Source organism: Rhinoderma darwinii, chromosome 9, assembly GCF_050947455.1.
Source record: "Rhinoderma darwinii isolate aRhiDar2 chromosome 9, aRhiDar2.hap1, whole genome shotgun sequence".
Lineage (NCBI taxonomy): Eukaryota > Metazoa > Chordata > Amphibia > Anura > Rhinodermatidae > Rhinoderma > Rhinoderma darwinii.
Genome location: NC_134695.1, coordinates 4,124,445 through 4,196,533, shown reverse-complemented (window position 1 = coordinate 4,196,533; position 72,089 = coordinate 4,124,445). Strand labels below are relative to the sequence as shown.

Here is a 72,089-nt window from a genome sequence, read left to right as displayed (position 1 = left end):
TAAAAAATATTTTCACTTTTTGAGATACAGCTGCTTTGTATCCTGTATCCGTCAGGTCAGCAGGACTGACGGGATCAGTGAAACGGGCCCTGCGCTAAATTATAATCTTAGATGTGATAGATTTGAGGTGGATCCTGCGTGTCACTGATCCTGTCAGAAACAAAGCACCTGTATCTCAAGAAGTAAAAATATTTTTTAATAAAATCAATCAATCACACTGATACACACACACATACTAATATATATATATATATATATATATATATATTATAATATAAAGTGTTTAAATGTGTACATAACCCTGTGGCACTATATACAAGGGGGAGCGCTGGGTGGCACTATATACAAGGGGGAGCGCTGTGTGGCACTATATACAAGGGGGGGCTGTGTAGTGCTATCCACAGTGGTATGTGTGTGGCGCTCTTTATAGGGGGGGCTTTTTGGTGCTATTTACAAGAGGGGGAGGGCTGTGTGGCGCTCTCTACAGGGGGGCTGTATGGCACTATCTATAGGGGCCTGTGTGTAACGCTCTCTACGGGGGGATGTGTGATATATAGAGGGGGCTGTGTATGGCGATATCTATGGGGGTGTGTAATATCTACAGGGGCTATGTGTGGCACTATGTACAGGGGGCTGTGTGTATGTGGCGTTTTACAGTGTGTGGTATTATTATATTCAGGCGCGCAGTGTTTGGTGCTATTATATTTAGGGGCACAGTATGTGGCACCATGATAATTTTATTTTCGTTTATAGGTGTTTAAATGTTGGAAAAGTGAGGAGACGTCTGAGTGGCAAATTATGCAGAAATGAGTCATGGCCGGGAGAAGTCGTCATGAGCGCTGTACCGGATGGAGAAGAAAAGAGGAAAAAAACTACTAGAATCTGAGACGTCGTCACCTGTGAGTCACTAGATTTATAGAGAATCTGTCACCTCTCCTGACATGTTTATTATAGGAATCCTTGTATTTCACAAAAAGTCTTTCTGCAGTCCAGGACTGATAGACAATTCCCCTTGTCAGGAGGATGTGTCCCTGCACAGTGTGATACTGTCAGTATGTAAGGACATAGCCCTGTGACAAGGGAAATCGTAACACTGTTAATGCTTGCCCAAAAAGGTAGTGTTAAAAATAGTTACGGCGCGGAAGGGCGTCGGTGAGGAAGGGGGGCCCAAGTTTGGGTAACAGCCCAGGGCCCATGGTCTACTTAATCCGCCACTGGGGCTGTGTCTGGCGCTATGTACAAGGGGGCTGTGCGTGGAGCTATCTACAGAGGGGCTGTGTGTGGTGCTATCTACAGGGGGCGGTTTGTGGGGCTATCCCCTATGGGGGCTGTGTGTGGAGCTATCCCCTATGGGGGCTGTGTGTGGAGCTATCTACAGGGGGGCTGTGTGTGGTGCTATCTACAGGGGGCTGTGTGTGGCGCTATTGATTTTTCTATTGACCGGTAGCAGAGTTACACAACTGGAAAAAAAATATCCCCATCATGTAACTCTGCTACCTGTCAATTGAAAAGTCATCAACCACAGGGTCTCCCTCTTAGCTTTCATTGTTCTCAGCCTTTTGGTTTGTCCTGCAGCTGCTGCTGCCGTGATGAGCAAATGTTATACCCAAGTGAGGAAAAGTAACATAAAGACGACATAACCGGATCCATAATATCTGTGATATCCAGACAGTCTAGAGATCCGCAGTGAGAATGTGCGCTTGTTATTTGCAGAAGGATCTGGCCGTGATTTGATGTGTTTATGCGGGATATCGGGCGTGTTTAGGGACGTGGCTTAGAAATGTGCCTCTTTTCCAAATTCAAAAGTTGGGAGGTATGCTTAACTCTTTCCCTACCTACATAACTGTTTATGGTGGCCTACCCTTATGGCTTTCAGTCAGGTCCGGCCTGTACTATACAGAATGTAATTCATTAAGGTTATTTTATACCCGTGCTCCCATTGCCATCTAGTGGAGTATTATACTTATTACATCAACTCCTTAACTTGTGTTTATAGACACCTTCATACAATTGGACTGTATGGTTTGATTATAGATTTTTGCTGCAATTTTTGCCACAATATAATGCCGTATCTATACCTGTGATTTGATGCCTCCTCCTACTCCTGATTGTAGGTCATTTTTATTTATTATTTTATTTTTTGTCTATCGTTTTCTCTGCCATTTGTGTAACGTCTATGGCCACGGTCTGTCATTCTAACTTAACCCTTGATGACTGCGGCCATGGACATCCTGCTGCTGTGCTGCGTCCCCCCCCTGTGAGGTGCCGGTACTCACTTTCGGGTATCGAGCCTGTCTCTTGACAGGTGTTCATGCGCGCTCGTGCCCACTCTTAAAGGGCCAGCACGCGCACCTCAAAATCATCATCATCATCAACTCATGAACTCCTGGACTATAAGAGGGTCACCGCCCTTCTTATCCTCGCCTGAGCGTTGTTGTTGTTTCCCTTAGTCTGTCTTGCAAATGGTCTCCTAAGTGTCTTCCAGCTTCCCAGTGTTTCCCGTTCCTGTATCCTTGTTCCCGTGCTCTCTGTACCATCCTGGTCTACTGCCGTGCTGAGCTGTTGTCATGTTGTGCTGGATCTCCACACCTGTTCTACTACTCCACGCCTGACGTCTACCTGCTGCCTGGTCCCAGCCGAGCCTGCCTTGCTACTGTCCACACTGCCTCAGGCACCCTTTTCTGAACTATAGACTCTGTACCATACCTGTTTGGCCAGCTGCCATCCCGCTACGCGGTACGGCCCAGTGGGTCCACACCCCGCCTCGTGACAGTACGCTCAGACCATGGACCCCGCTGGTCAATTTAAGGGCATGTCACCCTCCCAAGCCATGCAGGCGGACCTGCAGGATCTCCGAACAAGACAAGATCAACTACTTGTAGCTGTAATGACAGGGATAGGGAAACAGACAAGTGAGCCCTAATCTACCCGTCACTCAGTCCCTGCCTACTTGCAACGACCCGCCCTAGGCGACGGGGTACAACTGGGCGACGGTCCCTACACTCAGTAAGTGCACGACAGACAACCAGACAAGGAAACACAGAACAAAGGGAAACGGGGCAGTTGCCCGCGGCAACACCGTGAGCAACAAGAGTAGTAAACGAGCCGAGTCAAACCAGGAGAGTACGAGGTGCCAAACGCAGAGCAGGAGAGTAGTGAACAAGCCGAGTCAAACAAGGAGTGTACGAGGTACCAAACGCAGAGCAGAAGAGTAGTCAGTAAGCCAGGGTCAATACGAAGCAGGGACAAGTAGTTCAAGAAGCTGCAGCAGGGCCGGGAAACCAACAGAGAAGAATCACAAGCAAGGAGGAACAGGAAAGGCAGGTATAAATAGACAGAGGGCGGGAGCTAGCTCCGTCTGGCCAAGCTGTGATAGGCTCTCCCACTCCTAAGCCTGCCATCCTGAGTGGTGGAAGATGGAGTCAGTCTCACAGACATAGAAGCAGGTGCAGACTAATTACCTATGGGCGTGGATACAGAAGCTGTGCCTGGCAGATCCTTAACAGTTCCCCCCCTTTTATGAGGGGCCACCGGACCCTTTCTAGATGGACCTGGTTTATTGGGGAAACGAAGGTGGAACCTCCTGACCAATACCCCAACGTGGTATCCTCTCCAATGGACCAGGTACTGGAGGAAGCCTTGGTCCATCTTGCTGTCCACAATCTTGGCCACCTCGAATTCTACGACCTCAGGGGTGAGAACGGGGACAGGAGGTTTCCTCGAGGGAGCCAAGGACGGGGAGCAGCGTTTAAGGAGGGAGGCATGAAACACGTCGTGTACTCGAAAAGATGGGGGCAACTCCAGTCGGAAGGAGACAGGATTGAGGACTTCAATGACCTTGTACGGCCCTATTAACCGGGGAGCAAACTTCTTGGACGGGACTTTAAGGCGCAAGTTCTTTCACGATAGCCACACCAGATCCCTGACCATAAACAAGGGGTTAGCAGAACGTCTTCTATCTGCCTTAGTTTTTTGTATGCTCTGGGACGCCTCTAGGTTCTTCTGAACCTGGGGCCCAGACTGTGCACAGTTCCCGATGAACGACCTCTACCTCTGGATTGTTGGAACTACCAGGTGAAACGGAGGAGAACCGTGGATTAAACCCAAAATTACAGAAAAAGGGGGAGACCCCTGACGAGTTACTGACCCGGTTATTAAGGGAAAATTCGGCGAGGGGAATGAATGAGACCCAATCATATTGACAGTCAGAGATAAAACACCTTAAATATTTTTCTAGAGACTGATTAGTCCTCTTAGTTTGGCCATTAGTTTCAGGATGGAAGGCAGAGGAGAAGGACAGATCAATCTCCAACTTTTTACAGAAGGCTCTCCAAAACAAAGAAACAAATTGTACCCCTCTGTCAGAAACAATATTGACAGGGACCCCATGGAGACTCATGATGTGTTTGACAAACAAGGTAGCTAATGTCTTAGCATTGGGCAGTTTTTTGAGGGGCACAAAGTGGCACATCTTACTGAAGCGGTCTACTACAACCCACACCACCGACTTGCCTTGAGATGGAGGCAAATCGGTGATAAAATCCATGGAGATATGGGTCCAAGGTCTCTGGGGAATGGGCAAAGAACATAGTAAGCCCGCTGGTCGGGACCTGGGAGTCTTGGACCTAGCACAAACCTCACAAGCGGCGACATAGGCCTTAACGTCTTTAGGCAACCCAGGCCACCAATAGTTTCTGGCAATGAGGTGCTTGGTACCCAGGATGCCTGGATGACCAGATAGTGCGGAGTCATGATTTTTCCTAAGTACCCTTAGCCGGAATTGCAGGGGAACAAACAGCTTGTTCTCAGGAAGGTTCCCGGGAGCTGAACCTTGATCAGCAGCAATTTCAGAGACTAAATCAGAATCAATAGAGGAAATGATTATACCTGGAGGCAAAATACAAGCAGGATCTTCCTCCGAAGGAGGGCTGGCCATGAAGCTACGTGACAGTGCATCAGCCTTAATATTTTTAGACCCAGCTCTATAGGTAACCAAAAAATTGAATCTGGTAAAAAATAACGCCCGTCGAGCTTGTCTCGGGTTTAGCCTCCGGGCCGATTCTAGGAAAACCAGATTCTTGTGGTCGGTAAGGACCGTTACCTGGTACCTAGCCCCCTCCAGGAAGTGGCGCCACTCTTCAAATGCCCAATTAATGGCTAAGAGTTCGCGGTTGCCAATATCGTAGTTACTCTCAGTGGGCGAAAACTTCCTGGAGAAGTAGGCACAGGGACGGAGATGGGTGAGGGACCTGGTACCCTGGGACAAGACAGCCCCCACTCCCACCTCGGACGCGTCAACCTCCACGATAAATAGCTCCATTTGGTTGGGCTGAACCAACACCGGGGCCGAGATAAAGCACTTCTTAAGAGCCTCAAAAGCCTGGACAACCTCAGGAGGCCAGTGGAGGAGATCAGCACCCTTGCGAGTGAGGTCCATAAGAGGCTTAGCGATGACCGAGAAGTTAGCAATAAATCTCCTGTAATAATTAGCGAACCCCAAGAAGCACTGTAACGCCTTCAGGGAGGCAGGTTGGACCCATTCCGCCACAGCCTGGACCTTGGCGGGGACCATGCGGAATTCATGAGGAGTGAGGATTTGACCCAAAAATGGTATCTTCTGCACCCCAAACACACATTTTTCGGTCTTCGCAAACAGTTTGTTTTCCCGAAGGACCTGGAACACCTTCCTGACATGTTCAATGTGGGAGGACCAGTCCTTGGAAAACACAAGTATGTCATCAAGGTACACTACAAGAAATACCCCCAGGTAATCTCTTAAAATCTCATTTATGAAATTCTGGAAGACTGCGGGAGCATTACACAACCCAAAGGGAATGACGAGGTATTCAAAATGACCTTCGGGCGTGTTAAACGCAGTCTTCCACTTATCCCCCTCTTTGATGCGGATAAGGTTATATGCCCCCCGTAGATCAAACTTAGAGAACCATTGGGCCCCCTGAACCTGATTAAAAAGATCAGGAATCAAAGGAAGGGGATACTGGTTCCTTACAGTGACCTTATTCAAGTTACGGTAGTCAATGCATGGCCTAAGACCACCATCCTTCCTCCCTACGAAGAAGAAGCCAGCACCTACCGGAGAAGTAGAGGGGCGAATGTAACCCTTGGCCAGGCATTCCTGGATATACTCTCTCATGGCTTCACGTTCGGGACAAGAGAGATTAAATATCCTACCCTTAGGGAGTTTAGCTCCTGGTACCAAATCAATAGCGCAATCGTATTCTCTATGAGGAGGTAACACTTTGGAGGCCTCCTTAGGGAAAACATCAGCGAAGTCCTGAACAAACTCAGGTAGCGTGTTCACCTCCTCAGGGTGAGAAATAGAATTAACAGAAAAACATGACGTCAAGCATTCATTACTCCATTTGGTAAGATCCCCAGTATTCCAGTCAAACGTGGGATTATGCAACTGCAACCAGGGAAGGCCTAAAACCAAATCGGACGATAATCCCTGCATCAACAGTACAGAGCACTGCTCCAAATGCATGGAGCCAACAAGGAGTTCAAAAACAGGGGCATGCTGTGTAAAATAACCATTAGCAAGAGGAGTGGAGTCGATACCCACTACCGGGACAAGTTTAGGCAAATCAATCAAAGGCATAGCTAGAGACATAGCAAATTCCACAGACATGATATTAGCAGACGACCCTGAATCCACGAAGGCACTGCCGGTAGCAGACCTACCACCAAAAGAGACCTGAAAGGGAAGCAAGATTTTATTACGTTTCATATTTACGGGAAATACCTGTGCGCCCAAGTGACCTCCCCGATGATCACTTAGGTGCGGAAGTTTTTCGGCTGCTTATTCTTAAGCCTAGGACAGGTGTTCACTTGATGCTTGTCATCCCCACAATAGAAGCAGAGACCATTCTTCCTGCGGAACTCTCTACGTTGTTGGGGGGACACGGAGGCCCCGAGTTGCATAGGTACCTCCGAGTCTTCCGTGGAAAAACGAAGCAACGGAACCTCGGGAGGCATCATGAGGGAGTCAGAGGAGAAAACACATAAACGTTCACGTTGTCGTTCCCTGAGACGTCGGTCAAGTCGTACCGCTAAAGCCATAACCTGGTCTAGGGAGTCAGAAGAGGGATAGCTAACTAGCAGGTCTTTCAGGGCGTTCGACAGACCCAACTTAAACTGGCACCTTAAGGCAGGGTAATTCCACCGAGAAGCTACGCACCACTTCCTAAAGTCAGAGCAATACTCCTCAACAGGTCTCTTATCCTGACGTAAGGTCACCAGCTGACTCTCGGCAAAGGCAGTCCTGTCAGTCTCATCATAAATGAGTCCGAGAGCAGAAAAGAAAAGATCAACTGAGGAAAGTTCAGGGGCGTCAGGAGCCAAGGAGAAGGCTCATTCTTGGGGCCCTTCTTGGAGCCGGGACATAATTATACCCACCCGCTGGTTCTCAGAACCTGAGGAGTGGGGCTTTAAACGAAAATAGAGCCTACAACTCTCCCGAAAGGAGAGAAAAGTCTTCCGGTCCCCTGAGAACCGGTCAGGCAACTTGAGGTGGGGTTCAAGAGGTGAGGTGAGGGACACTACCATGGTAGCATCATACAGGTTGACCCTCTGAGCCAGGGCCTGGACCTGTAGGGAGAGACCCTGCATTTGCTGAACCAGGGTCTCAAGGGGGTCCATAGTGGTGTGAGGGACCAGGGTAGAGGAGGTATATGGGTTTGTGATTATGTAATGACAGGGATAGGGAAACAGACAAGTGAACCCTAATCTACCCGCCACTCAGTCCCTGCCTACTTGCAACTACCCGCCCTAGGCAACGGGGTACAACTGGGCGACGGTCCCTACACTCAGTAAGTGCACGACAGACAACCAGACAAGGAAACACAGAACAAAGGGAAACGGGGCAGTTGCCCACGGCAATACCGTGAGCAACAAGAGTAGTAAACAAGCCGAGTCAAACCAGGAGAGTACGAGGTGCCAAACGCAGAGCAGGAGAGTAGTGAACAAGTCGAGTCAAACCAGGAGTGTACGAGGTACCAAACGCAGAGCAGAAGAGTAGTTAGTAAGCCAGGGTCAATACGAAGCAGGGACAAGTAGTTCAAGAAGCTGCAGCAGGGCCAGGAAACCAACCGAGAAGAATCACAAGCAAGGAGGAACAGGAAAGGCAGGTATAAATAGATAGAGGGCGGGAGCTAGCTCCGTCTGGCCAGGCTGTGATAGGCTCTCCCACTCCTAAGCCTGCCATCCTGAGTGGTGGAAGATGGAGTCAGTCTCACAGACATAGAAGCAGGTGCAGACTGATTACCTATGGGCGTGGATACAGAAGCTGTGCCTGGCAGATCCTTAACAGTAGCAGTGAACTCCATGGCGCTGCAGCTAGGGGCGCTAACTTCTTCCATTTCCTCTATACAAGCTCCTCCGACCAACCCTCCTGCTACTTCTCCTGGCGGTTCCGGTTCCAGATTCCCGGTTCTCGCTGCCATTACCTTCTCGGTTCCATGGAGACGCAAGTACGTGCAGGGGATTTCTGAACCAATGCTATATCCATTTTTCCCTGCACGCCCGAGCATTTCCATCGGACGGAACCAAGATCGCCTTCATCGTGTCCCTACTTGCTGGCAAGGACCTGGCATGGGTGAACCCAATCTGGGAACGTCAGGGACCCGTGTCTCAAGACTTACAGGGGTTCATGTGGTTGTTCCGTACTGTTTTTTAGGAGCCAGGACGTGTTTCGTCGGCAGCCACGGCTATCTTCAACCTTCGCCAAGAGGACTCCTCCGTGGGCGAATACATCATCCATTTCCGGACCCTGGCGGGAGAGCTGTCCTGGAACAATGAGGCCCTGGTGGCATCCTTCTGGCATGGCCTGTCGCCCAGGATCATTGACAAACTTGCTGCCCGAGACCTACCACCTGCCTTGGACGACCTGATTCTGCTGGCTACTCGGGTAGATATAAGGCTCAGGGAGAGGTCTCATGAGGTGCAACAGGAGAGACGGCTTCCTAGATTGGTGCCCAACTTACAACAACCCCTCTTGCCTTCATCTGCTGCTATGCCCGAGGTGCCGATGCAGGTGGATCGCCTAAAATTGTCTATACAAGAGAAACAGCGCAGGTGCACCTCTGGTCTCTGTCTGTATTGCGGCCTCACTGGCCATGTCGTGCGTCTGTGTCCACAGAAACCAAAAACCCCAACGCCTTGGTTTGGTTGGAGAGACAACCCTGGGCGCTACTGCGTTTAATAGTGAGCTCTCTTCCAAACTGTTTATTGCCGTGACCATCCGGTTTCTGCCTACCTAGACTCTGGCTCTGCAGCTAATTTCATCCGTCAAGACCTTGTGGATCTTCTCCAGTTGCCCACTGTCTGCCTGGAAAGGCCGTTGATCGTTGCCTCGGTAGATGGACTGCCTTTGCCTGATCCAGTTTTTACCGTGACCAAGCCATTGAGACTTCAAGTGGGAGCTCTTCACACTGAGCTCATCTCCCTGTTTGTTCTGCCTAAGGCCGTCAAACCCGTGCTGCTGAGTTTGCCTTGGCTCCGTTTGCACACCCCAGTCCTGGATTGGAACTCCAAAGAGGTTCTCCAGTGGGGTCCGAAGTGTCTCGACCGCTGTCTGGGTCATATCCATCCACCGCAGCCTTCTCCGCATCAGACATTGGCAGGGTTGCCTCCGTGTTTCTCTCAGTTCGCTGATGTCTTCGACAAGAAGGAAGCAGAGACCTTGCCGCCTCATCGTACCTATGATTGTCCGATCGACTTGGTTCCTGATTCATCCCCTCCTCGCGGTAGAGTATACCCTCTCTCCCTACCAGAGACTCAGTCTATGTCGACCTATATTAAGGAGACTCTGGAGTGGGACTTCATTCGTAAATCCTCATCCCTGGCCGGAGCCGGGTTCTTCTTTGTCAAGAAGACGGATGGATCCCTCCGTTCCTGCACTGACTACCGAGGCCTCAATCGGATCACGGTGAAGAACAGGTACTCTTTGTCTTTAATTTCGGAACAGTTCGATCACATACGGGGGGCAAATTTTTTTTCTAAACTGGACTTGCAGGGGGCCTACAACCTGATTCAGATTCTTCAGGGTGACGAGTGGAAGACCACATTTAATACTCGTGACGGGCTCTATGAATACCTAGTGATGCCCTTCTGCCTGTGTAACGCCCCCGCAGTGTTTCAAGAATTTGTCAATGACATTTTTCATGATCTCCTCTATATCTGTGTTGTGGTGTATCTCGATGACATATTGATTTTTTTCCCCAGATCCAGTAACTCATCAGAGTCATGTCCGCCAGGTGTTGCTTCGATTCAGGGAGAATCATCTTTACGCCAAACTGGAGAAGTGCATGTTTGAAAAAAGATCTCTTCTCTTCCTGAGCTAAATCATCTCCGATCAGGGCCTCAAAATGGACCCTGAGAAGGTAAAGGCTGTCCTGGAGTGGCCACGCCCCCAAGGCTTAAGGGCCATACAACGCTCCCTGGGATTTGCCAACTTCTACCGGCTGTTCATCCCCAACTTCTCGTCATTGACAGCCCCCATCTCTTCCCTCACAAAGAAGGGTATGAATGCCAAAATGTGGACTCCGGAGGCTGTAGCCGCATTTGAGACCCTGAAAAAAGCCTTCCCGTCAGACTCTATACTTCACCACCCTGATGTGTCCCCACAGTTTTCTTTAGAGGTGGACGCTTCCTCTGTTGGTGCAGGTGCACTGTTGTTCCAGAGAGGTTCTGGAGTTACTGGCCATCAAGCTGGCCCTGCAGGAGTGGAGACTCCTACTGGAAGGCACAGTCCACCCTATACTGGTGTTCACGGATCACAAGAATCTGACCTATTTACAGATGGCTCAATGGTTGAATTCTTGTCAAGCCAGGTGGTTGTTATTCTTTGCTCGATTCCGGTTCGAACTCCACTACCGATCTGCCGACAAGAATGTGAGGGCGATGCCTTGTCTAGGTCATTCGAAACAGAGGACACTGTGGATTCTCCACAGAATATAATTGATCCTTTCTGCATCTTCTCTGTGAACCCTCTACAGGTTAGAGACATTCCTACGCTGGAGTGACAGCTCCAAGCTGGCAGGTCACGCGGGGACTCGTAAGACCCAAGACCTAATCGCCCATCAGTTCTGGTGGCCCACGCTGCCCAAAGACGTCAGGGACTTCGTCTCTTCATGCACGGTATGTGCAGCTAATAAAGTTGCCCACCAGCTGGTCTTCTCCAACCACTGCCTGTGCCCGATGCCCCCTGGCAGCATGTTGCAATGGTCTTTGTCACGAATTTCCCTCTCTCTGCGGGTTGCAGTGTGATCTGGGTGGTGGTGGATCGATTCTCCTAAATGGCTCATTTTGTTCCCCTGACTGGCCTGCCTTCTGCTGCTCTACTGGCTGACCTCTTCATGCAACACAACTTCCGTCTGCACGGCTTGCCCCTGCATATTGTTTCGGATCGAGGGGTCCAGTTCACTTCGAAGTTTTGGAGAGCACTCTGCGGTCTCCTTGGTGTAAAGTTGGACTTCTCTTCCGCCTATCATCGCCAGTCCAATGGGCAAGTCGAGAGGATTAACCAAATTATGGATAACTATCTGCGGCACTTTGTTTCCAGACGACATGATGACTGGGTGCAGCTGCTCCCGTGGGCAGAGTTCTTCTATAACAACCATACTAGTGAGTCCACCACCTCCAGCCCATTCTTCATAGTCTACGGTCAACATCCTCGAATACCTCTTCCTGTCTCTACTATGTCCCAGGTGCCTGCAGCTGACTCGACCTTCAGGGACTTTCTGCAAATATGGCAACAGACCCAATCTTCTATTCTGCTGGCGGTGGATCGCATGAAGAGAAAAGCAGATACTAGAAGACGGGATCCTCCTCAGTTTCTTCCAGGTACGAGAGTCTGGTTGTCCTCAAAGAATATCCGGCTGAGGGTACCGTCCTGCAAATTTGATCCCAGGTGTCGTACAAGCTGCGGCTGCCTCCTACACTCAAGATCCCTAACTCCTTCCATGTCTCCTTGCTGAAGCCTGTGGTCCTGAACCACTACTCTAGGACTCCTAGGTCCACAGTGGCTCCTGGTGGTTCGTCAGGGACTTTCGAGGTAAGGCAATTAAGGTAATTCTAGCCACCAAGAGGGTGGGAGAAAGGACGTTTTATTTGGTGGATTGGAGGGAATTCGGCCCAGAAGAGAGGTCTTGGGAGCCAGAGGAGAACATTGATGCCCCTGTCCTCATAAGGAAGTTTCTCTCCCTTTCTGGTCCCAAGAAGAGAGGGCGTAAGAGGGGGGATACTGTAACGTTTACGGTCTGTCGTTCTACCTTACCCCTTGATGACCGCGGCCATGGACGTCCTGCTGCTGTGCTGCGTCGTCCCCCCTGTGAGGCGCCGGTACTCATTTCCGGGTATCGAGCCTGTCACCTGAAAATCATTATCATTAAATCATGGACTGCTGGACTATAAGAGGGTCACCGCCCTTCTTATCCTCACCTGAGCGTTGTTGTTGTTTCCCTTAGTCTGTCTTGCAAATGGTCTCCTAAGTGTCTTCCAGCTTCCCAGTGTTTCCCGTTCCTGTATCCTGGTTCTCGTGCTATCTGTACCATCCTGGTCTACTGCCGTGCTGAGCTGTTGTCGTGTTGTGCTGCATCTCCATGCCTGTTCTACTATTCCATGCCTGACGTCTACCTGTTGCCTGGTCCCAGCCGAGCCTGCCTTGCTACTGTCTACACTGCCTCAGGTGCCCTTTTCTGGACTATAGACTCTGTCCCATACCTGTTTGGCCAGCTGCCATCCCGCTATGTGGGTCCACACCCCGCCTCGTGACAATTTGTAGTTATTGATAAAGTAAAAAAATTCAATACACACTTGTTCAGCGTAACATGTATTTATGTTATACCATTGTTGCTTCCCCCCCCCTTTTTCTTTGTGTCTTGTAATGTACAGTATATTATACATACTTACCTTGACTATTGTTCTTTAAACCATTCTAGTGCCTGAAGAAGGTCGCCCTGACCGAAACGTCGCACTCTGCCACTGGCATTAAAAACAAAATAAAAATTACCTTTATCTCAAATTGGTGTGCCGGATACTCTTTTCATACTCATCATTGGGTTTGGCCCCTATCCGTGCAAAACCCCTCCCCCCCCCCCCCGTATCTGGTGCTATCTGAAAGTATATACAAATTGACACCTTCCTGGGTTCAGACCACACAAGGATCTACAAATTATTGCATTTCATAAACTGTAATGTCAGGAATACGATCTATCACACGTTCTGTCCCTGCAACAAAATTTATGTGGGGATGACATCTAGAGAATTGAAAGTGCCTGTGATGGAACACATCCGAGACATAAAGGACATTAAAGAGGCTCTGTCACCAGATTTTGCAGCCCCTATCTGCTATTGCGTACATCGGGGCGTTTTTAATACTTTTACTAGCTGGGCTTTCTGATGAGAAGTATCATCCACTTCTCTTCAGAACGCCCAGCTTCTGGCAGTGCAGATCTGTGACGTCACTCACAGGTCCTGCATCGTGTCGGACACATCGGCACCAGAGGCTTCAGTTGATTCTGCAGCAGCATCGGCGTTAGCAGGTAAGTCGATGTAGCTACTTACCTGCAAACGCCGATGCTGCTGCAGAATCAACTGTAGCCTCTGGTGCCGATGTGTCCCCGCTCGTCTGACACGATGCAGGACCTGTGAGTGACGACACAGCGTGATCTCTCGAGAACACAGCTGTGTCTGCACTGCCAGAAGCTGGGCGTTCTGAAGAGAAGTGGATGATACTTCTCATCAGAACGGCCAGCTAGTAAAAGTATTAAAAACGCCCCGATGTACGCACATAATACACGCCCACTTGGACTTTTACTTTTAAAGACACCCACTTGGACTTTTGCAAGACTCATTTGCATAACTACAAAAATGGTCATAACTTGGCCAAAAATGCTCGTTTTTAAAAAATAAAAACGTTACTGTAATCTACATTGCAGCGCCTATCTGCTGCAATAGCAGATAGGGGTTGCAAAATCTGGTGACAGAGCCTCTTTAAGAGTGAAGACCATGAGTAGGATTTTGGTAACAAAAGTAAACCCCTTGCTAGATATTTTAGGGATTACCACGGTAGCAATTGGAGGCTCCTTCAGGTTAAGGGGATTGACCGTATATACCAGTGTAATCGTGGGGGTGACATCTTTCAAAGCCTTTTAGGTAGAGAGGTGAAATTGATTGTGACACTCGACACTTTATCTCCCAGGGGTTTAAATGAATCACAGAGCTTTGCATCATTTCTATAATTGTTATTCTTAATATGTACAGTAGGTACTGATATATTTGTTTTTTATTTTTTGCTAGTTTTTGAATTTTGAACCTGTTCTATGGACTGCTATTTTATGAGGATATCTGAGGACTATATCTTGAACTATGAATATGGGATTATCAACTCAAATTAACTGCTTACCATCGACCAAACTGTTCTGCTCACCTCATATGTGGACTATATCATCTTTATGTGTGTACTGGTGGAACTATGTACATATATATGTGTTTTTGTAGATATTATGGTTAAAAGTGTAATGGAGATGGGGGAATATGTGGCCAACATAGACACAATGACTGCATAATATGAATTTTAAATTAACTATGTGTTATCTTGGATTAATTTTGATGTTTCCTTACACACAGCACTTTAATAATAATAATAATAATAATAATAATAATAATAACAACAATTTACACCCTTTTGAATTATGTTTTTGATAATAGTGTGAGTAGTATATACTTTTTTTCATTCTTTGTGATCCTCGAGTCGTCGGCCTCTGTGGAGGACGTATGGGTGATCAGTGCCTCTCTGTCCCCCGTTTACACATATGGCTGGAGGCTCCAATTTAATAATTATATATATTTTTACATTTTATTTGATGTTTTGCTCTTAATGACACTATGATTTGAATATTGTCAGGCATTTCATTAATGCTTATCTTTAAAAAAAAAATATAAAAAAAAAAAAAAATATATATATATATATATATATATATATATATATATATTATCAGCATTGTGAGAAAATAGACATGGACCACAATATATACGTTGATCTGAGCCACTAGGCATAATTTCTAAACATGAACATGAGGTTCTTTGTTAACATTTTGATCGAACTGTATAAGCCTACTTGCCACTTTGCGGCGACCTCTATAAAGTGGGTCCCTACTCTATCCTATGCAGCACCACATGGCTGGCACCGCAGCACCTCTCCTGCAGAGGGAGCAACCCAGGGGTCCAAAAGCACCCATGCTATCAGACCGTGCCAAGCCTCCTTGGCTCTGGGCCACGTCCTCCCCGCACTACAGCAACAGACGCCACCCCACAGCACCACAACATGTGAACAGATGGAATGAACTCACCTTACCATGCAGTGCTGCACTTGATATAGTAGGGACCCACTTTACAGTTTGATAAAAATGTTAACAAAGAACCTCATGTTCATGTTTATAAATTATGCCTAGAGGCTCAGATCAATGTATTTATTGTGGATTGTGCGGTCCGTGTCTATTTCTCACAATGCTGATATATATATATTACCTATATATACAATTTTGAGTGGATTTGTACTACGGATATTTACCGGGTCTATGGGTCTTTGCAGGGGGACTCGCACGGCCCATGTTGGGCACGGGCGGGGCTCTCCCTCTCATGGTCCCTGTTATTATTTGCTTTCCATCTTTTTTTCTTTCTTTTTTATATATAATTTTGTATTTTTATTCTTTAACACTAGACTTGATGTAAGATATGTCAATGATTGGGTAATAAATAGTGTTATACAATACTACCGATATGCTCCTATAATACTGTTGAGGAATCGTGTAGTTTGATGCCTATCAGTGATATATGTGTAACATGTATACATTTCTCATAACTTTGTTTTTATGGATACTAGGATGGTGATTATATTTGCCGTGTTTGACATGATGGCGATGGGTTGTCCTAGTCATTTGACTGACACGGTAACTATTTGAAATATTGATTTTCTCTATTCGAAACTTAAAATTACCTGTGGTCTGTGCGCATGCGCGTTGCGCGTCCCTCTGAGTGCCATACCGGAAGTTATCATAGTGCATTGAATGTGGGCAATAAGGTCTGCATCGATGGACGGAAGTGACACAGAAGGTGGGGGACTGGATGGGTGTGGGAGTTGTTATGTGCTGATTTAGGCCGCTACATTTGGTTCAGTATTTGAACCCCTGGTGGGGCTAGCATTCATCACCTCCTGAAGTATGGTGTGAAACGTGTGTCGAGGTGTATCCTCAGGTTTATATTTTCTCCATCGGCTAACATTATTGATCCTACCATCTATATTGGATTAGTGTGGCTCGTTTTCACCTGAGATCGTATTTAATATATGTTTTTAATTGTTTTGTACAATGTTTGTATAATTATTGTAGGGGGGGGGGGTATTTTGTCCTTTGATTGGGGACCAATAAAGATTACTTATAAATATTATTTTGGATTATTAGAGTTTTGATTGGGCTGAATAGACATTTTTTGGTTTTGCGGCACAGACAGACCTACAAGCCCAGACAGAGCAGACTGTGCCAACAGTGCGACCACGAGGTCGTGGAGGATGACACCCACTTCCTGCTACACTGCTCCAAATACTCAGCAGTGAGGGACACTCACTTAAGGAGACTCTCTCATCTCTTTCCGGACTTCAGCTCCATGGAAGAGGAAGATAGACTATACATCCTGCTGGGTGAAGAAGAAAACACAGTGGGCACAGTGGGATAAACCTTGATAGGTTGAGTAATGGATAGTAGTGGTAAGTTGGTAAACTCACCATAAGAGCTTGTACTGGCAGGTACAGCTTAGAGTTGAGGGCCGTTTTGTAACCAGGTTGCAGCTTTCAGTATCCAGGTACCGGCATCAATAGTATTGAGCCGCAAGTAAATAACAATTATATATATATATTTTTTTAAATATATATGTCAAAAACTGGATGTTTGGAAAGCGCTACTCAATTTGAAGAATAAGCAGATTGATGCTGATAAGCAGGTTTATTGTACAAAAAAGGATGCGCAACGCATTTCAACGCAGAACATGCGTCTTCGTCAGGCCGAAATTAAGTAAAAAACAAGCAAGACATACATCTTAAATACACATGTGGATGAGGGGGAGGGGATAAGAGGCAAAAAACCGCCAAACAAGAAACAATCAGGTACATAGATAAAAGCAGATGTGACTGTCAGGTAAACAGTCACAGTTGTAATAAACATGAGGTACATAAAAAAGGTATTAGGGACTGAATGTACAGGTACAGAGTGGGCGCACAATCGTACAATGCAGATCCGAGTGATAAAAACAAAGAATTCAATAATATAAAACCAGAGCGGAAACTAAATGACTTTCCATTTAAAAACATGATAAGGCTGGGTTCACATGACCATGTTACGTCCGTAAAGTACGGAACGTATTTCGGCCGGAAGACCCGGACCGAACACACTGCAGGGGGCCGGGCTCCTAGCATCATAGTGATGTACGACGCTAGGAGTCCCTGCCTCTGCTTGGAACTACTGTCCCGTACTGTAATCATCGTACATCACTATGATGCTAGGAGCCCGACCCCCTGCAGTGTGTTCGGTCCGGGTCTTCCGGCCGAAATACGTTCCGTACTTTACGGACGTAACATGGTCGTGTGAACCCAGCCTTAGAAACATGATAAAGATGAGCTTACCGGTATTTAGACGGGTAAGGGTGGACATGGAGGAGACAGTAACCACGGCACAGTCAGCGATAAGGCTGAAGCAAAGTGAAAGTAAAGAAACCGCCCGCCGGCGTCAGCGTAGCCCAGGCAACCAGAAAAAATACGGTGGCCGTAAGGGGGAAAAAAAGATAGCAAAAGCAAAATGATGCCGGAGAGAAACATGGAAAATTATTGGATTTTAAAACTGTCCTGTCTGCAACCTGGTGGTCTTAATGACCTTTCTGAATCTGCACTAGATTGATTAACCCCTTAGTGTCTAAGCCTGTTTTGGCCTTGTGGACACAGCCGATTTTTGCAAATCTGACGTGTTACTTTATGTTGTAATAACTCCAGAATGCTTTTGCCTATCCAAGCGATTCTGAGATTGTTTTCTCGTGACATGTTGTACTTTATGATACTGAAAAAATGTGGTCGTTAAATTCAATATTTATTTGTAAAAAACACCAAAATTTAGAGAAAAATTGCAAAAATCTGCATTTTTCTAAATTGTAATGTATCTGCTTGTAAAACAGATCGTAATACCACACATAATATTTACTAGTTAACATTTCCTATCAGGGGCGTAGCTAAAGGCTCATGGGCCCCGATGCAAAAGTTCTTATTGGGCCCCCCCCCCCCCGCAAACTCCTCATGGCCGACGGTCCGCAGCTTTCAGCTGCATCGCTGGGTCTCCTAAGTGACCCAACAATGCAGCACTAGCAGCCAGGGCGTCACTAAGGCTGGGTTCAAACACCCTATTTACGGACGTAATTCGGGCGTTTTAGCATTGAATTACGTCCGAAAATGCGGCTCAAAAGCGTCGGCAAACATCTGCCCATTCATTTGAATGGGTCTTACGATGTTCTGTGCCGACGGTCATTTTTTTTACGCGCCGCTATCAAAAGGCGGCGCGTAAAAAAGACGCCCTGTGTCAAAGAAGTGCCTGTCACTTCTTCAGACGTAAATGGAGCCATTTTCCATTGACTCCATAGAAAAACAGCTCCAATTACGTCCGTAATGGACGCAGCGAAAGACGCCTGCACATGCCATTACGGCTGAAATTACGGAGTAATTTCAGCCATAATGGACGCTGCCGTGTGAACATACCCTCAGGGCTTAAAATGTCAGGGGAAATAGCCCCACTACATATGTGTCCGCCCAAAAAAAAATGTGTGTATAGGAGACAGCATAGCATATCTATAGCACTACGACCCTATAAACTATGGATAGGATTAGATACATTGTCTCAGCAGACAGTATCACACATGATAGGATTAGATACAGTGGCTGAGCAGACAGTATCACACATAATAGGATTAGATACAGTGGCTGAGCAGACAGTATCACACATGATAGGATTAGATACAGTGGCCCAGCAGACAGTATCACACATGATAGGATTAGATACAATGACTCAGCAGACAGTATCACACATGATAGGATTAGATACAGTGGCTGAGCAGACAGTATCACACATGATAGGATTAGATACAGTGGCTGAGCAGACAGTATCACACATGATAGGATTCGATACAATGGCTCAGCAGACAGTATCACACATGATAGGATTAGATACAATGGCTCAGCAGACAGTATCACACATGATAAGATTAGAGATAAGGCCCAGCAGACAGTATCACACATGATAGGATTAGATACACAGCTCAGCAGACAGTATCACACATGATAGGATTAGATACAGTGGCTCAGAAGACAGTATCACACATGATAGGATTAGATACAGTGGCTCAGCAGACAGTATCACACACAGGGCCGGCCTTAGGGTAGATGGCGCCCCGTGCAAAATTATCTTTCGGCGCCCCACGCCATTATAAAAAATGCCCCATAAAAAAGCATAATTCCTCCCCACAGTATAATGCCCTATATAGTGCCCCCACACAGTGTAATGCCCCTTTAGTGCCCCACACACAGTATAATAATAATATTTAATAATGTAATATATTATTACGCCTTCAAGGACACAGTATTTTGTCCTCTAATTGTGCCCACACAGTGTTATGCCCCCTAAGTGCCACACACATTATATTGCCCCCTGTAGTGCCCCTACACAGTATGATGTCCTCCACAGAGTATAATGCCCCCACAGCCCCCCTAGTAGAAAGTTCCCCCTGTAGATTGTGCCGTACAGCCTCCCTGTAGACAGTGCCATAATCCCCCACCTCCTCCTTGTAGATAGTGCCATACAGCCCCCATCTGCCCCTTGTAGTGTCATACAGCCCCCATCTGCCCCTTGTAGTGTCATACAGCCCCCATCTGCCCTTTGTAGTGCCATACAGCCCCCCATCTGCCCCTTGTAGTGTCATACAGCCCCACCTCCCTCTTGTACACAGTGCCCCCCACCGCCCCCTTGTAGAAAGTGACATACAGCCCACACCTCCCCCTTGTAGACAGTGCCATACTGCCCCCCACCTCCACCTGACAGGATCCTTGCGTAGGCCGGCTTGATCCAGAGATGTCATCACGCCGACTGCGCAGGGATCCTGTCCCTGCGCCTCATAGGCTGCAGGCGCCTCTGTAGCCTGTTACAGAGTTTCCAGACCTTTTCGGACTTGAGCCACCCCTGGAAAAAAAAAATTCCTCAGGGTCACCCTACCAAAAATTGTTTAGAGAAAGACAGAAAATAGCTAAAAATAAGCACTACATTCTTAAGGTATGTTCACACAGCGTTTTTTGGAAGGCAGAAAAAATCTGCTTTTGAATTGACAGCGTTATTTGATGGGGTTTTTTTAGCGTTTTTTTTAAAGCCGTTGAAGCGAATGCAAAAGACGCCACAAAAAAAGCTCCAAAAGAGCGCCAAAGCTATTTTCTTCCTACTATTAATTTCAATTGTAGGTCAGAGGTGGAAACCACTTGAAGACCATCAGCCCCCCCCCCACCACTCACAGTAAAATGACCATCAGCCCCCCACTCACGGTAAGGCTGGGTTCACACACACTATTTACGGACGTAATTCGGGCGTTTTAGCCCCGAATTACGTCCGAAAATGCGGCTCAAAAGCGTCGGCAAACATCTGCCCATTCATTTGAATGGGTCTTATGATATTCTGTGCCGACGGTCATTTTTGCGCCCGCGTCAAAGAAAAGCCTGTCACTTCTTGAGACGTAATTGGAGCCGTTTTCCCTTGACTCCATAGAAAAACAGCTCCAATTACGTCCGTAATGGACGCAGCGAAAAGTGCCTGCACATGCCATTACGTCTGAAATTTCGGAGCCGTTTTCTCCTGAAAACAGCTCCGTAATTTCAGCCGTAATAGACGCTGCCGTGTGAACATACCCTAAAATGACCGTCAGCCCGTCCACTCACAGTAAAACGACCATTAGCCCCCCACTCACAGTAAAACGACCATCAGCCCGTCCACTCACAGTAAAATGACCATCAGCCCGCCACTCACAGTAAAACTACCATCAGCCCCCACTCACAGTAAAACTACCATCAGCCCCCACTCACAGTAAAACTACCATCAGCCCCCACTCACAGTAAAACGACCATCAGCCCCCACTCACAGTAAAACTACCATCAGCCCCCACTCACAGTAAAACTACCATCAGCCCCCACTCACAGTAAAACTACCATCAGCCCCCACTCACAGTAAAACGACCATCAGCCCCCCACTCACAGTAAAATGACCATCAGCCCCCCACTCACAGTAAAACTACCATCAGCCCCCCACTCACAGTAAAATGACCATCAGCCCCCCACTCACAGATGCCCCCTGTAGGTCATGCCACACAGCCCCTTTGTAGGTAGTAGGGATGTCACGACACCTGAATTTGGACTTCAATACCGATACTTCGTGTAGTATTGCAATTTCGATACCAAAACGATACTTTGCCAACAGTAATAAAAAAAGTTCTTCCATTTTCTGATGTGAGGCACGAGGTGTGATGCTGAATTTAACCTCCATGTGCCTCACATTAATAGTAATTAACCCCATCATGTTTCTCAGTCATAATGGGTTAATGTGTGAGGTACATGATGGGGTTAATTACTATTAATGTGAGGCACGTGAAGTTTAAATTCATCATCGCACCTCGTGCCTCACATTAATAAGTGAAAGCAGTTTTTTTTTAGTTTTTTTTTTACAGCGTACACATCATAAATGACGCAAAAAAATAGTTGTGCAGGTTATTACTGCCGCGCCAATACCGAATGTGTGTATATTTTATATATTGAGACTTATTTTAAGGTTTATTGTAAAAAAAAAAGGTGAATGTGTATTTTTTTTAAATTTAACATTACTTTATGTTTTTACTTTATTTTTAAACTTTAATGTACTGGCATATATCAGAAATATGCCAGTACATTAGCCTGTGTACTGATTGTACACAGGCAGTTGTTTGGACATACCTAAGTATGCCCTAACAACAGGAAATATGGTAAGAGAGCCCTGGGGTCCTTCAATAGACCCTGGGCTGTCTGCCCATATATGGTATGGCCCTCAATCGCGTCACAGGAATTCCCTGTGACGCGATCCAAGGGGCATCCCCCTCCTCACTTTCCCCTGAATGCTGCAGTCAGTTTTGATCGCAGCATTCAGGAGAATAGCGGCGGAGATGAGCGGTTTCTCTGATCTCCGCCGTTATAGAGCGGGACTGCGGCTGTGTAATAGTCATTGCCCCGTCCTGACAGAAGTGCGTGCGCGGTCAGCATGAGGTAATGCGGCCGGCGCTGCACTAATGAGCGGCGGCGCAGACACCGAAGACAGAACATGGGGTTGTTTTGCAGTGCGGCCGCCATGTTCTGTTTTCAGTGCCGCCGCTCATTAGTGCAGCGCTGGCCGCATCGCATCATCCTCGCGGCGCGCTCTTGTCAGGACTCAGGAGCGGGGCAATGGCTGTATTACACAGCCGCAGCCCCGCTCTCATTCATCATGTATTACTATACTTACCGGTGTGGCTCGAACCATATGGGGATGCACAGTATCGAAGTTTCGATGCAGTGTGCATCCCTAGTAAGTAGTGCCGCAAATCCCCCCCTTGCCGCACAGGCCCCTTGTAGGTAGTGCCACACACACCCTTGTAGGTAGCACTCCCTTCCTGTAGATAGCGCCACTGTAGCTCCCTGTGGCTGGGGATTCCGCTCCTTGACGGAGTGCTTGATGTTCATATATGAACAGTGACATCGGGCAACTAACTCCTGAAGCGGAATCCCTGTCCACAGCGTTCCACTACAGGAGAAGCCCCTGACGTCTCTGTCCATTTAGTCGGGGGGTGCCATCTACAGGGTTCTGCAAAAAAAATCTCCTCCTCCTCCTCACATCCACTTCGCGCTATGAGGAGGACTAGAGAAAGCACGTCCGTGGCAGTTGTCCAGAGGAGTGTCGCGGCATCCCTGAAGGGTTCTCATGGGAACCTCATGCTGGGAACCACCAGCCTAGTAGATCACAGAGCAGGGAGATACCTCCCTGCTCCGCTATAGTGTTCAATAGTATCTGCGTCTTTAGCACGGCCGTATTTACAACTCACGCTGCCCTAGGCACCAAGCCTGAATATACCCCCATTAAAGGCCTATTTAGTTTAGCCAATTATCATCATGATTCGCCAGTTTCTGACCAATTATAATGATATTTGGTCAGTGTTAACAAAGGGGAAGATCAATGATAAAAACTTTGCTTATCGTTAATCTCTAATGAGAAAAAAAAAAGGTAATACACCCGGCCGTAGTCATAGCGATGCGTATTCTGTTCTGAGCGTAACCCGGCCTCCAGGGATGATGATGCGTCCCATGTGACAGCTGCAGCCAATCAGAGTCCAGATTTTGCTGGATTGGTTTTCGGGTGCCATGACCCCATTTTGGAAACTACACCCCTCAAGGAATTCATTTATGGGTGTTGTGACCATTTTGACCCCATAGTTTTTTCACAGAACTTATTTGAATTGGGCTGGGAATTAAAACAAAATAATTTTTTTCCAATAATATGTAGTTTTGGCTGAAAATGTCTTATTTTCACAAGAAACAAAATACCCCATTCTGTTGCGCAATTTGTTCTGAGTGCCGCAATACCCCATTTGTGGTGATAAACTGCGGTTTGGGCCCATGGGAGGGCTCAGAAGGAAAGGACCACCATTTGGCCTACTGGGGATTTTCTGGTGCGAAGTCATGTATGCAGAAGCCCCTGAGGTACCAGTACAGTTGAAACCCGCAAGAAGTGACCCCGTTTTAAAAACGACACCCTTAAGGCATTCATCTAGAGGTGTAGTGAGCATTTTGACTGGAGACATACACCACATAAACTGTAATGTGGGTTCTCCTGGGTACGGCAATACCCTACATGTGGCTGTTATCAGCTGCCTGGGCACACAGCAGGGCCCAGAGGGGAAAGACGAGGGGGGATAAGCTGTGCGGAGTACATCAGGGTAAGTAAAATTGGGGGTAAATTATAAACCAAGGGATGTATGATAAATTTTAAAACACTCTTTCATACAGAGCTCAGGTTTTTCGGGACACGTGTCACATTGATATATTGTGTCCTCCCTTATCCCTCTCTTATAGCAGACTTTGCACCTCTTTTGACTTTTTCCCTTCTTGCCAGTTTGGGGAACTTCTCCTGGAAAGTGTTGCCCTGGTACGATGCATGTGGCCTCACTTCCAGAAGTACTGGGTGCCCACCCCCCTTCTTGGTCCCTAAAGATTAGGTTCTTGATAATCACCTTTTGAAATTCCAGGAAAAATCCTGTCTGGCCTGCACATCGACGTAGCAAGTACGCATTGTACAATGCCTTCGGTATGATGTGCACAGCCAGCTTCTTATACCACACCGCATGGCGCTGTAGGGCTTCAGGACTTGATCTAACAAGTCCGCCCCTCCCATGTACCTATTGTAGTCCAGGATGCAGTCTGGTTTGGGGGTCTCTGTACTGGTACCTCATACTGGTACATGGTTACTGGTGTGGCCATGTATTGTTGTCAATACAAGGACATCTCTCTTGTCCTTGTACTTGACACACAATATGTTGCTGCTAGATTGTGCCCTGCTCTAACCCCTTCTTGTTTGCCCAAGCAGAGTCTTAGGGAGGCCTCTCAGATTTATTCTAGCAGTGCCGCATGCCGCAGGACTAGAAGCGAGGCAGTTGAAGAGTGGGACGCTGGTATAAAAATTATCCAGGTAGAGGTGGTGACCCTGGTCCAGCAGTGGGTGTACCAAATTCCACACAATTTTTGCAATAACTCCCAGTAAGGGGGGGCATTCTGGGAGCTGAATACTGCTGTCCTTCCCTTCATATATCCTAAATTTGTAGGTATACCCTGATGCACTCTCGCACAGCTTATACATCTTCACGCCATACCTTGCCCTCTTACCCGGCAGGTACTCGCGGAATTGAACCCTCCCTTTAAAATGTACCAAGGACTCATCAATAGAAATACACTTCTCGGGGGTGTATGCTTGGGAAAACCGGGCACTGAAATGGTCTAATAGGGGTCTCCGTTTAAAAACTGGGGTCATCTCGGGGTGGGCAAGGCTCATTATCAGTATAATGTAAGAAGCGAAGTATTGCGAAGCGAAGTATTGCCTAATTTATTTATTTTATTTATTTATTAATTTATTTATTTTTTTAGGTTACAGTTCAGTTCTGAAGTTGCTTTGAGGGGCCCATATATTAGAAACCCCTATCAAACACCCCATTTTAGAAACTAGACCCCTCAAAGTATTCACAACAGCATTTAGAAAGTTTATGAACCCTTTAGGTGTTTCACAGAAATTTAGAGCAAAGTAGAGGTGAAATTTACTTTTTTTTTTTTGTCAGAAAATCCTCTTTATACCATTTTTTTTATAACACAAAAAGTTTTATCAGAGAAACGCAACTTAATTATTATTGCCCAGATTCTGCAGTTTTGAGAAATATCCCACATGTGGCCCTAGTGCGGTAATCGACTGAAGCACCGGCCTCAGAAGCAAAGGAGCACCTAGTGGATTTTGCGGCCTCTTTTGTATTAGGCACCATATCCGGTTTGAAGAGGTTTTGTGGTGCCAAAACAGTGGAAACCCCCCAAAAGTGACCCCATTTTGGAAACTAGACCACTTGAGGAATTCATTGTAGTTTTCTTGGGGTGCATGCGGCTTTTTGATCCGTTTTTATTCTATTTTTAGGTGGCATGGTGACTAAAAAACATTAATTCTACTATTGTTTTTTTATTTGATTTTTTTTACAGCGTTCACCGTGCGCTATAAATGACATATTCACTTTATTCTGCGGGGCGATACCATATGTTTCTAGTTTTTTTTAATGTCTTATGGCGTTTGCACAATAAAATAAGTTTTGTAAAAAATCATTTTTAGGTGCAATGCGACTTTTTCATCTCTTTTTATTCCATTTTTTGGGAGGTGAAGTGACCAAACAATTGTGATTCTGGTACGGTTTATTATTATTTTCTTTTACGGCGTTCACAGCGCGGGATAAATAACGAAATAATTTTGTAGGTCAGGCCGTTACGGATGCGACGATACCAATTATGTATAGTTTATTTGTTTGTTTATATATTTTTATTAATAATAAAGGACTGATAAGGGAAAAGGGGAGATTTTTAATTTTATTACTTTTAAATCTTTTATTTTCTTATTTTTACACATCTTTTTAACTTTATTACTTTGTCCCACTAGGGGACTTGAGGGCAGGAGGCCCTGATCGCTATTCTAATACACTGCACTACATGCGTAGTGCAGTGTATCAGAGCTGTCAGCTACTCATTCACAGCAAGCATAGTGGGTCCTGACTTCGTCAGGACCCACTAGGCTTCCGTCGATGGCATAGCCGGACGCCATTGTTTGGTGTTCGGTTGCCATAGTAACCATCACCGGCCGCTATCGTGTAGCAGGCCGGCGATGGCAGCTTAACCCCTAAAAAGCCGTGATCGGTATTGAACACGGCTTTTCAGGGGTTAATCAGCGGGGAAACAGCGATCGGTCCCCGCTGTAGGAGCTGTGACAGCTGCTGTACGAGACAGCAGCTGTCACAGCTCCTGTATGTGTCGGGAGGACGGCCGAAATGGCCGTTACTCCCGAGACGTACTATTAGGTCATGGAGTGCGAACGCTATGGTTACTATGACCTAATAGTACGTCCAGGAGCGGGAAGGGGTTAACCACACCTACCTCTTCAAATATTTCTGCATTTACATCTCCTTGTTTCCTCAACATTCATTTCCCTCCCTCTCTGACAAACAATATATTATTTTTCACATTTCCTTACCTCCTGTTAATTAATATATTTTTCAAGTAACATTGCCAAAAGAAACTGTTCTCCTCACTTACATTTTCCATGTCTCCTTGTACATGCATCTCCCTTCTCTCCGGCATCATTTTGCTTTCGCTATCTTTTTTCCCCCTTACGGCCACCGTATTTTTTCTGGTTGCCTGGGCTACGCTGACGCCGGCGGGCGGTTTCTTTACTTTCACTTTGCTTCAGCCTTATCGCTGACTGTGCCGTGGTTACTGTCTCCTCCATGTCCACCCTTACCCATCTGAATACTGGTAAGCTCTTCTTTATCATGTTTCTTATCATGTTTTTAAAATGCAAAGTCATTTAGTTTCCGCTATAGTTTTATATTTTTACATTCTTTGTTTTTATCACTCCGATCTGCATTGTACGATTGAGCGCCCACTCCGTCCGTACCTGTACATTCAGTCCCTAATACCTTTTTTATGTTCCTCATGTTTTTTACAACTGTGACTGTTTACCTGATGACGTCAGTCACATCTGCTTTTATCTATGTACCTGATTGTTTCTTGTTTGGCGGTATTTTGCCTCTTATCCCCTCCCCCTCATCCACATGTGTATTTAAGATGTATGTCTTGCTTATTCTTCAAATTGAGTAGCGCTTTCCAAGTAGCGCTTTTTTGACATATATATTTTTTTTAAAAAATATATAATTTTTATAAAATGTACAGGGAAACTGAAAAAAAATTATTTGCGGGCTGATATTGGAAAAAAATCTGATTCCATGTTTTGGGGTTTTAGTTTTTACAGCTTTCGCCGTGCGGTAAAAAAGAAAATTTTACTTTACTCTGCGGCTCAATACTATTACGGTGATACCAAATCTATATAGTTTTTTTTTTTATATTATACTACTTTTACAAAGAGAAATCTATTTGTTAAAGTAAAAATTGTTTTGTTTCATCACATTCCACAACTTTTTTATTTTTCGTTTGATTGAGCAGTGGGAGGTCTTATTTTTTGCGGGACGAGCTGTCGTTTTTATTGGTACAATTTTTTGGTACATAAAAAGTGATCAAAAAATTGTATTACCTTTTTTTTGAGAGATAAGGGGACAAAAAAAACAGCGATTTTGGCGGTTTAAATTATTTACGTTTTTTACGGTGTTCACCGTGTGAGTTAAATAATGGTATATTGTAATAGTTCGGCCTTTCACGGACGTAGGAATACCAATTTTCTTTATTTTTTTTATATTACTTTAGAAGAAAAATGGGAAACTTTTTTCTTTCTCACTACTAATAACTTTAATTCTTCTACAAATTTTATTAGTCCCCTTAAGGGACTTGAACCAGCGATCATTGGATCGCTGGTACAATATACTGCAATACTAATGTATTGCAGCATATTGTTATTTTTACAGGCTTCTGGAACCGCACAATCGCTGTTCCTGTCCGTTAGTCCTGGGTGTCAGCTGTAATACACAGTTGACACCCGCAGCGTATGGAGCGGGCTCAGCACATGAGCCCACTCCATACATCAACCCACACACCATGACGTGATATTAAAAGTCATAGTGCGCAAAGGGGTTAATGCACAGCGGATGGTGTGAATATTGCAATTTTCCACTGGTATGCCATTTTAGTGCATAATATGTTGTGCACAGTTTGTGCCACTGAAGACAAATACCTCATAAAACGTTAAGCGGGTTCTCTCGGGTATGGCAATGCCATATATGTGGGCGCAAACTGCTGTTTGGGCACATTGCAGGTGTCAGAAGGGAGGGAGCGCCATTTTGCTTTTGGAGCGCAGATTTTGCTTGGTAGTAGTTCTGTTTGGGGTTTTGCTGGTATTTCAGTTTATAATGTGGGGGCGTATGTAATCTGTGCGGAGAACATCAGGGCATTATAAGAGGGTATAATAATGCGGTAAATAAATAATAATTCATAGATATGTGGACGGTACCGCACTGATAAATGGCGCCCGAACTTATCAGATTTTGGAACACACTGCACATTTTGCATCGCCATATTCTGAGAGCCAGAACTTTTTTTCACCACCGGAGCTATGTGAAGGCTTATTTGTTGCGGGACAATTTGTAGTTTTCATTGGTACCATTTTGGGGTACATGCAATATTTTTAATCACTTTTTATTCAATTTTTTTGCAAGCCGGATGACCAAAAACAAGCAATTCTGGCAATGTTTTTTAGTTTATTTTTTGCGGCGTTCACCATGTGCTATAAATGACCGTTTTTCTCTATTTTGCGGGTCGGTACGATTACGGCGATACCATATGTATATAGATTTTTTTATGTTTTGCAGCGTTTGCGCAATAAAATTACTTTTTTGTAAAATAAATTATTTTTTGTGTCACCATATTCTGAGAACCATAACTTTTTTATTTTTTAGTCAAAAAAGCTGTGTAAGGGCTTGTTTTTTGCGGGACGGGTTGTAGTTTTTATTGGTACTATTTTCGGGTAGATGCGACTTTTTGATCACTTTTTATTCTCTATTTTGGGAGGGGTGGTGACCAAAAAATAGCGATTCTGGTTTAGTTTTTTATAGATTTTTTTTTGAGGGTTTTCATCGTGCAGGAAAAATAATATTACAGTTTTATAGCTGGGGTCGTTACAAACGCGGCGATACCAAATATGTGTACTTTTTTAAACGTGTTCATTTTTTTACTATAATAAAAGACTTATTATAGGAAAAAAAGCATTTATAACTTTTATTTTTACACTTTTTAAAAAAAAACATCTTTATTACTATTTATTTTTATTACTTTTTTTACTTGTCCCACTAGGGGACATATAAACTTGCAGCTTTGATCGCTGCTAGAGTACATTACACTACCTACGTAGTGTAATGTATTCTAACTGTCATTGTGACGTGACAGTCACACTGACAGGAAGCCTCGGAGGACCGGCCGGAGGCTCCTCCTCTGAGGCTTCCGTACATGGCAACCCGGAGGTCATTGTCTGGCCTCCAATTGCAACCCCACCAATCACTTCGTGGGAGCTGCCGATGTGCTTCAAACCCCTTAAATGTGGCGATCGCAATCGGTCGCCGCATTTATGGGGTTAATTGCCAAAATCAGCGGCGATGGTCTGCTGACCGGCAACACTGGAGTGCCAGCTGTCGGGGACAGCTGACCTCCCGGTTCCTGGACACTGTCCGTAAGCACAGTGTTCGCCGGGAGCCGCTCCGCAACTGTACGTCCTGGTGCGGGAAGCAAGCCCTCTGTGGCGCAGCGTGTGAAGAGGTTAATAGCTTTGGCAAAGCTAATGTGTATTTAGCCCTGCCAATAAAGCTTGAATTTGAATTGATTTTAAACGATAGATAGATAGATAGATAGATAGATAGATAGATAGATAGATAGATAGATAGATAGATAGATTGATAAAGTCTACACACCACTGTTAAAATGCAAGGTTTATGTCATGTCAAAAAAATCAGTACAAGGTGAATCATTTCAGAACTTTTTCCACCTTTAATGTGACCCATAATCTGTACAATTTCATTAAAAAATAAACTGAAATCATTTAGAGGGGAAAAATAAAAATAACAAAACTACAGTAATGCGGTTGCATAAGTGTGAAGACCCTCTTATAATTGGGGATGTGGTTGTGTTCAGAATTAGCCAATCAGATTTAAACTCATGTTAAATAGTAGTTAGTACACAGCTGACATTATTTAAAGTGCAATCTGAGTAACACCATATAAAGTTCAGCTATTCTATTAGTATTTTCCTGACATTTTCTTTGTTGCATATGACAGCAAAAGCCATGGTCCGTAAAGAGCTTAGAACACATCAAAGGGATCTAATTGTTGAAAGGCATCAGTCAGGAGAAGGGTACCAAAGAATTTCCTAGGCATTAGATATACCATGGAACACAGTGAAGACGGTCATCAAGACGAATATTGGTCCGGGAAGCTACCAAGAGGCCTACAGCAACATTAAAGTAGCTGCAGGACTTTCTGCCATGGAATGGTTGTGTAGTACATGTGACAACCGTCTTCCGTATTCTTCATATGTCTGGTCTGTGGAGTAGGGTGGCAAGACGGAAGCCTTTTCTAACAAAGAAAAACATCCAAGCCCCGCTAGGTTTTGCAAAGACCTACATCAAGTCTGCCAAAAGCATGTGGGAAAACGTGTTATGGTCTGATGAGACTAAGGTTGAACTTTTGGGCTATAATTCCAAAAGGTATGTTTGGCGCAAAGCAAACACTGCACATCACCAAAAGAACACCATACCCACAGTGAAGCATGGTGGAGGCAGCATTATACTTTGGGGCTGTTTTTCTGCACCTGGAACTGGGGCTTTAGTCAAGGTGGAGGGAATTATGAACAGTTCCAAATATCAGGCAATATTAGCTTAAAATATGCAGGCCTCTGCTAAAAAGCTGAAGATAAAGAGGAATTTCACCTTTCAGCATGACAACGACCCAAAGCATACCTCCAAACCAACAAACGAATGGCTTCACCAGAAGAGGATCAAAGTTTTGGAATGGCCCAGCCAGAGACCAGACCAGAATCCCATTGAAAATCTGTGGATGGATAGATTAGATAGATAGATAGATAGATAGATAGATAGATAGATAGATAGATAGATAGATAGACAGGGAAACAAGACCCAAAAAAAAAACAAATAACAAGACAAATACATGTACGTTGGAAGAGTAATAGAAAAACTATTTGCTTTTAAATTGGCACATGGCTAAAACTCTCCTATTTTCGGTGAGGATGGCGCACTGAAAATTCGCTACAAGTTACAATATAACTCATGTGAATGGGGTTTACTTTTTTTTTGAAGGATGGAATAGCGAAGTAGACTCTGCTATTCCATCCTGAGAAAAATACGTATAATGCTTCTGACAACACTATATGGACAGTAATATGAGGTTCTTCGCAGTGCCGGAGTCCCCAGGCAGAGAATCGCAATTGCTCTGCCATTGGACTTTGGCCCTGGGGAAGCTCGTGACATCACTGTCCATATATCGACATCAGGATCAGCGCCGGAGTCCCTGGGCAGAGCGCTAGTAGAAGCTCTGCCCGGGGACTCCAGCTCTGGGAAAGCTACTAACGTCACTTTCTATTTATGGACAGTGACTTCAGGAGTTTCCCCTGGGCCATTCCCCGGGCCACGTATCCCATTATATGCCATACGGTGGGATACATTTTGTCTGAATTGAACAAAATCTAGGACATTAACCGGTCATGTGCCTGACCAATGGTTTCGTTCAGTGTAATTGACATCCGTTCCAAAATCAGTTAACTTGCATAACGTGCAAACGTGAGCGCACCACTTTTCGTTGCCCAACCCTCCGTAATGGCGGGGAGCCCAGACTCCTTGGCTGTATGGGGCCCAGAAATTCATGACAGAGTGGCGGAGTTTTGGCATATGGTATGGGAATTCCCTGCTATTAGTCTTTGATTTTTAAAGATATTGAAAGTCTAAGCTAGATCGGGAGAGCTTGAAATCTGCTCAATTGGCACTTCTGAATTTTACTGAGGATTTGCTAATGGCGGAGTTCTCGCAAATGCAAATTCGGCTTATCTTGAGAGTCTTATTGCTCGCTAAATTAGTTATTGCAAGGAAATGACAGAATCCCCCCCCCCCCCCCTCTATTTCTGAATGGAGAAATATTGTTCTTAGAGTCAGAATGCTTGAGAAAATAAGAGCTAACAAGCAGAACTAACTACATAAATGGGAGGAGCTTTGGGTAGTCTGGATCTGATGTAAAGTAGAGAAGGGGATGGGGGTCCTGTTGTTGTTTTTCCTCTTGGATGTGGAGGGTGGTGGGTGGGGTTGGGAATATGCAGAATATTGTGGGGATTCTTATATTGTATTATTTTCTTCTGTTGTGTCACCCCAATATTTTATTGAATAAAATAAAAGTTAATTTTAGAAAAACAAATGCTCCCAATTATCAGCATGACAATGGTGGTGATTTTTTATTTGATTTTCCCACCTTTAGCACTCTTTAACCCATTAGTGACTGTCAATACACCTTTTCACAGCAGCCACTAATGGGCTTTATTCTGATGCATACGCGCTTTCACGGCGCTGCATCAGAATAAATAAACAGAGCAGGGAGCTGTTAAATCTCCCTGCTCTCAGCTACCAGAGGTAGCTGAGGGCTGGGGGCATCCCTGCTCTAACGGGTCAGATCGATATTGTAGCGTCCATGGCCGCGGGCCGTCGGGTTTACTCACCTCCCGACCAGTGGCGGATTATCATATGGGCGTTTCGGGCGGCCGCCCGGGGCTCCCAGGGGGCCCATGGCAGCCCGAACCGCACATCATCTCCTAAATCTATTCAGCGCGCTAGCGCTGCTAACTGCCGAAGATGAGGAGGAGCAGGGAAAGGGGTAGGACACGCCTCCCTGACAAGTGCGGGCCGCCGCCATTGAGTAACAGAACAGCGACGGACGGCTGTTCTGTTACTCCAAAGCAGCAAGAGAAGAGCCGGCGGGCGGTCACCGGCGCTGAGGTCAGTACAGGCTTATCCTCCTGCCCAACTGGTTCCCGACCGCTGGCTGTATTTTTACGGCCAGCGGTCAGGGACGGGTCCTTAAAACCCGAGCCATAGACTTTCTACGGCTCGGGTTTTAACTTGCTGCCCGCGCGATCGGGCAGCTAAATGTCGGGTCTCCGGCTGTCAGTGACTGCCAGGGACCCTGAGGAGAAGATAGGAGCAGCTTTCGCTGCTTCTGTCTTCTCTGATCTCTTTTACACAGCGCTCAATGAACGCTGTGTAAAGGAATAGAGACAGCAGCATCGGCGCTGTCTCTATTCCTCCCGGTGATCATGTGACTGGTCACATGATCGCCGGGTGCCGTTAGTGATAGACTGCTGCCGGGTCTTGCTAGACCTAGCACAATCCTATTAGTGACAATCGTCAATATGAGAGGGCTGATTTCCCCTGTAACTGGGGCTGCTGTGCAGCTCCAGTTACAGTGGAAAAACATGGTGTAAAACAAAGGAAAAAAATATATAAAGTTCCCCAAAGGTCTACTTTGACCTTTGGGGGACAGACCATAGTAATAAAAAAATAGTAAAGTGCAAAAAAAAATGTAATAATAAATACACATAAAATACCCACCCCAAAAAAATACCGTTCCCCCGCCAATCATTGTTTTAACGTTAGCGCTGACCCAATTACCCTAATATAGACATGTAATATATTAAAATTTACGGTAGACAATGGTGATCACAAATAAAAGGTCTATTTTAGGGTAAAACTATGTTATTACATAATAAAAATAGAAGAAACTTAAAAAAGCTTATTTTTTTACTATTACCGTATATGTCGGCGTATAAGACGACTGGGCGTATAAGACGACCCCCAACTTTTACCCTTAAAATATAGAATTTAAGATATACTCACCATTTCGTGCAGGAGCGCTTCACTATGGCCATCGGCGGCAGGACCCAGGACTCTGTCTCTTTGAACTCGCGCATGCGCAGATAGGCGAGGTACATGATGGGGTTAATTACTATTAATGTGAGGAACATGGAGGGTAAATTCATCGCACCTCGCGCCTCACATTAATAAGTGAATGAAAGCCGTGTTTATTTCATTTTTTTACAGCGTACACATCATAAATGATGCAAAAACATTGTTGTCCGCGCCATTACTGAATGTGTGTATTTTATGTATTGAGACTTATTTTAATGTTTATTGTAAAAAAGGTGAAGGTGTATTTTTTTTAAAATGTAACCATACTTTGTTTTTACTTTATTTTTAAACTTTAATGTACTGACATATATCAGATATGTGCCAGTACATTAGCCTGTGGACAGATAGCACACAGGCAGTTGTTAGGACATACTTGGGTATATCCTAACAACAAGAGATATGGTCAGACAGCCCTGGGGTCCGTCAATAGACCCTGGGCTGTCTGCCCATATATGGTATGGCCCTCGATCGCGTCACAGGAATTCCCTGTGACGCGATCCAGGGGCATCCCCCCTTCTCACTTTCCCCTGAATGCTGCAGTCAGCTGTGATCGCAGCATTCACGGGAATAACGGCGGAGATGAGAGGTTCTCTGATCTCCGGCGTTATAGAGCGGGGCTGCGGCTGTGTAATACAGCCATTGCCCCGCTCCTGACAGGAAGTGCGCGCGCGGTCAGCATGAGGAGATGCGGCCGGCGCTGCACTAATGAGCGGCAGTTCAGGCACTGAAGACAACATGGGGGTGCTTTGTAGCGCGCCCGCCATGTTCTGTCTTCAGTGCCGCAGATCATTAGTGCAGCGCCGGCCGCATCACATGATGCTGACCCCGCGCGCATATGTCAGGACTCAGGAGCGGGGCTGTGGCTGAATTACACAGCCGCAGCCCCGCTCTCATAGTCATGTGTACTATACTGAGCTGTGCGGCTGCAACGTGCATCCCTAATATCCGACAATATCCGGCATATAAGACGACCCCACACTTTTGACATTTTTTTAAGGGTGTAGAAAGTCGTCTTGTACGCCGATATATACGGTATTTTCAAACTTTATGAATAAAAATTCTAAAATAGCAAAAAAGGTGTGTATAAAAATGATAAAAAAAACGAAACCTGCATCGTCTACGGAAAAAACGTCGCAAAAATCACGTCGGTTTTATTTTTTTTTTATAAAAATGTGTGTTTGGGGCAACTTTGTAATTACGTTTTATTAAAAAATATTTTCACTTTTTGAGATAGCTACTTTGTATCCTGTATCCGTCAGGTCAGCAGGACTGACGGGATCAGTGAAACGGGCCCTGCGCTAAATTATAATCTTAAATGTGATAGATTTGAGGTGGATCCTGCGTGTCACTGATCCTGTCAGTCCTGCTGACCTGACGGATACAGGATACAAAGCAGCTGTATCTCAAAAAGTTAAAATATTTTTTAATAAAATCAATCAATCACACAGATACACACACATACTATATATATATATATATATATATATATATATATATATATATATATATATATATATATATATATATATATATAATTAGAATATAAAGTTTTTAAATGTGTACACATAACTTTGTGGCACTATATACAAGGGGGAGCGCTGTGAGGCACTATATACAAGAGTGAGCGCTGTGAGGTACTATATACAAGGGGGAGCGCTGTGAGGCACTATATACAAGGGGGAGCGCTGTGAGGCACTATATACAAGAGAGCGCTGTGAGGTACTATATACAAGGGGGAGCGCTGTGAGGCACTATATACAAGGGGGAGCGCTGTGAGGCACTATATACAAGAGTGAGCGCTGTGTGGCACTATATACAAGGGGGAGCGCTGTGTGGCACTATATACAAGGGGGAGCGCTGTGTGGCACTATATACAAGGGGGAGCGCTGTGAGGCACTATATACAAGGGGGAGCGCTGTGAGGCACTATATACAAGGGGGAGCGCTGTGAGGCACTATATACAAGGGGGAGCGCTGCGTGGCACTATATACAAGGGGGAGCGCTGTGTGGCACTATATACAAGGGGGGCTGTGTAGTGCTATCCACAGTGGTATGTGTGTGGCTCTCTTTATAGGGGGGGCTTTTTGGTGCTATTTACAAGAGGGGGAGGGCTGTGTGGCGCTCTCTACAGGGGGGCTGTATGGCACTATCTATAGGGGCTGTGTGTAACGCTCTCTACGAGGGGGATGTGTGATATATAGAGGGGGCTGTGTATGGCGATATCTATGGGGGTGTGTAATATCTACAGGGGCTGTGTGTGGCACTATGTACAGGTGGCTGTGTGTATGTGGTGTTTTACAGTGTGTGGTATTATTATATTCAGGCGCGCAGTGTTTGGTGCTATTATATTTAGGGGTACACTATGTGGCACCATGATAACTTTATTTTCGTTTATAGGTGTGGAAATGTTGGAAAAGTGAGGAGACGTCTGAGTTGCAAATTCTGCAGAAATGAGTCATGGCCGGGAGAAGTCGTCATGAGCGCTGGACCGGATGGAGAAGAAAAGAGGAAAAAAACTACTAGAATCTGAGACGTCATCACCTGTGAGTCACTAGATTTATAGAGAATCTGCCACCTTTCCTGACATGTTTATTATCCGAAATCCTTGTATTTCACAAAAAGTCTTTCTGCAGTCCAGGACTGATAGACAATTCCCCTTGTCAGGAGGTTGTGTCCCTGCACAGTGTGATACTGTCAGTATGTAGGGACACCGCGCTGTGACAAGGGAAATCGTAACACTGTTAATGCTTGCCCAAAAAGGTAGTGTTAAAAATAGTTACAGCGCGGCAGGGCGGCGGTGAGGAAGGGGGGCCCAAGTTTGGGTAACAGCCCAGGGCCCATGGTCTACTTAATCCGCCACTGCTCCCGACGCCCGCAGCCATGGATCTGTGAGCGCTGGTTTCCGTCTCTCTCCTAGGAGACGCCAGCGCTCACTTCCGCTCCGTTCGGCTGTGTCCCGTAGGGTGCGCGCGCACTCTCGCGCCCGGCCTTAAAGGGCCAGCGCGCGTAAATAGGAAATTGTCATCATCATCAACTGCCACGATTTCCTGGCCTTCTAATCCTTGCCTGAGCGTTGTTAGTTTTCCCAGTCTGTCTTGCAAATGGTCCCTTAGTGTTTCCCGTTCCTGTTGTTACCCATGCCTTGTTCCCCGTTCCTGTTTCCCGTGCTTTGCCTTAGTATCAAGTCGTGCCACGTCCTGTGTCATCTGCCACGTCCTGTGTCATCTGCCACGTCCAGAGGAATCTGCCACGTCCTGTGTCATCTACCACGTCCAGAGGAATCTGCCACGTCCTGTGTCATCTGCCACGTCCTGTGTCATCTGCCACGTCCAGAGGAATCCGCCACGTCCTGTGTCATCTGCCACGTCCGGAGGAATCCGCCACGTCTGGCGCAACTTGCGGCTCCTGTGTCATCCGCCATGTTTGGCGCCACATGCTGCACCCATCTCATCTGTGCCAGAGCTTCGGTCACCGTCTGGACTATCCAGGTACCCTTGTGCAGGACATTGTATTTCTGGGGTTTCCTGTTGTTTGGCCAGCTGCCTTCCCGCTACGGCGGTACGGCCTAGTGGGTCCACTAACCCGCTTCTTGACAGATATCAGTATCGATCTCACCCAATTAACCCCTCAGATGCGGTGCTCAATAGCGAGCGCCGCTTCTGAGTGGTTTGGGAGAGAGGGAGGGTGCTCCCTCTCTCATCGCACTGGCACCCGGCAATAAGAACGCCGGGTGTCGTGTCTTCTATGGCAGCTGGGGGTCTAATAAAGGCCCCCAGGTCTGCCTTTAGTGTAGGCCTGCTACTTGCCAGGTCATGCCAGAGGCATGGCCTAGCAGATGCCTGTCTGTTTTAAATGGACAGGCAGTAATACACTGCAATACAAAAGTATTGCAGTGTATTATAAAAGCGATCGGAAGATTGCATAGTAAAGTCCCCTAGTGGGACAAGTAAAAAAGTGTTTAATAAAGTTGATAAAAAAAAAAGTGGTACATCGGACATCCCTCCTTCATCTGTCGGTGCACAGCTGGAGGCTACATCCAGGAGGCACAGTGAGTACCGAGGTCCTGGGCCTCATGCCACCTTGTCTGCTGTTGGGCCTTCAGGGCTAGAGGCCCCAGAACTCCTCCATCCTCCCCAAGGCCCTGCACTGGTAGGAGTTCCCCCTCATGGTCCTCTGGCTCGTCGTGGGGCAATCCCCCTAATATGCAGTCGACCATAACACCGTCACTACCTCGGGGGTCTCCCCCACACCACTGGAGTTTGGAGGCCCTCAGGCTTATTAGCCACTGGGCCCATGACTGTGTGGCACGGAAAGGGGTTAAAGAGGGCTATTTTTGGGCTAGGACCAGATCCCGTCCGAGTTAGGCAGGGTGGGGTGTGGGCCTCACATGGATAGTAAGCACCCACCCCAGTGGGCGTTTTGCGGGCAGTATGGTGGGCGGTCTTGCCCACCCTTCCCTGCTGGGCTTTATAAGCCAAGGGCCGGCAGACATCTTGCTCTTCCGGCCGTTACTTGTACGCAGTCACATACAGTGTCACAGTGAGTACACTTACCTGTTTACAATCATGAACCGGCAAGAGCTTGAGGAGTCCATCCGCCTCCGTCTTCAGGACGAGGGTTCTGTATGGCTGCAGTCTCTCTTAACCGAGACTGTGGCGCCGGAGTCCTGCTTACCGTGTCCACTTCCTGCTTGGCAATCTGCGCGCCGCTCCAGGCCGCCAGTGCGGCTCTCCCCCTCCGGCAACCAACGAGTCTTCCCCGATTCTGCCAGACAGGTCGCGCATGCGCAGTCCTGTGCCGCGACGCAACCCTCGCGAGGCGGGTTGGATGAGGACGTGATCCCCCCGTCTCTAGGCTTAACGTCTCCCACCGGTCTGGAAAGGGCTAGGCCTCGTCAAGCGACCGCGAGGAGCACATCGGCCTCCACTGCAGCTCCAGGTAATACGGCAGCGTCGGGCTCGGTGGGGTTGCAAAGGGGGGCTCCCCTTCCATCAACACTCAGGATGGGCGCACGTAGCAGCACAAGGGGTGCGGCCCCAGGTACTGTCGCCGGAGGGTGGCATGAAACTTCACCTCCCCGCTAAATGATGGGGATGATTGTTTCCTGGGAGATAGTGAGGATTTTTTCCAATGTGAACAGGATCCGCCGAGCGTGAGGCAACAGGCACCACCACCTCCACCGCCTCAGCATCCATCCGTTACTGCCCTGGTCTTTCCTCCGGTTTTGGGTCCAGGTTATGTGCTAACGGAAAACGTTGAGCGGGTTTCGTCTGTTAGCTCCAGGGGCACCAATCGGACTCGCCGTTCCCGTTCTCGGCGGTCATCCAGGCGGCGCTCATCTCAACGTTCATACAGACATCGTCAGCGGCACAAGAGGTTGTCGTCAATTTGTGAATCGTCAATCTCTCGCACTGGGTCGTCTCGCAACGGCAGTCCAAGGGGCAGCCATGGCGGACGTCGCCATAGCACACGCTCATCCAACCGTCTGCGGGCGACAAGTTCAAGGATGGTGGAGGTACCAGTAGCATCTTCCGCACCTGTTCCTCCCCCGCCACCTTCGATGGCCTTGGTCCCGGCATCAGCATCTGGTCACGGTGAGTATGATTGTCTCAGGGGTTACATCTGATGTTGATATAGTTAATGTGTTGCGGTCCCTGTTGGCGGGCAGGCCAGTTGCCCCTACCCCCCAGGCCTCGCAAGCTGAGGCTGGGAAAATATTGGTGGAGGCGTCTACGTCTATGGCAGGCCCTTCCTTGCCCGCCTTCAGCGATATTTATTTTTGTGGCATCCCCCCACTTGGTGCTCACTTGTCAGATAATACCAGGGAAAAAATAGCGCGAAATGACTACGTTGATATTTGGTCCTTGGTCCTTGGTATCAGTGGATTCGGCGACTGTCGACAAGGAACAACGTTTTGAAAGGGGGGTTCCGGCGAAGCCGAAGGTGGCGAGAACTTTTAATAATTGGTTGCAAGTGTTTGCAGTATTAAGTTGTGTAGCCTCCCAGAATTCCCCGAGAAATCCTTCCAGCTTTTTGTATACCTAGACTCGGTTTTTAGCGCTTATAAGTCACATGGGGTTTCGGCTTGGTGGCGTTATGACGAAGAGTTTCGTAGGCTGGGGCACCAAGGCCACGGATGTTTGGTTACGGCTCATGATGTCCCAGTGCCCCTTTCAGCCAGCGGCCCCTTTCCCACTAGCGTTTGGCGGTTCTTTCCCTGGGGTTGGGGCCCACACTGTTAAGCGTGCGGGCTCATGCTGGCTATTCAACGAAGGCCATTGCAAATTCTATGCATCATGTAAGTTTAAACACGAGTGCTCTTTCTGTGGTGCCGCCCACCCAGCCTTACGTTGCAACCGTTGAAGCGCGCAGGTCCCGCGTCCCAATAATACGAGCAGGGCTGAGGACCCCAATACGCGTATTAGAGATGTCACCATGGCTAGACCGGTACCCCAAGATGGGGAAAGCCGTCCTGCTTAGAACAGGTTTCACATTTGGCTTCTTTATCCCTTTTGTTCCCAACCTTCGGTGTCTGGCAATTTGAAATCAACGAGGGAATTCCCAGCGGTAATCAGAGATAAGTTGGGAAAAGAGTTGAAGCTGGGCCGGATGGCCGGCCCCTTTTCAGAATTGCCATTCCCCAACCTGCGGGTATCCCCCTTAGGCGTATTTCCCAATAACGAGCCTGGTTAATTCCGTTTAATACTCCACCTGTCATACCCAAAAGGAAGTTCAGTTAACGACGGGATAGATAAGGACCTGTCTGCCGTTCCGTATGTCTCGTTTGATAAGGCGGTCGATTTAGTCCGCCAGGCCGGACAGGGAGCCTTTATGGCTAAATCCGATGTGGAATCCGCGTTTCGTTTGTTACCTGTTCACCCTGATTGTTTCCATTTGCTTGGCTGCCAGGTGGATGGTCAATTTTACTATGATATGTGTTTACCCATGGGTTGCTCCATTTCTTCTTATTATTTTGAAGTTTTTAGTTCTTTCTTAGAATTGGTTTTAAGGGAGTTAACGGGTTGTCCTACCACTACACACTACTTGGACGATTTTCTTTTCGTAGGGGCCTCCACGTCCACGCGTTGTCAATTTTTACTTGACTCTTTCCGTTGTTTGGCTGTCCGTTTTGGCGTTCCCCTCTCGGAGGAAAAAACCGAAGGCCCGACAACGGTGTTATCTTTTCGATTCTGTGGAAATGGTGTTCTGTTTGCCAGTGGATAAGGTTGTTAAACTAAGGTCTCACTTGTCCGCGGCAATGGTTGCAAAGAAGCTACAGCTCCGGCAGGTCCAATCGTTATTGGGTCTGTTGGTATTTGCGAGCAGAGTGATGCTGATGGGTCGTATATTTTCACGCCGTTTATCCTTAGCCATGGCCGGTGTTCGGTCCCCCACGCAGTATGTGCGCATTACGGCAGCTCTTAGGAGTCATTTCCAGGTGTGGTTGAATTTCGTATCCGATCATAACGGGCGCACGTGCTGAATGGCTCCGCCGGTGTCCAACCGCGAGATTCAATTGTTTACGGCTGCGGCAGGCTGCGCGGGTTTCGGGGCCATACTGGGCCGTGCATGGTGCGCTGCCCCCTGGCCTAGGTCCTGGCGTGACCGCGGCTGGTGTAAAAATTTGACGCTCCTTGAAATGTTTCCCATTATAGTTGCCATCGAACTGTGGGGGGGGAGTGTTGGCTAATTCGTCGGTAGTGTTTTGGTCTGATAATTCCAGTGTCGTCCATGCTGTTAACCACCTGACTTCTTCTCCCCCCCCCCCCTGTTGTTGTGTTGATCCGGCGTCTGGTGTTAAGATGCCTGCAACACAACATCCAATTTAGGGCTCGCCATATTCCTGGTGTTCAAAATAAAGTCGCTGATTCTTTGTCACGTTTTAATTGGCAGGTTTTCCGTTCACTTTGCACGCAGGCAGACACAGCGGAGGCCAGCTGCCCGGATACGTTGTGGAGGATGCTGGATCTCAACTGGTCCCTCTCGTAAGGTCGTCTCTCGCCCCGTCTACTTGGGCGGCATACGGTAAGGCGTGGAACGAGTGGCTGGATGTTGTTGCGAGCGGGCCCTGGGACCTGATGAGGCTACCCTCAGAACTTATGTATTGGCTTATTTATCCAAATTGTTAGAGAGATGGGTTTCGGGAGCAGTTGCACAGCGACGGCTGACTGGCCTGGCTTTTTCCTTTAAGTTGCGTTCTTGGCCGGATGTTACTAAAATGTTTTTTTCATAGCCCAGGTGTTTAAGGGATGGAAGAAATCAGCAGTTAGATGGGAATGCAGACGGCCTGTCTCTTACCCCATTCTACTAAAATTATTGCAGGAATTAGCCGGTGTTTGTTCTTCCCCATTTGAAGTTTCTTTATTTAAAGCGGCTTTTATTTTGGCCTTTTTCGGTGCCCTACGCATTTCCGAATTGGTTGCCATGTCAGCCACCCGCCCCAGGGGTCTACTAGTTGACGATGTTGTCTTATCCAGCTCCAGCATCCGTTTCCGTATACGGAAATCCAAGATGGATGTCTTTGGCAAAGGCTGTTTGGTATCCCTGCGACCCGTACTCGAGCCGGCCTGCCCAGTTCAAACTATTGCTCAGTACTCCCAGGCTCGCTTGTCCGGTTCCCAATTCCTATCCCATTTAGATGGCAAACCCCTCACCAGGTTCCAGTTTTCGGCGGTTTTTAGGTCCACTCTATCCAGGGCAGGTTTTTCCCCGAAGGAGTTTGGGCCTACCTGACGGAGTGGTCCGCTGCATTGGGCGTTGGCGATCTGAATGTTTTGCTGGTTCTATTCGTCCGGATTTGGTTTTGCATTAATGTTGTTTCTTGATTACAGGTTCGCGCCCGCAATATGGATCCTTGGCCACTCATATGTTTTTTGGGCAGAAAGATGGGCTTCTATAAGACCAGGCGGTCTCTCACTGGGCGTGTTGGGAGCTGAAATTCACTGGAGAGGATTTAGTTGCCTGAGGTGGCTGGAGGTACTGCCGGAGGTGGTGGCTATCAGCAGACAGCGAGCAACGCCAACGGTGCTAGTGATCCATGTTGGGGGAACGACCTTTGTTCTGTCCATCTAGGGGAATTGATAGCATTGATTCGATAGGATTTAGAAAGGTTCAAGTCATTCTTCGCTCAGTTGGTATTGGTTTGGTCAGAGGTGATTCCCCGTGCGGAGTGGCAAGGCGCAAGTGATCTTAATGCCATTGAGAGTGGTAGGCGCCTGTTAAACACCAGGGTCTCCAGGTATGTCAGAGCCGGGGGTGGTGTAGTTTTTAGGCATAGGATGTTAGAAGGGGATAATAGGTGTTTACTGCTGCAGGACGGGGTGCACCTCACAGATATTGGGTTGGACATCTTTTGTCAGGGCTCCAGGATGGGATAGAGGAGGCTTTGTTCAGGCTGACCGTGGGTCGTGGGGGAGGAGGTATGCGCAGTTGAGGATGCGCATCCTCCTCGTGGCGGTATTTTATTATATAAGAAGGGACCTGCATGCCCTGCCTTAGGCGGGCTGGCATACGGGTATACGCGGTAATCTGTTTATTGTGAAAATATTGGATAACAAAATAGTAAATAAAGCTGTGGCCGACCCCCTGGTCAACCCACGTTAAAGGTTCAGTCGGTGTTGGTTGATTTATTTGTAGGAGCAAGGTAAATCCACCCTAGCCTATACACGATAGTTACATAGTTACATAGTTACATAGTTAGTACGCCTGAAAAAAGACACATGTCCATCAAGTTCAACCAAGGGACGGGAAAATTTCTACACATAGGAGCTAATACTTTTTTGTTCTAGGAAATTATCTAACCCTTTTTTAAAGCCATCTACTGTCCCTGCTGTGACCAGCTCCTGCGGTAGGCTATTCCATAGATTCACAGTTCTCACTGTAAAGAAGCCTTGTCGCCTCTGCAGCTTGAATTTTTTTCTCCAGATGGAGGGAGTGCCCCTTTGTTTTTTGTGGGGGTTTTACAAGGAACAGGATTTCACCATATTTTTTGTATGTGACATTAATATATTTATATAAGTTAATCATGTCCCCCCTTAGTCATCTTTTTTCAAGGCTAAATAGGTTTAATTCTTTCAATCTTTCCTCATAACTTAAATTCTCCAAGCCCCTAATTAGTTTTGTTGCTCTTCTTTGTATTTTTTCTAACTCCAGGGCATCCTTTCTATGAACTGGAGCCCAGAACTGAACTGCATATTCTAGATGAGGCCTCACTAATGCTTTGTAAAGTGGCAATATTACATCCCTGTCCCGCGAGTCCATGCCTCTTTTAATACACGACAATATCCTGCTGGCCTTTGAAGCAGCTGATTGACACTGCATGCTGTTATTGATTTTATGATTTACAAGAACACCCAGATCCTTCTCAACAAGTGAATCCGCCAGTGTAGCTCCCCCTAGGACATATGATGCATGCAGGTTGTTGGTACCCAGATGCATAACTTTACATTTATCTACATTAAACTTCATCTGCCAAGTGGATGCCCAAACACTTAGTTTGTTTAAATCTGCCTGCAATTCATGAACATCTTCCATAGACTGAACTATATATTACATAGCTTGGTGTCATCTGCAAAAATAGAAATAGTGCTATTAATCCCATCTTCTATATCATTAATAAATAAGTTGAATAATAGTGGTCCCAGCACTGAACCCTGGGGTACACCACTTATTACCGGGGACCATTCAGAGTAGGAATCATTGACCACAACTCTCTGGATACGGTCCTTGAGCCAATTCTCAATCCAATTACAAACTATATTTTCTAAACCTATAGTCCTTAATTTACCCATTAGACGTCTATGAGGGACAGTGTCAAATGCCTTTGCAAAGTCCAAAAACACTAAATCCACAGCGGCCCCTCTGTCTAGGCTTCTGCTCACCTCTTCATAAAAACAGATTAGGTTAGTTTGACAACTTCTGTCCTTAGTAAAACCGTGCTGGCTGTCACTTATAATGCTATTTATTGTCACATAATCCTGTATATAGTCCCTCAATAGCCCCTCAAACATTTTCCCCACGATGGATGTTAAGCTTACTGGTCTATAATTACCCGGGGAAGACCTAGAGCCCTTTTTGAAAATAGGCACCACATTTGCGCTGCGCCAGTCCCTTGGCACTATACCAGTCACTAGAGATTCTCTGAATATTATGAAAAGGGGGACAGAAATAATTGAACTAAGCTCTTTAAGAATTCTAGGGTGTAACCCATCTGGTCCCGGGGCCTTGTGCACATTTATTTTATTTTATTTAGCTGTGTGCGCACAGTCTTGGAGGCCCTCAGGCTTATTAGCCGCTGGGCCCATGACTGTGTGGCACGGAAAGGAGTTAAAGAGGGCTATTTTTGGGCTAGGGCCAGATCCCGTCCGAGTTAGGCAGGGTGGGGCGTGGGCCTCACATGGATAGTAAGCACCCGCCCCAGTGGGCGTTTTGCGGGCAGTATGGTGGGCGGTCTTGCCCACCCTCCCCTGCTGGGCTTTATAAGCCAAGGGCCGGCAGACATCTTCCTCTTCCGGCCGTTACTTGTCCCACCCGCCCTCCCTAGTTGTTTGTTGAACCACCTATAAAAAAAAATAAAAAATGGTTTGAACAGTTTTGAGAAACTTTGGTTATACAAAAAAAAAACAAAAAAAAACACTATAAAAAATGAAGATAATAAAAAAAAACAAAAGGAATATAAATTTTGGTATACATTTTACAAGTTGTCTTTGAAATTCGGTATATATATTTTGTACGGAACGTACCTCATTCAATGGTCATTTTGTTGATCGTATCCAAGTTTGTAATAAGGATTTTGTTAACTTTGTGGTTTTGCTGCTATTTGTTCGTTTTTAAAGCTCATGTCACAGCAGGCAGTATTTTGTTATATAAGAAGGGACCTACATGCCCTGCCTTAGGCGGGCTGGCATAAGGGTATAAGCGGTAATCTGTTTATTGTGAAAATATTGGATAACAATATAGTAAATAAAGCTTTGGCTGACCCCCTGGTCAACCCACGTTAAAGGTTCAGTCGGTGTTGGTTGATTTATTTGTAGGAGCAAGGTAAATCCACCCTAGCCTATACACGATAGTTGTGTGCGAACAGTCTTGCCTGTATTGCACACCCATAGCCAAGGATCTCTGTTCAATTCCTCTACTCATCCTGACCCGGATTATGCTCCTGCTCCGGATGATATTCCGGCTGTTCTCGGATTAAGTCTTTAAGACTCCTCATCTGTCTGTCTGTGAAAACAGACCAGCTACTCTTTCAGATATCCGTCAGCTTGCTCAATTGTTACCCACTAGGGCTGATATTACTTTTTTTGCCAAACAGATTGTGGAACAATGTAAGCTGGAGTTCACCAAGTTCCGTGCTGAACTTTCCTCACTTTCTACGAGGGTGGACACCCTTACTCAAGACAGGGTCGCTGACACTGCTACTATTGCAAATATTCAATCTACTATACAACAGCACTCGGCTCAATTTTTCATTTTGTAACAACATCTCGATGATATTGAGAATCGTAACCGGAGGAACAACTTACGTATTCGGGGATTACCCGAATCCATTCCTGCGTCTGATCTGTTCTCTACTCTGTCTACCATCTTCAATAACCTATTGGGCCGTCCGCCGAATACTCATACAGAAATTGATCAGGCACATCGGGCCCTCCGTCCACTGAGTATTGATGATCAGCGGCCAAGGGATGTCATTTGCCGAATCCACTTTTACGCCATCAAGGACTCTATTCTACAAAAAATCCGACAACAGCCCATCATTCTTCATCAAGGTACGCAGATACGTATCTTGCCAGATCTGTCTATACATACCCTTGCGCAAAGATCTGCTCTCAAACTCCTTCTGGAGGTACTCTGGAGCCGAGGCATCATCTACAGATGGGGCTTCCCTTTTGCCGTGATGGTCAGACAAGATGGTCGCACCTATACTATATGATCCCCGACTGACTTGCCTGTTTTTTTGCGGGACTTAGACCGTCCTCATGTTTCACTACCGTAGTGGCCCTCACTGTTATCCTCTGCAGGCAGAGGATCTCGGGCAGGACGCCCGCTCTCTGTGCATTAGCCTACCACTGGGGGTCGCCCCCCACACGGGCCCAGCAGATGGTCCAGACGCAGGCAGGAACATGACCCTACACCGCCTGTGGAGAATGCCCGTTCGGTGTGATGATCGGAGTTGCCTTGTCGCCGACATGTATACTCTGGGTCTTATTTTATTTTGTTAGCTGTAATTGTTTTATCAGCTCCTGGAATTTATCCTTTTTTCTTATTTGCTGTTAGATATCTAGCTTGCCTTTTGTTTTGAGTATTGAGTGTTGAGTATACCTTACAATGCCTTCCTCCCTCTTTTATTTACAGTGCGTACATAATGTTAGCTGTTCATACTCATACTTCCGTAAGCTGGGGAGTGCAGATAGCTCTTATACGTAGCTGCAGGGCCGGCCCTAGGATAGATGGCGCTCTGTGCGAAATGATCTTTCGGCGCCCCACCACATCATTAAAAAAAGATGCCCCATAAAAAAATTATAATGTCCCTTTAGTGTCCCCATACAGTATAATAATAATATTTAAGAATATATTACAACCCCTTCAAGGACACAGTATTTTGTCCTCTAATTGTGCCCACAGTATTATGCCACCTGTAGTACCCCTAAACAGTATAATGTCCGCTTAGTGGCCCCCACACAGTATAGTGCCCCCATGTAGATTTTGCCATACAACCTCCCTGAAGGCAGTGCCATAATCCCCCACCTCCTTTTTGTAGATCGTGCCATACAGCCCCCCACCTCCCCCTTGAAGACAGTGCCACACATCCCGCCCCACTTCCCCCTTGTAGACAGTGCCCCCAAACATAAACAAAAATTTTACTCACCTAGGCCCTGTTCCCATGACGAACTGAGCTGCTCCTCGACGTGATCCTGTAGCCTAGTAGAGAGTTTCCCAACCTTTTCGGACTCGAGGCAGCACTGGAAAAATAAAATTTCCTCAGGGCACCCCTACCAAAATTGTTTTGAGAAAGACAGAAAATGGCTAAGAACAAGCACTACACTCATAGGGTATGTTCACACACGTTTTTTGCAAGGCAAGAAAAATGTGCCTCAAAATTCCTTCAGGAACTGACAGCGTTGTTTGACCTTTTTTTTGTGTTTTTTCTTAAGCCGTTGAAGCAAATGCAAAAGACGCAGGAAAAAAAGCACCAAACGGGAGACACAGGTATTTTCTACCTCCTGTTAATTTCAATTGGAGGTTAGAGGCATAAACCACTTGAAGACCATCAGCCCCCCACTCACAGTAAAATGACCATCAGCCCACCACTCACAGTTTCACTACCCTTGTGGGTAGTGCCACACAGCCCCCTTGTGGGTAGCGCCACACAGCCCCCTTGTGGGTAGCGCCAGACAGCCCACTTGTTGGTAGCACCAGACAGCCCCCTTGTAGGTAGCGCCACACAGCCCCCTTGTAGGTAGCGCCACACAGCCCCCTTGTAGGTAGCGCCACACAGCCCCCTTGTAGATAACACCACACAGCCCCCTGTAGAGTGTGCGCCACACAGCCCCCTGTAGAATGCACCACACAGCCGCCTGGTAGGGAGTGCCACACAGCCCCCTGGTTGGTAGTGCCACACAGCCCCCTGGTTGGTAGTGCCACACAGCCCACAGCCCTCTGGTTGGTAGTGCCACACAGCCCCCTGGTTGGTAGTGCCACACAGCCCACAGTTCCCTGGTAGGTAGTGCAAGGACTACGAAATGACTCCGATAGCTGGCGGGCAATAAACATTCAAAAAAGGATAACTGCTGCAGGAGCACATAAAATACCCAGCTTTCCCAGCTATCAAATAAATGTGTGGAAATAGACTAAGATATAACTTTTATTTAGTATAGCTAAAAGGATTAATCCTTTTAGCTCGATTAAATAAAAGTTATATCTTAGTTTATTTCCACACATTTATTTGATAGCTGGGAAAGCTAGGTATTTTGTGTGCTCCTGCACAGTTGTCCTTTTTTGTAGGTAGTGCCACACAGCCCACAGCCCCCTTGTAGATAGCAAATCCCCACCCCTTCTAGTATATCTAGCGCCACTGTAGCTCCCTGAAGGTGCAGAACCCCCATATATGGACAGTGACATCAGGGGAAACTCCTGAAGTGGAATCCCTGTCCCCAACGTTGCAGATGCTGTGACCGGGGATTCCACTCCAGGATAAGCCAATGACGTCACTGTCCATAAATGGACACAGACAGGAGCTTCTCCTGAAGTGGAATCCCCGATCAGAGCGTCTGCAACGCTGTGGACGGGGATTCCACTTCAGGAGTTTTTTTCTCTGATGTCACTGTCCATATATGGACAGAGACACCAAGGACCGCTCCAGGAGCGGAATCCCCGGCCACATGGGAGCAGTAACTTCGCACACCTCGACGTGCAGTTACGTCTGTGCTTTGACAGTTAACCGCCGCAGCGGCGGTTAACTGTGCAGGGTGTCTGCCCTGCATTCCCTGTTGCCGATCAGCGGCCCATCGCCGCTGATTTTGGCAGTTAACCCCTTCGATGCGGCGGTCGATTCCGATCGCCACATTTAAGGATTTTAGCGGAGATCGGCAGCCCTCACGTGAAATCACGGGGGCTGGCGATGGTACTCTTGGCAACCGGACGCCAGACAATGGCTTCCGGGCTGCCATGTACAGAAGCCTATGAGGACCAGCCGGAGGGTGGTCGTCGTAGGCTTCCTGTCAGTGTGACTGTCACATCACAATGACAGTTGGAATGCATTACACTACGTAGGTAGTGTAATGTATTCCAGCAACGATCAGAGCTGCAAGTCTAAGTGTCCCCTAGTGGGACAAGTAAAGAAAGTAAATAAAATAATAAAAATATTAAAAAAAAGTGTACAAATAAAAGTTATAAGTGACATAAACAAGAACTGCTTTTTTTTCCTATAATAAGTCTTTTATTATAGGAAAAAAAATGAACACGTAAAAAAAAATTACACATATTTGGTATCACTGCGTTCGTAACAACCCCATCTATAAAACTCTAATATTATTTTTCCCGCACGGTAAACACCGCAAATAAAATAAACGAAAAACAATGCCAGAATCACTATTTTTTGGTCACCACCCCTCCCAAAATATACAATAAAAAGTGATCAAAAAGTCGCATGTACGCCAAAATGGTACCAATACAAACTACATCCCGTCTCGCAAAAAACAAGCCCTTACACAGCTTTTTTGACTGAAAAATAAAAAAGTTATGGCTCTCAGAATATGGTGACACAAAAAATAGTTTATTTTATAAATAAGTTATTTTATTGCGCAAACGCAGCAAAATGTAAAAATAACGATATACATATGGTATCGCCGTAATCGTATCGACCCGCAGAATAAAGTATAATGGTCATTTATAGCCCAGGGTGAAAGCCGTAAAAAAGAAATAAAAAACATTGTCAGAATTGATGGTTTTTGTTCACCTTGCTTGACGAAAAAATTGAATAAAAAGTGATAAAAAAAATAATTGCATGTACCCCAAAATGGTACCAACGAAAACTACAGATTGTCCCGCAAAGAATAAGCCCTCACACGGCTCCGGTGGTGAGAAAATAAAAAAGTTCTATCTCCCAGAATATAGTGATGCAAAATGTTCAGTGTTCCAAAAGCGGATAAGATCGGGCGCCATTTATCTGTGCGACACTGGCCACATATTTGCGGATTTTTATTTATTTATTTATTTATTCATTATTATACCCTCTTATTATGCCCCTGATGTACTCTGCCCAGCCTACATGTACCCCACATTATAAACTGAAATACCAGCAAAATGCCAGAGCCACTACCAAGCTAAATCTGTGCTCCAAAAGCCAAATGGCGCTCTCTCCCTGCTGAGCCCTACAGCGTGCCCAAACAGCCGTTTACGTCCACACAAACTGGGCACAACATATAGTGCACTAAAATGGCACATCAGTCGAAAATTTTAATTTTCACTTTGCACCATCCGCTGCGCATGAAACCTTTTGCGCACCATGACTTAATAGCATGTCGTGGTGTGGGGGGTGATGTATGGAGCGTCTCACTCACTGAGCCCGTGCCATACGCTGTGGGTGTCAGCTGTGTATTACAGCTGACACCTGGGACTAACGGACAGAAACAGCGATCGCGCTGTTACAGGAGCATGTAAAAATTATAATATACTGCAATACATTAGTATTGCAGTGTATTCTACCACTGATCTAATGATTGCTGGTTCAAGTCTCCTATGGGGATTAATACAATTTGTAAAAACAAAAGTAAATAGTTATTATTAGTGGAAAAATTAAATAAATATTTAAAGTCCAAAAAAACAACCTTTTCACATTTTTTTCTCTAAAGTAATGAAAAAAAATACTCAAATTTGGTATCGCTGCGTCCATAAAAGTCCAAACTATTACAATATACCATTATTTAACTCGCACGGTGAACGCCGTGAAAAATAAAGAATTTAAAACTGAAAATCCGCTGTTTTTTGGTGACCTTGGCTCTATCAAAAAATGTACTAAAAAGTGCTAAAAAAGTTGTATGTACCAAAAAATGGTACCAATAAAAACTACAGCTCGTCCCGCAAAAAATAAGCCCTCACACTGCTCTATTGACAGAAAAATAAAAAAGTTATGGCTCTCAGAAAGCAGGGTGGGAAAAATTAAAAAGAAAAAGCAAAACATGGATCAGTCTAATGAAAAAGCATTTATGACCACATGTGGGGTATAGCCGTACACGAGAGAAATTGCTTTACAAATATTGGGGTGCTTTTTTTTCCTTTATCCTTCGTGAAATTGAAAAAATACTACATTTTAGTGGAAATAATGTTGATATTAATTTTCACGGCCTAATTGTAATAAATTCTGCAAAAGACATGTGGGGTCTAAATGCTCACTATACCCCTAGATAAATTCCTTAAGTGGTGTAGTTTCCCAAATGGGGTTACTTTTGGGGGGCGTCCACTGTTTTGGTCCCTCGGGGGCTTTGCAAATTCGACATGACACCCAAAAACTATTCCCTATATTTTCCCTATACTTTTCGTTTAATTATGGATACACCGCTCCCTATAGAGTTCATACAGTAGATTAAAACTATTCTGATAGTTTAGAAGTTTTTTCTTCTGTATGGTTTGAAAATGTGTGGTCTGTGTTACATCTATATCCATGTTACAATATATAGACAAGTGTGGTACTTTGAGTATATTTACAGTTTCCTCATTCTCGCGATCCATTCTCCGATATCCTTTGTAAGAAAATATAATCCTCCTTATGGTAATAATGTTTCCTTCTGTTTTAGATTTAGTTAATTTGTCATATGACTTGGATTGTAACTGCTCCCATTATGAACGGGAAAATATACTAGCTTCCTTATTGGTAGTTTTGAGTCAGGTGACCAGCAGTGTAGCTGTTTATTCTTATAAATGGGTGCACAGTATAACACTCCCATTGGTAAGATCACATCATGTGACGACATTCCAAACCAAATGGATGATAGGTCCTTATTTGCAATTTATTCATGTTGAATTGCTATATTGTATTAATATATGGAGACTTTGTTTTATTTGTTGATGCATCATAAACAGCATTGATTCCTTGTGAATGTACATATGTTTTTGGAGACATTTTCTGTTTCACAATACACTCTTACTATTGGTGGTTTTATATACAAATTTTTTTTATATATTTTTTAGACCGTTTTTGTAATTCTTAACATATATCTGTTAGTTCCTACAAGCAGTGGCACATTAAGTAGACCATAGGCCCTGGGCTGTACCACAAACTTGGGCCCCCCTTTCCCACCGCCGCTCTGCCGTGTCTATAGTGAACACCACCCGTTTGTGTGAGCATTGACAAATGGTTGTTATGATTCCCCTTGTCAAAGGGCTGTGTCCCTACATACTGATAGTCTCCAACCATCGCTGACAGTATAACACTGTGTAGGGACACTTCCTCTTGACAATGGGAATAGTAACACGCATTTGTCTATTAGTCCTGGGTAATGAGAAATATATAGAATACAATGATTACCTGCAACTGACATGTCAGGAGAGGGGACAGATCCTCTATAGATCCAGTGACTCACAAGTGACGTATTCTCTGATGGGAGCCGTTTTCTTTTCTTCTCCATCTGACGCAGACCGTTATGGCGACTCGTCCTGATGAGACATCTTTGCCCAACACTTCTGCAGCCATTTCCAGCCTCTATAGAAACACACAAATTTAGACACCAAGACTAGATCATAGAACACATACAGACCCAGACCTAAACTATTACAGTCCCAAGGCCAGACCCCCCCCTAAAAAAAAACAAATACGGACCCCAGAACAAGCAACCTGAACAAATTCAGACCTCAGACCGGACGCCTAAATACAGACCTCAGATCTGACCCCCTACACTAATAACCCCAGACATGACTCCTTTAATACAGACCCCAGACCAGACCCCCTAAACTAATACAGACCCCTAAATAAATTCCCCTAAACTAATACAGACCCCTAAATACAGACCCCATAAACTAATACAGACCCCAGACCAGACCCCCTAAATACAGACCCGACCAGACCCCCTAAATACAGACCCAAGACCAGACCCCCTAAATACAGACCCCAGACCAGACCCCCTAAATACAGACCCCAGACCTGACCCCTACACTAATAATGACCAAAAGACCCAACTCCCTTAAGTAATACAGACCCCAGACCAGACCCCCTAAATACAGACCCCAGACCTGACCCCTACACTAATAATGACCAAAAGACCCGACTCCCTTAAGTAATACAGACCCCAGACCAGACCCCCTATTCTAATACAGACCCCAGACCCGTAAATACAGACCCCTAAATAAAGACCCCTAAACTAATACAGACCCTAGAACAGGCCCCCAAAATAGACCATAAAAACTAATACATACCCCAGACCAGACCCCCTAAATACAGACCTCAAACTAATACAGACCCCCTAAATACCGACCCCAGACCCCTTAAACTACTAACACAGACCCCTAAATATACAGACCCTAAACCCCATAAACTGATAGACCCCAGACCAGACCCTCTAAATACAGACCCCTTAAACTAATACAGACACCAAACCTCCTAAATACAGTCCCCAAACCAGGCCCCCTAAATACAGATCCCACACCAGACCCCCTAAATACAGATGCCTTAAACAAATTAATCCCCTTAAACTTACATAGCAGCTCACCTCAGTTTTCTCTGTGGCGTCTTGCTGCTGCTTAAAGGGAATGTGTCGCTAGAAATGTTTTTATTTTTTTTAGTTAAAGGGTATGTTCACACGAGGGCGTCCGTAACGGCTGAAATATCAGCCGTAACGGCATGTGCAGGCGCTTGAACGCCGCGTCAATTACGGGCGTAATTGGCGCTGCTATTCATTGGAGTCAATGAATAACGGCTCCAATTACGGCCAAAGAAGTGACAGGTCACTTCTTTGACGCGGGCGTCTATTTACGCGCTGTCTTTTGACAGCGGCGCGTAAATTACGCCTCGTGTGAACAGACAAACGTCTGCCCATTGCTTTCAATGGGCAGATGTTTGTCAGCGCTATTTTCGGCGCTATTTTCGGACGTAATTCGGGGCAAAAACGCCCGAATTACGTCCGTAAATAGGCCGTGTGAACATACCCAAACAGTTATATACATGATTAGACATTGTTCTAATTTTTTAACATTTTTTCACAAGTCAGGAAATATTATAAATTAGATTCTAATTTATAACATTTCCCTGTGCTGGTCACTAGAGGGAGCAATTCCCAAAATTGCAGCATTTGCATGTGGTAAAGCAACCACATTGCTTTATGCTGCAAAATTTGAGAAGACACACTCTCTCTAGCGTCCTCAAACAATCCCCCCTCCTTTATCCTGGCTAGTGCCAGGAAAAAGGAGGGGATTGAATGTTCAAACCTCCTACACTGCGTGCCGCCTTTTTTTGAGCGAATAACACAGTGTACTAGGCTTACATACAGTGGTAATCACACACTAAAACACGATCATACACAAATATAACTTACCTGCTCCAGCCGCCGCTCCCTCCGCTCCTAGTGCTTTCTTCTAATCACATGTCCGGAAGCCGCGACCGGAAGTAGTCATCTTACTGTCTGGCCACGGCTTCCGGTCCACAAGAAAATGGCGCCGGATGTCGCTTGGCCGAAGACCTTCCATTTGGACTGTGTGGGAGCGGCGCATGCACCGTTCCCACACAGACGGCATACACCATAGTGAATGTGAACGGCTCCCGTTCGCATTCTCTATGGGGATGTATGTGCTGTATTCCATCTCTGTATGTGTCGTTAATCGACACATACAGAGATGAAAAAAAAAAATGGCAGCCCCCATAGTGAAGAAAAAGTTAGGAAAAAAAAAAGTAAAACACAAACACACAAATAAATAAAATTTATTTTAACAAAACACTAAAAGCAAATTAATATAAAATATTTATTTTTCGCGAAACCCTTCCTTTAAGGTCCTGCGGTCATGTGACCAGCAGGTCTCTAAGGCTGGGTTCACACACCCTATTTACGGACGTAATTCGGGCATTTTAGCCCCGAATTACGTCTAAAAATACGGCTCCAAAGCGTCGGCAAACATCTGCCCATTCATTTGAATGGGTTTTACGATGTTCTGTGCCGACGGTCATTTTTTTTATGCGCCGCTGTCAAAAGACGGCGCATAAAAAACACGCCCGCGTCAAAGAAGTACCTGTCACTTCTTGAGATGTAATTGGAGCAGTTTTCCCTTGACTCCATGGAAAAACAGCTCCAATTACGTCCGTAATGGACGCAGCGAAAAGCGCCTGCACATGCCATTACGTCTGAAATTCAGGAGCTGTTTTCTCCTGAAAACAGCTCCATAATTTCAGCCGTAACGGAGGCTGCCGTGTGAACATACCCTAAGAAGTAATAAGAACTTCAGAGATAAGGTCATGTGACCTTATGGCTAAAGGTTCTTTTGCAGGACATACACAATAGAATTTTGTTGCGGCTAAAACCGGGCAGCCGCACAAAACGCCCTATGATAATCCGTCATTGCCTATAAATATCGGTAGGATACTAGAAGTAATTTATGTAATATTAATGATGTAATGTTTGTCTGCTTTGTGGCAGCATTTTAAAATTGTTTAAAAGGACCTGTGTCACACGCCTAGTATGCCCCAGAAGAAGCCGACACGGCGAGACCCAGGGTTGGGCAGAGACTTGGCATGTCTTGATATTATTTGCTATATGCTATTTTTGAACCTCCTTTTGTGAGTACCAATAAAACTTGTATTTTTAGGGTATGCTGACGGTGCTACTTTATTGTCAGTTCTCTCAAATCAGGTCCGTCCGAAGTACTGGATGTGATTCAGACGGCGATAGAACTACAAAGCCCAGTTAACTAACATTTATTTAACCAACATCTAACAAGCCTGCACATCGTATCGTTACCTTTCTTCAAGGTGGAAAAAGAGTGGAATTACATTCTCAGGACGTTGAACTTGTATTTGTGGACTCACTTGGTTGTCTAAGCGGCTAAGTATATATATTTTATTGTATGCAAATTTTAAGGGAGTTTTGGACAACTCTTTACTTAGCCTGCTCCGACCCTTTATAGAGAGTGTGCGTAGTATTTATATCTATTGCTGTTAAATGTTGTACCTTTTCTTATTTTGTTCTATTGATAAGCCTTTTTTGTATGTTTTCCAAACTTTGTCCATCAATTTAAGGACATGAAACGTTGGCTATATAGAGGGTAAAATAGTAGCCACTTGATTACTTTTATATTGCCATTTATTAGGCATCTTAATATAAAGGACAATCCAGACAAAATGATCTGCTGACATGTTATAGATACATGTTAAAAGTCAATTACGCTTATCCATGAAAGTAACAATTTTATTTTTTCCTGTTAGCAATCTTATACCACTCCAGATAAATTTTCCCTCCATTTTTCAAACCTCATGATGTTCCCATAAACTGTTATTGGATGATGTCATGATGTACTGGTCAAGATGACATCACAGAAGGATTACATAAAAATAGAGGTGATGTCACAATGCTGCACAGAGGTGATATAAGGTTCTGATCAACCGCCTGAACCTTTGAGGGTCAGTGAAGGCGAGTGAGAGAGAATGTTGGGTAAGTACAAAAATTACATTGTTATTTTCATTCTATTAGGATTACAATTCTATGAACTATTGTAATAATTAAAGTATTAGAAAGACAGCAGCTTTTATGTTTAGAAATGAAAAAGATGTGAACTTTTTAGGTGTAGGTTTTTTTTACACCTAAATCTTGTTGTTGACTTGGCTTGGAGGACAAATATCTTAGATGGGGCTGCAGGTGTCACGATCTCTGGGTATGTGGACGCACTAGGCTGTACAGCCGTAGCTGGATAGCAGCTGGCCAAACAGTGTACCAAAACAATATGTACATAGTCCAAGCACAAGGGTACCTGTAGCAGTTCAGACAGTAGTAAGGGCTAGGCTCAGATGGGACCTTGGAAGCAGACACCAGGCGTGGTGTAACACAGCAGGCGTGACCGATGGCACAACACAACTCCAACTTTCTAAGGCACAGGAACAATGGGAGCATGGGATACAGGATACAGGATACAGGTAGGAGGTACGGGAACACTGGGAACAGGATAACACTAACTGACCATTTGTAAGACTAACACGGGTAAACAAAACAATGCTCAGGCAATGAAAAAAAGGGCAGAGCCCTTTTTATAGTCCAGGGTGATCATGCGTTAATTGATTATATTTTTAATATGCGCACGCTGGCCCTTTAAGGCTGGGCACGAGCATGCACGCGCACCCTACCGGACAGTAGAACGAAGCGGAAATGAGCGCTGGTGTCTCCTGGGGAGGAGATGTGGGCCAGCGCTCACAGATCTATGGCTGAGGCCGTCGGGGGGTGAGTAATCCCGATGGTCCGCGGCAGTGGACGCTCGCGCCCAGCAGGTAACTGTTTACAAGAATAAAGCCTGGCTTCCAAGTAATTGTGGGCTTGTGGTTGTCATAGCAACCACTTGCTGGGGTTCCAGGTAATTACACTAGGCCCCAATAAATATGTAACAAGTATAATAGACATTTGTAACTTTTTCCTTTTCTTACACAGAGTTGTACAAAATTGCATTAATAAGTGCGCCATGGACTATAGGGGTGATCGTGGGAGGCATTGTGTATATCTGGTAAGTTACAAACATAATTTAGACAAGTCATGACGTTCTTCTATCCTTGCTTCCATATTGACAATTATATAAAAATGCATTTGTAACATTATAAATGAGGATTTACCTGTGTTATTTTGGAGGATTTTAACCAGTTCAGGACCGGGCTATTTTGAGCCTTCAGGACCAGACTTAGTTTAGCCCTTTTTAGCACGTGTTAGATAAATGGCTATAACTTTTATATTTGTTGGGCTAACAATGTGAATTTTGCAATGGTTTTTCCGTAGACAATGCAGGTTTCTTTTTTTTTTTAATCATTTTTATACACATCCTTAAAGTTTGAAGCTAATAGTAAAAAAATAAGCTTTTTTTTAGTTTTCAGCTATATTTTTTGGGTAATAACATAGTTTTATCCTAAAATAGACCATTTATTTGTGATCGCCATTGTCTACCGTAAATGTGAATATATTACATGTCTATATTAGGGTAATTGGGTCAGCGCTAGCGTTACAACAATGATTGGCAGGGGGGTACGTTTTTTTTTGGGGTTGGGTATTTTATATGTATTTATTATAAAAAAAATGTTACACTTTACTTTTATTTTTTTTATTACTATGGTCTGTCCCTCAAAGCTCAAAAAAGACCTTTGGGGAACTTTGTATAATTTTTTTCTTTCTTTTACACCATGCTTTTCCACTGTAACTGGAGCTGCACAGCAGCCCCAGTTACAGGGGAAATCAGCCCTCTCATAGTGACGATTGTCACTAATAGGGCTGTGCTGGGTCTAGTAAGACCCAGCAGCAGTCTGTCACTAACGGGACCCGGCGATCATGTGACCAGTCACATGAACACCGGGACCAATAGAGACCGCGGCGCGGCCGCTGCCTCTATTCCTATACACAGCATTCATTGAGCGCTGTGTACAAGTGATCAGAGAAGACAGAAGAGGGGAAAGCTGCTTCTATCCTCTCCTCAGGGTCCCCGGCAGTCTCTGACAGCCAGAGACCCGACATTTAGCTGCCCAATCGCTCGGGCAGCAAGTTAAAACCCGAGCCGTAAAAAGTCTATGGCGCGGGTTTTAAGGACCCTGACCGCTGGCCGAAAAAACACAGCCAGCGGTCGGGAACCAGTTAACAAGGGACGTAGCTATAGGGGGTGCAGCGGTAGCAGTGACAACAAGTAGTTCCCTCTGCCACATAAGAATACACCAATATCATAAATGGCTCACGGTAGTTTGGAGCTTGGTTATAGATTTAACATTGGGGTCCATGTGCTTGAAGTTACCCCTATAATTTTCATCATACACCCATATAGATATATCAGAAGGCCATTTCTCAGGTAGTCCCTAGGGCTGGAACGTCACAGACTTGCTCTACAGATTACCTGGATCTCCTTGGTGCTGCTTGAAAACCTTAGTGACATGTATTCTCCAAAATTCCAAGTAAACTGACATTTAATCCATGAGGGGTTTGTGCAAATTGGTGAAGATCTGACCTCGCAATCCAATTGTAATTCTCTGAATAGCCCACATAGTATATTACAGATGATGAATTTTTGGTAGCTCTCCCCTAAAAGTATGATTTTGAATGTCATGGAACATCTCATTAGAATTAATGTTTCACATTTTAGGTGGAGAATGAAGAAAAAAAACCATCAGGACCATCATGAACTGGAGGAGGTAGTGGTTGAAAAGCCAGGTACTGCTAGTTATGTTACATCTTTACATAGTATCTACTGACAACATAATATAAATACTCCAAATTTTATCATATTCAGGATTAAATACTCCAGGTCTTATCATATTCAGGATCGGTACTGGTAATTCTTTTTACTGTCTGGTATTGCAGCTCAGTGCCATTAACTTAAATGGAGTTGAGCTGCAATTTCAGACTCAATTTATGGACAAGAGTGGCGCTATTGCTAGATGAAAGCAGCCATATTTCCCGATGGAAAACCGACGGAACCCATTATAGTCAATGGGCTCCCTCAGCTGCCTGTGGTTTTCATCGTACAACGTCATCGACCCTTCTGGTATTTCTGTTGTTCTGCTCCTCTGACGGAACAGACAAACGAAAACACTGATGCAGGTGTGAACCCAGCCTAATTAGTAAAGAATATACAATATATTCATAAGTAAGGGTTAATTACTAATCATTTGCATTTTTACAGAGTCAGAACAACAGAATGTGGTTTTAAAAGAAGAAGAAGTAGGTGAAAGAGGAGAACAGATGGATAACATTGTGGAGCCAGTAGAATGTGAAGAAAGAGAGAGCGGGGCAACAACAGAAGTATTACATCAAATATTGATGAATAGAGAGGAATTGTGGAGGATGAATGTAGGACCAAGAGGACATGAACAACAGCGAAGCATACTAAGAGAGGAGATAAGTACCATCATGATAGAAGAGGAGAGGATAGAAGCAGGAGAGTTAGTCAGCAGAGTTATCATCATGGAAAGGTTTGAGCATTACTCAGAGGAACATCATGAGTATGTGCTTGATCTAGGTGAAAACGAGGTGGAACATCAAGAGGAGAGAGTAAGAGCAATTGAAAACATCATTAATGAAACATCAGAAAGAGAAGTAGGAGAGGATGACCTAGAGGAAGTGGACATTGAGAACATCAGCAATGAGATACCTGAGGAAGAATTAGAGAAGGAAGGCGAAAAAACTCAGAAGAAGAAACGTGGTTTCAAAAAGAGTTTTTTGAAATTCCTGAAGAGAAAGAAGAAAAAATAAAAACTTTCAAAATGACATCAATGAAACGGAAAAAAAAAAAAAAAAAAATGGGGACACACCTGGCGCTTGGTGGAGCAGGATGTGCTTTCTTGAAATTCTGTGCACTGAGCTTAATAATTTGGTTCATTTTTGCTCCTATGCTTTCACTTTTTTATGAGAAAGTAAACAAAACAGGAGGCACAGGAGGAACCTCTAAAGTCCTCTTGACAGCTTTGACTTTTTGTTGGCGGTAGACGTGGATGAGGCCTATGACTTCCCGCTCTCCTCCGCGATGTCCCTGCCGGACCCTGCCCTTTCAGTCACTACCTCCACACCGCAAAAATCTTCAAAAACGGTTCCCAGCACAAAAACTGCCAAACTCACCCCGCTGCCTCTTGTCACACAAGATTCATCTTAGAACCAGGTACCAGCGGCACCGCTGCAAGAGACTGCCTCACTCCAGTGTCAAACCATCTCTTCTGGAATGAAAGGCCCTGCATCTCAACAACTCAATTGTGGACTCGCAGCATGGACATTCCCCCCTTTCCTTATAGTAAGACTGACAGCAGAGTGCACAAATTGCAAGTGGGTCGAATCGCCCTATGGCTCTCTCTCCTCAGAAGACATGTCACCAGCTCCACTACTTTCATATGAAGAAAGGGAGAAACGGGTTAAGTCTCTATCCTTCTCCCCATTTCTTGTTTGTGATCGATCACAATTAGACACAGTGTCCCCTGAAATCACCATTCCCGCTTTCTCTCCTATTACACTGGGACCTGAGGGAAACGATCGACTAATTCAGAACCTGCTGACTTTTCTCCCATTAAAGACTGACTCAGACCTAATGATGAAGCATCTAGACACAGCATGGCAGCCAGAACTGTCTCACATGCAGACTGCAATAATGTATTGTATAGTCTTGGTAGGTGGAGGTCCATGAGTTATTGGGGTAGGTAGTGGTGCTTCCCTTTCTATGGGCTCTTCATTGTGGAGACACCACAAGTCTAATGCTCGGAAGATGGCCCTCGGATCATTAGGTGGCATTGCTGCCTGGAGCATCACGATCATTGCTCTCTGAAGACGACGGAAACGTTCTGGAGGTAGCCGAGTCAGATGTGGGGTGAGGCTCCGTAGGAAGGTCTCTTCCGGATTCTCCATCGTGCTGATGTTGAGGTACTCCAGGACTCTAGAATCGATAAGAGCCCTGTTTTCCTGTACCGCAGCCATGTGGCTGCAACTGGAAGTGCTTCTTGGAGCTACATATGAAGAAACCCTTGTGGAAGCGGATGGCTGTAACGTGTCCTCGCTTGTAACCTGAGGAGAGATGCTACTGGTGTTACTCTCTGCTTCCGGCTGCTCAAACTGTGTGGCTCTGAGTCCACTTCCTGTGCCTCTTCCAGATTGTCCCTTGTTCTGGTTCAGAAAATAAAATTTAATATAAAGTCATATTTTGCACAACAAAAATCTGTTCAACATAATATTTTTTTGCGTAATAATAAATGGTTGCCCTATCCTCATAATAGGCCATCTATATCTGATTGTTGGGGGTGCAACTACATGCACCAACGATGATCAGCTGTATTGAAGGTGGCACTGCGCTCGTACGAACGCTCCTTCCACTTCTTCCCCTTTATAGTTTTTACCTGCTTGTACTGTGAATCGCTGGCACACTTGTAGTGGCGGTTCACAGAAGCCTGTATTATGAATTGCATTACGAGCAGGTGAAAATAATGAAGGGGAAACAGTCCTATTACAAGTGCCGCTGCCAGAAAAAACAAAGGAAATATGAAGACGATAGGTCAATCATTTCTTATGACTGGACAACCCCATAGTGGGGATCAGGAAAGGTGGTAATGACCATAACGTCTTTTGCTAATTCAAATATTTTCACACAATACATCAAGTCGATAGTTTAATTGCCTTCATTGCAGTCACTGATAAATGTTTTTTTAAAAGAATTACAATAATATTTAAAAAGGTGCAAAAATCAGAAAAGAAAACTTACGGACGAAGTTCCATCACATCTTTGAGGAACATGAGCTGCTCTGTGAACATATATGCATGCTTTTTAGATGGAGCCTCACCGCTCTTTCCAACATGGGACTGTTCACGTCTGAAAAGGTCCCGACTAGAAGTCCAGCGTGTTTTTACTTTGTGTACTAAGAAAGAAAAATTATATAAAAAGGGTGTTCTTAATCTGGAGAGTCGATGCACTATACAGAGACTAGACTGTAAGGGGGTGATACTGCCCTTTTAAATTGAACTGTCTTCCCTGTGCATCTTTCATGTTTAGGCCTCATGCACACGACCGTAAAAACTCCCGTTATTACGGGTCGTAATCACGACCCGTAATAACGGGCTCATAGACTTCTATTGGCGACGGGTGCCTTCCCGTTTTCTCACGGGAAGGTGCCCGTGCCGTTGAAAAAGATAGAACATGTCCTATTTCAGGCCGTAATAACGGCACGGACAGTCCATAGAAGTCTATGGAGCTCTCGTAATGACGGGTGACTACGTGTGTGCACCCGTCATTACGGCAGCGTTGCTAAGCGACGTCAGTAAATAGTCACTGTCCAGGGAGCTGAAAGAGTTAACTGATCGGCAGTAACTCTTTCAGCACCCTGGACAGTGACTACCGATCAGTATAAACCTGTAAAAAATAAAAATAAAAGACGTTCATACTTACCGACAACTTCCTGCTTCCTCCAGTCCGGTCTCCCGCCCGTTGCCTTGGTGACGCGTCCCTCTCGACATCCGGCCCGACGTCCTGGATGACGTTTCAGGCCATGTGACCGCTGCAGCCAATCACAGGTCAATCACAGGCTGCAGCGGTCACATGGACTGCCGCGTCATCCAGGGATGTCGGGCTGGATGTGAAGAGAGGGACGCGTCACCAAGACAACGGCCGGGTAAGTATGAATTTCTTTAACTTTTATTACAGAAAAGGCTGTCCCTTCTCTCTATCCTGCACTGATAGAGAGAAGGGGCTGCCGATTAGTGCAGTGCTATTTTGCCGCCAAAAACGTGCCCGTAAATACGGGTGGAATACGGGTGACACCGGACCCATATTTACGGGCACGGGTTCGTAAATACTGGTGCAAAACGGGTGGAATACGTGTGACACCGGACCCGTATTTACGCCAGTATTTACGGGTGGGAAAAAATACGGTCGTGTGCATGAGGCCTTAGTGGTACTTTTATTCTGTGTTCCCTCTTGTCTGCAGTGATGACTGCTTCTGTTTTATCTGCACCTACTATATGTGTTATCCTGTGTATGCCTGCCATGTTATTAGTAGCCACAAGGTGTCACTGCAGGATCAGTGACTGAGGAGACAGAATTGTCAGACAGGAAGTGGAAGTCAGTGATTGCCATGTGACATGGTGGAGAAAGAGAGAGGATGCAGAGACAGGAGACAGAGGAGGGAGCCAGCATTGGAGGTGTAGAGATGAGGGGACAGTAGAGGAGGTGCCAAGAGAGATAAGCCTTGGAGCTGGCCAGCACCTGAGATAAGTGACCTGTGTAACCTAATGCTCACACTGTTAATGGCGTCTGTGTGAGAGCTGATACTGCTGAGAATTACTGCAGAGGACTGTGTTAGCTGATGAATCTTGATTAGTGTGATCTGAAGCCAAAGAGAGAGCTGTGACTGGACTGGTGCCTGTGTTAGGCAAAGAGCAGAAGATAAGTTGTCACTGGGAAGTGAAGTTAGGGCTTGGAACAGCCTGGAAGTAGTATTAACCCCGTGCTGTCTGCTGAGTCGCTCCCACCAGAAGATCGCTTGCAAGTGTGGCATATGTAAAATTTTCAGCAGTGAATTGCTATTGAAGACTGTGTCAAAAGGAAAGTGGCGTGTCAGGGAACAATGACACGTGAAGCAAGGACAGACCCCGGAAGCAAGAACGAATCCCCAGACCCCAACAGTGAGTACCACATTCCCCTTATAGTTGTCATTTCGCAGGGTAGTGGGCAGCTCCCACGTCGATCCGCGAAGGCACAGAGCGTATCCAAATATCAACCTTCCGCCGCAGCCAAGGGTGACAGGGCATAGAATCCAGTCTTGGGGAGTTTGCGAAGAGTAGTGGGTAGCCCCACCGTCACCCACTGAGGTGGCCTTGTAACCTGCTGTACCAGGTGTATAGGGAGTGTTGAGGCGCAGCCACTAGGAGAAAGACCCTACAGAGACCCCCCCAACCGCAAAGCCAGAAGTTCGTCTGCTACCATAGTATCGAAGCCTTGTTGTATATATCCAGTGATGCAGAAAAGTTGAAATTATACTCGTTATACCATAATGACCTAAGTAAACGCATAAGCAACAACTTCAAGTGGTGTCAGTGATTATTAGCGGAAGCCGTTACAAGACCATACATTTCTGATCGTTGTCGGTCAAACTATATGCACCCCCGCGGATCAGATGAAGCGGCCAGGGAGATTGTGCGAGTATTTTGTTTACTTCTGACACACTTCGAGCAGCGCATACTGTAGACCGCAACTACAATTGTGTTGGCGAATCACATTACGGAGTTGGTTATAATTGTGAGGGCTGCAGCACTCTCACAAGCACAGCGGCTCCTTTAACAAAAATAATTTGCGTAGCTACGTAAAGTATGACAACCAACAAGCAGATATTAATGGCCTAATCTCAAAATAGGTCATAAATTAAAAAATTACAGCAAAGGTGAAAGTGGGCATTTACTTACTGATTTTCCGACGCTGTGCACGATTTCCCTGCTCTCAACTACGCTGCAATAGCTCCCTGGCTATTTCCTCCCACCCAGCATCCTTTTTGTAGCGGTCATGGTACGATTCTGACCATGTATCCCACAATTCAGGATGGACATGCACCATACTGACCAGCCTCTCAACACCCATCTTGAGTTGAATGCTGGGAAATTTGGCCCTCCCTGCCGTTGCTACGGATCCACAAAAAACGGACGGGACACGTATTATTCCGAACATCACTATAGCAAGAAAAACAATAAACCTGGCACATACTCGCTGCAGGAAGCACCACCCGTTTCCCCCTACCCCTTTGATCAGTCTTAGATCGCTTATTCCAGAACTCGACCCTCCCCTCTAACAACAGACCATCCTCCGCCTGCAATCCTCCTGCCCTTTTGGTACTAGACACCACCAATTCCTCCACCCGTAGGGCCCCAAAAAACACCCACAAAAAGGCCAACCTATATAAAGTCACTTCAAAAGCAGAGAAAAAAACACCAAGCAACACCTCCCATAAACGCACCAATAATAGTAAACAAACCAGGCGACGTTCATCCGGCAAAACCCTGCCCCCTACAGTAACCCCTCAGGGCCTGGACTACCAAGAAATCCTTTGTGACATCCCAAACACCTCAGATTTTAAAACCGAAAGCCAGAGCCGACACGAACTGATTCACCTTGGACACTGACCAACCCGTCACTGAAACCTGGCCTATGAAGCCCAGCAAAGCTACCACCCGATCGCAGTCAAGGTCCACCCATGACAGACCTGCCAACTATGCCTCACAGTCTTTCCATGCTGCGTCGTACGCCGATCACGTACCAGGCGTTAGGGAAGACCGGATCAATCCTCCCGCTGCTCGCAAACCAATCCCCAAAGTCGTTGCTGGTAAGGCGATCCCTTCCAATTCCGCTTTCGGGGCCAGCCGACGGGACCGATCCCCCTGTAGGTGAGAAAGAAATCTGCAATGTCATTCTGAACCCCGGGCACATGTACCGCAATAATCCATGCATTAAGGGATAAGCAGCGTAAAACACTAACTGACGCAAGAGCCGTACCACCGGAGGGGAAGACGCAAACACGTTATTTATGGCCAACACCACCCCCATATTATCACAATGGAAATGCACCTTGCTATCCCGGAATCCTCTTACCAGAAATCTCCACAGCCATCAAAATAGGGAAAATTTCTAGAAGAGCAAGGTTACATAGTTACATAGTTTGTACGGTTGAAAGGTTCCGCACCAATTCGAGTTCGACCCATTCTACAGGCCACCACAACACGTATCATTGTCCCTTCCAATACGCGCCGATGTCGATTCTACCAGAAGCATCAGTAAACAGCTCCCAATCAAAGTTATCCACCACCGGAGACATAAGGAGCGATTTCCCATTATATGATTGCAAGAATTCCGACCAAACCGCCAAATCATCCCAATGTTCCCTGGTCAAAAAGACAAAATGATGAGTCCGAACGCCAGACGTCGCCCCCGCCAACCGCCTACAAAACACTCTGCCTAGGGGTGTAACTAGGTAAGACTGGGCCCCATGGCAAACGCTTGAACGGGGCCCCCCCGGGTGCCACAAGCAGCCCCCCTTATAAATAGTGCCCCCTGTAGAATGTGCCATACAGCCCCCCTGTAGACTGTGCTATAAAGCCCCACCTATAGACAGTGTCACACCCCATTTGTAGATTGCGCCCCCACCTCCCCCTTGTAGATAGTGCCATACAGTCCCCTGTAGACATCGCCATACAGCCCCCACTGTATATAGCGCTACACAGCTCCCACTATATATAGTGCCACACAGCCCCCTTCCTTGTATATAGTGCCACACAGCCCCCCTTAGTAGATAGTGCAGCACAGTCCCCCCTTAGTAGATAGTGCCACACACAGACCCTTGTAGATTGTGCCACACTCAGCCCCCTATAGATTGTGCCACACTCAACCACCACCTGTAGATAGAGCCACATCCCTCCCCCTTGTAAATATTGCGATACAGTTCCCCATGTGTATAGTGCCACACAGCTCCCACTTGTGTATAATGCCACACAGCTCCCCCTTGTGTATAGTGCCACACAGCCCCCCTTGTGTATAGTGCCACACAGCCTCCCTTGTGTATATTGCCACAAGGCAATGGTGCATCCGAGAAAGTTGTATCAGCCAGGTAGATGTTACTCAAACATGGAAAGGTGGGTATGGAGGCAGGACTATGTGACTCTTCAAGTTAGCGGAACCACCCCATGACCCTCTAATGAGTAATTAGCATATAGTGTGCACCGTTTTAAAAGTGGATTTTAAAGATTTTGCTGCAGCTGAAAAGAACATTCAAGGGAATGTTTGGACATATTGTCAGGTCCTGTTTTACCGCATGGTGGCGGTTCAAGGGGTTAAAACTACCTGACAGATTCCCATTAAATATACAATGAATTGGGAACAATTCCATCTGCCTTGCAATTTTCTTATTATAAACATATCCTATATAATTACAGATCCAGAACCAAGCTCTGACATATATACAGTACCACAACCAAGCTCAGTATATAAATACAGCACTAGAACCAAGCCCATACATATATACAGCACCAAAACCAACCTCAGTACATAAATACAGCACCAAAACAAAGCATAAATACAGCGCTAGAACCAAGCTCTGACATATATACAGCACCACAACCAAGCTCAGTACATAAATACAGCACTAGAACCAAGCCCATACATATATACAGCACCAAAACGAACCTCAGTACATAAATACAGCACCAGAACCAACCTCAGTACATATATACATCCCCAGAACCAAGCTTAGTACATATATACAGCACCAAAACCAATCTCATACATATATACAGCACCAGAACAAAGATCAGTACTTACATACAGCATTCAGAACCAAGATCAGTACATATATACAACACCAGAACAAATACAGCTCAATTTAGTGCAACCCTTGCTGTATAGGTTTGTACAGTGTAAAACTACAGCTCCCAGCATGGCCCGAACAATGGTAAGGATTTGCTGGGAGATGCTGTTTCACAAAAAAAAAATCATACCACCTATCATCTCGCTGCAGATCATACAGTGACTACAGTGTTGTTTAGAGGCAGAATAAACATTTACATTAAGTGACTCACCGGTGACGCCTCAGATTCTAGTTCTTTTCTTCTCCCTCCGGTCAAGACCTCTATGATGGATTTCACCCGGCCACGACCCATTTCTGCAGTTTTCTGCTCAGATGTCTTCAGCTTCACACTTTTAAAACATTTCTGCACATATAAGCGAAGTTAAAATTCTCAATACCTCTAAATATAATAAAGCACTATACACTGCACCTCTAACTATAATAGCCCCATAGACAGTGTCCCTGATTATAATAGTACCATACGGTGCACCTTTAAATTTAATAGCGCCATACACTGTGTCCCACACACACACACACACACACACACACACACACACACCGTGCCCCCTGTAGATAGTGCCCCCATAGCCCCCTGTAGATAGTGTCCCACATACAGCCCTCTGTAGATAGTGCCTACATATGGACTCCAGAGCTGCAAGGCAATAGTGCTAACCACTGAGCCACCGTGCTGCCCTACATATAGCTTCCTGTCACGAAGCGGGTTACTGGACCCACTAGGTCGCACCGCCGTAGCGGGAAGGCAGCTGGCCAAACCACAGGAAACCCCAGAAATACAATGTCCCGCACAAGGGTACCTGAATAGTCCGGATGGTGGCCGCAGCTCTGGCACAGATGAGATGGGTGTGAGTCACTTTGTTAGAGGCACACACCGTGCAAGCAGAGACAAAGTCCAGAACATCTTTAGGTAGCGTGGGCCACCAGAAGTGAAGAGCAATCAGGTCTTGGGTTTTACGGACGCCGGCGTGCCCAGCCAGTTTAGAACTGTGTCCCCAGCGGAGAATTCTTTTTCTGTCTGCCAACCGAACAAAAGTCCTCCCAGGAGGGATGTCTCTAACCTGCAGAGGATTAGCAGTGACAATGCAGGACGGGTCTATGATGGTCTGAAGGGACTCCACCGAGTCTTCCGTCTCAAACGATCTGGACAGGGCATCGGCCCTCACATTCTTGTCCGCGGGACGGTAGTGGAGCAGAAACTGGAAACGGGTGAAGAACAGCGACCACCTGGCTTGACGAGGATTCAGTCTTTGAGCGGACTGAAGGTAAGTAAGATTCTTGTGGTCGGTGAAGATCAGGATGGGGTGAGCAGTGCCCTCCAGAAGATGTTTCCACTCCTCCAGAGCCAACTTGACGGCCAGCAGCTCCTGATCTCCAATGGAGTAATTGCGCTCAGCAGAGGAAAATAGTCTTGAGTAGTAGCCACATACTACTGCCTTTCCTTTGGAGCTCCTCTGGAACAGAAGTGCACCTGCACCAACAGAGGAAGCATCCACTTCCAGTGAGATCTGCCGAGATACGTCAGGATGATGGAGGATCGAGGCTGAAGTGAAGGATTTCTTGAGGCTAATAAATGCGGACTCTGCCTCTGGAGTCCACACTTTGGCGTTCACACCCTTCTTGGTAAGGGTCGAGATGGGAGCCGTCAGAGAAGAGAAGTTAGGAATAAACTGCCGGTAGAAATTGGCGAATCCCAGGAGCCGCTGTATGGCCCTTAAGCCTTGGGGACGTGGCCACTCCAGGACAGCCTTCACTTTCTCAGGATCCATTTTGAGGCCTTGATCTGAGATGATGTAGCCCAGGAAGGGCAGAAAGTTCTTCTCAAAGACGCACTTCTCCAACTTGGCGTATAAATGATTCTCCCTCAATCGTAGTAGAACCTGACGGACATGCCTCCGATGAGTCGTCGGATCTGGGGAGAAAATCAAAATATCCTCGAGATAAACAACAACACAGACATAGAGTAGATCCCGGAAGATATCGTTAACGAACTCCTGAAACACTGCGTGAGCGTTACACAGTCCGAAGGGCATCACCAGGTATTCGTAGTGCCGTCCCGGGTGTTAAATGCCGTCTTCCATTCATCACCCCGGCGAATCCGGACTAGATTGTAAGCCCCACGCAGGTCTAGCTTAGAAAAAATTTTGGCCCCTCGTATGCGATCAAACAGCTCAGAGATGAGAGGCAGCAGGTATTTGTTTTTGACTGTGATCAGGTTGAGGCCCCTGTAGTCAATGCAGGGACGAATGGATCCATCCTTCTTTTTAACGAAGAAGAATCCAGCCCCGGCCGGCGAGGAAGATTTTCGTATAAAACCCCTCTCCAGATTCTCCTTGATATAGGCCGACATGGATAGAGACTCTGGCAAGGAGAGAGGATATACCTGTCCACGGGGTAGAGAGGCATTAGGAACCAGTTCAATGGGGCAGTCATAAGTCCGATGTGGAGGCAGCGTCTCAGCCTCCCTTTTGCTGAAAACATCTGCATACTGAGCAAATTGGGAAGGCAATCCCGCCAACGACTGAGGCAGAGGAGGCTTGACAGGATGGATCTGCAACAGACAACGACCATGGCACTTTGAGCCCCATTGGAGAACCTCTTCAGAATTCTAGTCCAGGACTGGGGCATGTAGTTGAAGCCAAGGCAGGCCCAGCAAAACAGGATTGATGGCCTTGGGCAAAACAAGGAAAGAAATACATTCAGAATGAAGTACTCCAACCTGGATCTTCAACGGCTTGGTTTTAGAGATAATGGGATCAGGCAGAGGCAGTCCATTAACTGAGGCAACAGCCAAAGATGTCTCCAGGGGAACTGTGGGCAACTGAAGATGATCCACCAGCTCTTTCTGGATGAAGTTTGCAGCAGAGCCAGAGTCAAGATAGGCAAAAACTTGATGCGTCCTCTCGCCGGATACCAGGGTCACAGGAATAGTTAATTTGGAAGCGAATGCTCTGTTAGGCTCCGTTCCACCTAGGGTCGTCTCTCCAACCAATCCTAGGCAATGGGGTCTCTCCAGCCTCTGGGGACACAGACGCACAATATGGCCTCCATGGCCGCAATACAGACAAAGTTCAGAAGTCCGTCTGCGTTGTTTCTCCTGGGTGGACAATTTGACATAATTGCCCTGAATTGGATCCACTGGTGGGATGACTGAGGGGGATTGCGGGACAGCAGAATCCAGCATGGGGAGTTTTCTCCCCTGGAGAACCTTTTGGGAAAGTTCCCGGATCCTCATG

General features: G+C 45.9%; 1 long non-coding RNA gene across 1 annotated transcript; it reads left to right on the top strand.

Annotated features, from left to right (window-relative positions):
* The first annotated feature begins 27,094 nt into the window (after positions 1-27,094).
* On the top strand, positions 27,095-44,221 carry LOC142660241 (uncharacterized). Its single transcript, XR_012850437.1, has 3 exons — positions 27,095-27,193; positions 42,231-42,362; positions 43,169-44,221. It is a non-coding gene; the product is annotated as an uncharacterized LOC142660241 (long non-coding RNA).
* Positions 44,222-72,089: the final 27,868 nt, after the last annotated feature.